Source organism: Andrographis paniculata, unplaced genomic scaffold (assembly GCF_009805555.1).
Source record: "Andrographis paniculata isolate CXL003 unplaced genomic scaffold, ASM980555v1 Contig80END, whole genome shotgun sequence".
Classification (NCBI taxonomy): Eukaryota; Viridiplantae; Streptophyta; class Magnoliopsida; order Lamiales; family Acanthaceae; genus Andrographis; species Andrographis paniculata.
The window spans coordinates 2,011,329-2,083,417 of record NW_026137618.1 but is presented as its reverse complement, the minus strand read 5'-3'; the positions used below and the strand labels follow the sequence as shown (position 1 = coordinate 2,083,417).

Here is a 72,089-nt window from a genome sequence, read left to right as displayed (position 1 = left end):
TACGACGGTCCAGTGGTGGAGAGAAAGATTAAACCCTTCTTTTGTCGCCAGTAAACCTCTTTCTTCCTCACACTCTCTACTAAAACCTTCGTTTTTCTGGCGAACCTCCATAGTACCTCGCTCCAGCTCTTTGTTAATCAATTGCTCATACAGTCATGGAGACCACAACCTTCATTCTGCTTAACGGATCCGCTCTTCAACCCGCCATGAATCCGTCTTCCACCACCACTCAGATGGTGCATCCCGTTTTTTCTACCATTTCCGAGGAGCCCCTACATTGAATTTTCTTCAATACAACCGCTGCCTCGTCATTCACGATGGGGCTTTCAACACCACTCGTCTCTGGGATGGAATTAAAACCAATCTCTTGGATCCAAAAGATGAATTTCGCACTTGGTACGAAATGGTGGAGAAGAGCTATGGGAAACAATGGGGGCTCGAAAAAGGTATCTTGTTGTCCTGCGAAAGCTTCAACATTCAAGATACGATAATCTTGGCAATGACTGCCTTCTTTGATCTGGAGGTCGGTGTCTTCATGCTGCCCTCGGGGCCCATTGGCCCTACCCTGATGAATGTCTCCATGATTCCCCACCTCCCGTTGTAGGGGAAGATCCAGTGGTTGGGACCCTTACTGGCCAAGAGCCAACAATCGACCATCCAGGGTAGAAGATAAAGACTTCCCCATACAACAAGGTTGTGGCTTGGGAACCTTATGTGAAGATATATTGCAGGGCTAAAGACACCCCGGTCACTGACGAGGAGAACATGGCATTTATGCTATACTGGCTCTGCAGGTACGTGGCCCTTCCGAATTTAGTGTTTTGCCTTTACTTTCTTTGCACCACTTTCTTATGTGATTCCATTTGTTGGACATGTCATATACGTAATCTGCCCTTTCTCCAAATCCATCACCTACACCCATGCTGATATTGCCATCCATCTCACCCAGTGCCAATTTCTCTCAGTTGGACCCAATTCCTTGTCAGCTTCTTTGAGGGCCTCTCCAAAACTTTCCCAAAACTCTCCGGTTCTTCCAAAATTGACATTGTGTTTTCCAGTCCAGTTTGGTTTTTGGAACCCTGGTTCCGTTTATACTTCGATTCTTTTTATTTCGAGCGGCTACCATTTATTCTTGACTCGGATATATCATTCGACCAACATCTACTCTCTCTCTGCTCCGACCGTAAGGGCCATAAAGACATTGAAACCACCATTAAAGCCATTTTGAATGCCAAACCCATTGATTCAAACTACTATCCCTATTTTCACCTTACTTCCTTTACCACACGGTCTTTCTATGTTCCTCCTTCAATTCTTTTTCCGTACCTGCTCCCCTTCAAATCGCTACACCCGACCTTCAAATACTCCTGGGAGGCAACCTTAAAACCCCGATCCAATTTTGCTGGAAAAAAATTGAGAAAATGAAGAAAGCATATGCTGTCTTTCCTTATTATCCGCACTATTTAGCATGTCAATTCGGTTGCTGCCAGGGTATTCCAGACTTAGCCTTTACTCCTTACCTCATCCAAACCCATGCACAAAACGTCGTAGCCGAATACGCCATCAAACCATATACCGATCAACTTACCAACTACCTTACCAAGCACATCTACACCCCTTTCGTGATTGCCCTGATACAGTTGAGGCCTTTCATGAATGGTGGTCAGACTTTGCTTGGCTTGTGGTCGGGAGGCCTATTACGGACTTCGTAAAACTTCTTTTCCGTCAACCACCCAAAAGGGGTCTCAGATGATTCTATTGCCTCAACCCTTAACAGAGAAAGTCACCTTGGGACCCCCAAGACCGAAACGGAAAAAAAGGAGAAAGGCAGGCGGGGCCCGCTCTTCCTGAAAAAGGGCCAAGACCGTTGCAACCGCCCAACCGGAGGATTCGGAAGAGCACTACAAAGTAAGAGAATATTACATGAGCTCTCTAACAGTGGATCTGACCCTCTTCCCTGAATTCCGAACACCTGCTACACAACGAGCCCTAGCAGGTAACCTTACTCCGCTAAATACTTAACCTGAAATGTTTATCTCTGTCTCACATTGTCTTTGTACTAGTTGCTATCAATCCAATCGCCACTTTGATTGCTCCAACTCCTGGCTCAGCCACCCCTGTACCAAAAAGCCAACAACCAACTCCGGTCGAAGCCACCCGGCTGACTTCAAGCCCTCCGGTCGCATAAACTCCCGCATCTAAGGTATTTCTTTGAATCTTACTAAAAATGATATTTCAATGTGATAACATCCGACTGAACACCAAGGGCCAAATATTCGGAGGAAGAGCAACCCCCACCAACAGATCAGCCGATGACCGACCAAAACATCGATGCGCTAGTTGAGAGGCAAGCCTCACCCGCTGACATTCCAGAGCCATAACCCGCAACGCCCACCGAAACTGGAGACCGGATTCCCATACAAGTAACCTTCCACTTTCAACAATTATTTTCGCTTTGTTTCAAATTGTACTTACATACCAAATTTCCATATATTCGAAGTTTTGCAGGGAGGTCGGGGACGGTCAATCAGCCGATGAACGACCAAGGTGCGGAAGCACCAGTCGGAAGGCAAGGACCGCTAGGAGCAACCGAATTACAAATATTACCTGAAGAGGCAACTGAGCAACCCCAATCTCCTCCGCACAAAATTCTAGATGAGGAATCTTGTACGGTAAGTTCGTTCATTTAATACAACTCACATACTCCTCAAAACTCAACCCGTTTTACGTATTAAGAAACTGTCCCGTTTGTGCCCTGGGAAGAGCCCATTAGTCCAACTGAAAGAGGCCCCACTCAATCCCAAGATAAGGAAGAAATAAAAACCTCTTCTCCTAAAGATTCGGCACGAACGTTGACAGCTCCACCAAGACTTCAGGCTCTCCCCAACCCATCCATGATCTTGGCCCTGTCAGCCTAAACGATCGCCCTAGACTAAGTGACCGAACTTCGCACTTTTATTTTGTCATAAGCACATCTGTAGCACATTTACATGTAGTTCATTTTGAAGGATTAGAGCTTTTTGACTCCCCTCTCCGTCGTAATTCTCTCCGCTGAAAGCCGGCAGACGATCTCCAAGGTCGCCGGGAAAACCCTTGCCAGCTGAATGAGGGTGAATTTAACGAACTAATGGATAATCTCCTTAGTCTGCTAAGTAACCAGCAAGCCAAATCTCCTGCCAACCAAGTGCTTGACCTGGTCCTCGAGAGACTCTCAGAAGTTGTTGTGGACTTGCCATTCCTTCCGTCTGCGGCGACTCAAGACATCCGATCTTCCATTCCCGCGACTGATTTCATCGATTGCACCCTACCTGGCGTGGACTCGGCTCTGGGCAGATCGCAACAACGAGTGGCAATCCTCAAATTGTCCAAGAAACAACTTTTGGCAGACATAGACAGAAACAAACGGGAAATCAAGTATCTACAGCAAGAACTGGTGAGGCAAGAGAAAGAGCTGGACAAACTGGACAAGTGCTTGTCTGACGAACACCAGATCATGCAAAGCCATTCAGATCATCGGGTAGTACTCGCACCAGAATAGAAGATCGCCCGCCGAGCCAAACAAAGGACGGAAAGAACCTCCTCCATTGCCCAATGGAAAGCGGCCAGACTGGACCATAAGTGGTCAGCCAACACTTGGTTAGTTCATAATTTTGATATCCAAAATTAGGCAAAAACATCGATAACCAATCAAATAAATAGATAATCAACCCTCAGTTTTGACAAAAGAACCTTTTGAATAACCTCTTTTACAAAAAACCAACATGTCTTTCCAACAACCTCGCATTCATGTCCCGATCAGAAACTGGGAAGGTGTTCCCCAACCATTTTTGGTTGGGCAACACCCTGTTACTGTCCATGCAGAAGATTTCGTGCAGGTCTTGAAACAACTTGCTTTCAAATTCAAATTTTCTAAAAAAGGGCGTTACACCTTATACCGAAGTACCCGTTTGATGCAACGGGTAGTTGAGAGCTACGAGACCTTCAAAGACATGCTCAGTCGTTTCCCCGATTTGGAACACCACATGGATCTTATAGAGCACCATGTAATGGTCATTCTGCCAGATCTCGGTTGGGTAAGAGAATTTTCTCAGAAGAGGGCAGCCTTTACCTGTTTATGAGTGCTTCTCGACAGAGAATGTCAAACCCTTGATGACATGAGAAATGAATGAAAGAACCCTTGAAAAAATGTAAGAGCAATAAGAGCAATACCTCCCAGAACTGGATGATCTCCTAGACGAAGAACCATCCATAGCTGTTGGTCCCTGGGCCCCAGGCTCTGATAATGACGAAGATACTCCATGTATCACCATCCCCGACGAAGACTAGTCAAGTCCCATACCAACGCGAACCCCCCGCTGGGTTCAGAAATAAAACGACCATTCAGTCGGTCTCGTGCTTTGAAAAGGTAGGCGAATACCTTTTCAAGTCTTTGGCATTAATGCAATCGTGTCCTAACTTTCCTTCCCGATCAATAATAACAAAGACCCCTTTACCAATTTCTTGTGAATTATGTAAGGTCCCTCCCAGTTTGGAGACCATTTCCCTAGTTGATCCACTCTATTATAGGTTGGCAGAATAGTTTTCAAAACCATGTCTTATTCCTTAAATTTTCTTGCACTAGCTTTCTTGTTGTAATATCTCATTCGGACCTCACTTTCTTGATATATACGGTCAATGGCATCCATCCGAGATATGTCAAACTCTTCCAATTGCTGAAACATTCTATGCCTTGTCTCATTCCTGTCACCAACCTCTGTCAAGGCTGTTTGGGCGGTAGGTATCCTAACTTCCGCTGGCAAGACTGCATCCTGCTCGGAAGTAAACTGATACGGCGAGAATCTAGTAGCCAAATTCTGCCTGTTCTGATGCACCCACAAGGCTTGTGGAAAAAACTCATGCAATTTCCTTGATTTATCACTAATCATATTTTTGATAATATCTTGTTCGTAGCGTTGGCTTGTCCATTCGTCCGTGGATAGTACGGTGAAAAATAATGTTACTTAATATTAAATTTTTCCAGAAAGTCTACAAACCTTTCAGCAATAATTATTTGTTATGTATGTATTACATTAGTAAAATTTATCAAATATAAAAATATCATTTGTTATGAAACAATTTAAAATAAAAATGATATAATTTCATATGAGACGGATGGAGTATTTTCAATACTCTCCCTAATTCTTCTTTATGTCTGAAGTACACTTTAAACCCTATAAAGTGCCACATCTCCAAAAATTTCACCCTTGCAATGCCTTAGTTTAGAAATAAACTTTTTGTTTTTCTCCAATCACATGTTGCACACAGACAGAGCTATCTTCAATGCATTCTCAAAGGAAATGAAATTTTGTGTCAATATGCTTAGTTCTACTGTAAAATACTGGATTCTTGTTTTAGGATATAGTGGACTTATTATCTACCTACAACTTAACAAATTGACCTTTCCAACCAGTCAACTCCACCAAAAAATTATGTAACCACAGTGCTTGACACGATGCCAATGTTACAGATAGCCATCTTCAATGCATTCTCGAATGAAATGAAATTTTGTGTCAATATGCTTACTTCTACCGTGAAATACTGGATTCTTTTTTTAGAATATAGTGGACTTGTTATCTTATGTACAACTTAACAAATTGACCTTTCCAACCAGTCACATCCACCAAAAAATTATGTAACCACAGTGCTTGACATGTTGTCAATGTTCTAGCGATGAATTCAGCTTTGCAGGAGAAGAGTGACACGGTACGTTGCGTTGTGAGCACCAAGTGATAATATTTTCAGAGAAAAAATAAATGTCATTGATGTTGTACTCTTACGATCTTCAAGATCCATGTCATGACTACTATCAATGTACCCAAGCAGTCTTCCAACACCTCCCAAATAATAAACAAGTCCATTATTGGTCGTCCCTGCAATATATCTTAGAATTTGTTTAGGTGCCTTAAAGTGACTTTCTTTTGGTGATTTTATATACCTACTCACAAGTTCCACCAAGTATCCAAGATTTGGTCTAGTATGAGTAAGATATATTAGGCTCCCAATAAGGTGTCGACATTCAGTTGCATTTATTGGTACACCCTTCTTCACCGTTCGATAAATTTAATCTTGGTTCTATAGGATAGTTTGACGGATTATAGCATTCCATTCATGCTGCGTTGCAGAATTTTCTATGCATACCCTCTTTGATAAATCATTATCTCACTGCTACTTTAGTAGACCTCAATTCCAAGATATTATGAGAGCAAAGTCACTCATTTCAAATACACTTTGCATTTGCCTTTTGAATGATCAAATCTTTCATCGGTTCCTATCACAATAAAGTAGTCTATGTACACACCATTTATCAACAAGTCTTTCAATTTTTGTTATGGGTAGACAGTTTTCTCTTGCGGGTATCACTAAAATTCAAGACCCGTAAGTGCTTTGTCAAGGTGAATATTTCATGCTCTCACGGTCTGGCATTGAGTTAGTGGCTTCCACCATTTCAATAATTTCACCAGTACCTTCATCGCCCTCTCTCTCTCATCTTTCAAATTCAGCGAGCAGCCGAGCGTGTTGCTCCTTGTAAACCTTTTCCTCTTCATTCTCCTTATCTTCTAGTATAGTTTGATCAGATTTTATTGATGGTGGAGTCAGAGTTTTTGCCGGTGTTGATGTTTTTAGTGTTTGGGGGTTGTCTTGGAGGGCTCTTCTTCGCTGGCCCCTAGAGTTGCTCTTTCTGCAGCGCTTGGCGATACTGCAAAATGGGCAAAGTTATTGTTACTGCCTCGACATCTTAAATCTAAATTCATTGCATTAGGCGCGACTGGTAACGAAGCATAATGGTTTCGAAACTTATTTGTGAGATTCCATTATGGTCAAAACTAATACCCCTTATTTAGGTACAGTGTGACACTGAAGTTATTATGTATAAAGCTTACAATCGACAAGTGGCTATGAGACATGGTATGGCATGAGAATTTATTACAAACGGTGTAGTTATTGTAGTCCATATACAGTCTCAGTGTAACGTATGACTAATTTAACTATGGAGTTGACTAGAGACTTAGTACATAAGTCTTCAATCATAATGGAAATAAATTCCAAAGAATCTACGCACATAACACACCCAAAACCCTCATAGTACGATGCTATGAATTCAATGTGAAAGTCTTACATGTAGTAGATTTCAATGAATGCATTTATATATCTTAATAATTTATTTGAAAAATTATTGTGCAAGGGCAAGAGTAAAGGAATTACCTATACAAATATAAAGTTTTTATGTTCCAAAAAATGGTCTAAATTTGGCTTTTGATATATTGGTGAATGGATTGGGACACGACTTTTAAAGTGTCAAACATAAATTGTTGAAAAATTGTATGTACATTTACAACATGTGTTCACAATGACTTTATAGGTTAAATGCTTGGTATATACCTAGACTCTCGAACGCTTACAATGTGTAATGTACTAAGTTAGAAATCCAATATTCGCAATATTTTTATATATGCCTTAGGTTGTTGTGTATGCTGCTGTTTAAACAAAAATCATGGATATCATCAAAATAGGGGGTGATTTTTGGTTATTTTATTGTTATTTGATTTATTCGAAAATGAGGAATGTTGTAGTAAGCTATTTTCAAGAAGGGTCGTCGTTTGAGGATGCCTATACGACACTGCACATAAAAGACGATGTATTCATTATATTAGATATTTAAAATATGTTTACATAATCATTTCCTTAGATATTTGACACATTATACTTAGGATACAGAATCATTTCCTTAGATATTTGACACAAATATAATTTAGGTTATATTTTACCAACTGTTCAGCGGAAGTGATAAATTCTTCGTACAATTAAGAGAAATCATAGAATATCCAATCTCATCGATCTGATGAAAATAAACCAGATATTATATTTTCTTTCATAAAAATAACATTAAACCCCTTGTTCATCGAACACCAATGGTTTGCGGTTATGCTTACCAAAATAGTTCGAAAGGTCGTTTTTGAACTTTTTAAATTACGATTTTGGTTTGTATTTGTCAATTTCGATTTCAGTTCTGACGGTTCCGATTTGAACCACTTTTTTATATTTATTTATTTTCTTAATTTTTCGTTTTTATTTTCTAATTTTTTAACTTCAATTATTTTTTTACAAAAACAATAATTTTTTATATATATGTTTATTTTTTGTGTAAAAATTTATTTTTAGAAATATGCTTATATTTTTTTTGGAAGTAATGTATTTTTGATATTTTTGTTAAATAATTTTAATAATTATTTTATAAGCAATTGTGCTTCTATATATTTGCAGCACTGTTTTTGTATATAAATCAATGAAAAGTAGGAGTATTATATAATCCTATCAACTTTATGAAGTTCACGTACATAATTAAATAATGCAATAAATTTTGTGAAAATTCATGTAAATTAATAAAGAAAATTAATCAAACTCTTCGTGGAGTCTATAGATTTTTTAAATTCACGTAAATTCACGGACTTTTTTAAAGTCCAAAAAAAATTCAATAAACTCCTAATTGAATACACCCTCAAAATCGTTTTAAATTCAAACTTATTTAAATTTGAATTGACAACTTTAATGAAGTGATCCTATTCAATTGAAAATTTGAGTTGATATATTTGAGTTACGTTAAGATCAGAAAGGTTAGTTTTTTTTTTTATTTTTTTATTTTTTAAGTTTGTTGGTGTTTTGAAATCCTAGTAAACCTGATGATAAGTTATAGTAGGCATTTCTTGGATTGATGTTCCAAAGTGTAAGTCTTTACACCGACCCAAGTTAACAAATCTTTTGAGTTTTTTTTTTGTCTTGTGCATCTTCACAAGAAACCGTTGTCGTTATCATGGAGCAACCATGTGTATAACGGTTATTTTTCCATTCGTAGTTTCATAATCTCCGTTTGCATATACTTAGAGGACATAGCATTGAAGCATTTATTTTGCAATAGTAACATTATAGAATTTTACAAATAGAAAGGAGATATGTAAGGGAGGTTATGGCAGGGTTGGCCCTAGGCGACCAGGACCCAATATAAATAGGAGGCCTATTTAATATTTATATTATATTTGTATAATTTTTACGTATAGAACATATTTGATAGAAAAAATTGCAAAACAAATCTTACGCGTATACCTCATTATTACTTTCGTCCTGTATTTATTTCGGTGACAAAATATATCTCATATATTTGCAAAAATCGTTATTTTTATCATTTGGCAGCGTGTGGCCGCACGTGATCGCGCGTAAGGGCGCGTGGTGTAAATTTCATGCGCGGGTAAAGGACATAAATAACGACTTTTGTAAACATATGAGATATATTTTCCCAACGAGATAAATATAGGACAAAAGTGATAATAGGGTATAACTGTGGGATATTTTATTTGCAATTTTCTCCGTATTTGATATGTGTAAATATAAACACATGTAGTTTGGTGGTTTTGGGTGGATCTACAATGGTGTGACCTTGAGTTAAAATCCTTAGTGCCTCAAAATTTTTTAATATTATTTATATTTTATTATAGATAAAAAAAATATTCATATAAATTTAGCGACCCTTATTATTATGTCGTCCCGCCTCTCGAAAGTCACGACAGGCCCTGTGTTATGGAGATAAATTTGGACACAATAAACTTCATCAAATCCATGCAAATCAAAGGTCGCATGACTTCTTTGGTGGAGTTCACTCGAACTAGCTCGCTAGAACCAAAATGAAAAGAATTAGTTCTCAGAAGTCCGCACAAATAACATCACTTGACTCCGGGAGAGCAGAAGAGTGAGCTACTTAATTAAGCATTGAACCAGACAACTCACTTAAGTATCTAAACTTGATCAAATCGTTGAAATAATTAAACTATGCCGTCTAACAATAAATTTTAGTTGTCTTAGTGTTTTCTTTTTACATTTGCTTTAATATTATCAATTCAATGAATGTGTTGCTTGTTTAGCAAAAATTTGTGTATCGATTAACAATGCAGGAGTTCAACACTTTCTTATATGGCATAACAGTTTTACATCAGAATTCAATAATTTTTGTCTATTTATATATGCCTTTTCCAATAAATCTACTGACTCAATAATATAATTAAGAGAAAAAATTATTTTTTATTCCATTCAATATTATAATTATCAATTTTGGTCCCATTCAAAATTTTTTTTATCAATTTTGGTTCAACTCAAATGAAAATTTATCGGTCGCAGCCAACCATTCTAGGACTAAAATTGATCAATTTTCATTTTAGTGTGACCAAAATTGATAAATTTTTTTGAATGAGACCAAAATTGATATTATGATATTGAATGAGACCAAAAATGATATTTGCTCTATAATTAAGCAATTTGGTGCGGTTTGGATGTTTTGCATGATTTAACAAATTCATTGCATAATTCAATATTCTCCTCGATCTACTGTTATATCTTAAAATTATAAACAAAAAAAAGCCTTTGATCAACTCAATTGTATTGATATATATGGAAAATAATATGATATATCCGTGTTTGAAAGTTTATTCTAAGGAATTATGTAGACGATGTATACAATCCGATTTGCAATATGACGAAAGGATATGCAGTTTCAAAACAGAAAACTATTTCCCAATATAAATTTCTTCACCCACTAGCTCGAGGATTGTATCGAAAACTATTATGCATTCTCATTTTTACTATCATCGTGATTTTAAATGTTGAATAGATACATATATATACATATTTGCATTGCTTCATAGTTTCAGATATAGAGAACAAGTTTCCCAGAATTATTTCATGAAATAAAATTCCTCAATGTGATTTTCTCTGCGTGTGTTTAGATGCATATTTTATTTTGGTTCGATGTTTTTAGTTGTTTTAAATCTTTTAAACTTTTAAGATGAAAGTAGTGGTGTATTATAAGGTGTTGTTTTGATAGAAATGAAGGGTTGGATGTTAAATTTTATAAGAAAAAAATAGTAAAGCAAAAAGGAAGCCTTGAATATATGGAAAATATAGATGAAAGTACAATTGAATACCGCACTCATTTCATTTCGTATATTATGGAATCAAGAAAATACCCTCAATAGTTGTAACTAGTTATATAGAGTTTGAACCTAATCATGTGAAACTTTTCAGATTTCTTTGAACAAGTATAAGAAAATATTCGTCCAAAAATAATTATTGTTATACTTTTAAATTTTAATAGAATTAAAGTGTGGAATTTTATATTAATTTTAAGATAAAATTGATGTTAAGATATGATAATATTTAAAGAAAAATTATAAATTGCAACAACATAATCAAAAAACACAAAACAAATACCAACAATTTATTAATGTCAAAGGTCTTCAACATGGATACAAAACTCATTATTATATAATTGAAAATAAAATAAAACTTCACTCAAGACTAATTATCACAACCATGTAGGACCGCATCATACCCCCCACCAGCACAACACATTTACCAATCACCAAGACTAATTAGTCGTAGTATTTAGCTTTGCCTTTGCCTTTGTCGTTGCCGTTTCCATTGTTGTTGCCGCTGTTGTTGCCATTGCCGTTGCCACTTTGTCCGGGAAATTGATTATATGGCACCATGGTGCTTATTCCCATTCCAAAGGGATAATTTATGCTCATATTTGGTTCTGGTGGAGCAACGGACATTTCCTCAGTCATATTCTTCATATCCTTTCCAAAGTTAGTTATAGCTTCTTTCAACGATTGAAGTTGCTCGTATCCGAGTCCCTCAAGACCTGGGCCTCCAAGGGGTATCATACTCTCCCTCCTTAACTTCTCCAGTTCTTCACCCCGTACCTTCTCAGCAGCTACCCTCCCCTCGAGTCGGGCCAAAGCATCTAGTTCACTTTGCCGTATCAGGGCCAAATCATGACCCTCACTCCCCTGATTACCTATGTTGATGTTCTCCGGGGAGAGGAACTTATTGGTAATTGTGTTGATATCAGGATACCCAAATGAATGAGCATTGTCAGCAGGCGAGAACAGTACCACACCAGCCTCTGCACCTGTTAAAGTGCAAAGTTCGTTTGCTTTGTTGAACAACCCTGCTCGACGCTTAGAGAAAGTTACTTGAAGGTTGCTCTTCTTTTCTATCTTTTCTATTGGAATACTGCGACGACCTGACTTTCGCTGTGAAGATCCAGATTGATCTCCAGACGTACTCATGATTTCAATAATGGATAAGAAGGTAGATTTGTAGGATTTTACACAAGAAAAGAGCAAACCAAAGAAACATGCATTGGTAATAATGTTGTGTGTTTCTTAATGGATGAATACTCTAGTATTTATACTAGTTTAGAAATTATACATTTTTTATTTTAGGAAAATTAATTTAGAAAGCCTAATTCTACTTTTAGCTGATGCAAAATTTATCATATAAATAAAATTATTACTCTTATTAATGGCTAATTAATTTTGGATATATAATTTTTCCAAATATTTGGCAGAAAATCTTAGTGTTCACTAATATTATGACATTGTGATAGTGTTACTTTTTATTTTTAGTTGCTCAATTGATAATTGTTTTCCCTTAAAATTCATACTACATAATATGTGTTTTCCATTCAAATTATACATCAAATAACTAGTTTTATTTTGTAAAGCATCAAAAATAAATTTAAACAAAATAGGAAAAAAAATAGAGCACAAATAAACGTGTTTTATTCTTACCCTCATTTTCTTAGGAAAAATAAAAATTAATAGTGGGCTTTTATTGGGCTTAGACTTTAAAATTATTTCGAATTTTAAATTTTTTAGTAAAAATTTGACTTTATTACTATATCCATTTCCGTGAAAATTTTAAACTTTACATTATATTGAATAATGCAAAAATTAAAACAAAGATTCGACAAACTTTTAGAAATAAGAAATTGAATTTAGTAATTTGAGAGAGGACAAAGCAAACTTATAAACTAAGGACTGACTTTTATGAGAAAATCATGGCCCTAATATTGCCTATGAAGCTTGGAACAAGTATGTTTCAAATAGTTAAAATTTTAAATATATTCTTTCTTTTTTTTTTTTTTTACAAAAAAGGTAAAGATGCATTAGGTATCACAAAAAAAAACAAAACAAAACAAAAATACAAAAAGAGAAAAAAATTCTTTCTAACATACAATCAAGAAGTCGGAGTCGAAAAAAATAGTAGCTTATTGTGATGTAGTGATACAAACTAAATATATAATAATATTTATAGTAAGGGAAAGTTCATAAACATATTTATTAAGTTCGGATTCTTTTCTTATTATTTTCCTATTTATAACAATGAATTAAATTTCGTATAATTACGAGACTATCGACAAAGATATTATACATAAAACTCGCAAACAACCACGTGAATATGGAAAATATCAATTTATTTATGTACATATGCATTTATACAAAATTTAGAGGGTGTTTCATAAATGTACCAAGGTAAAGTTTATATATATTTTAATTTGTAAATTCAATTAAGTAAACAAATTAATAAAACTCCAAGAATTAACATGAATGTAATATATTTTAAAATAAACATGGATATGTTCTCCCTCTCGCTCTGTTTTGCTTGCTCTCTTTCCATACCTAATTTTTTACTATACTGACATAACTCATTTTTCATTCAAAATGTCAAGTCTAAAATTGCATCTATTTATGTGAAAACCTCTCCCTTTTTGCGCTCTCAAACTTATCACATTCATTCTCTATGTTCTAAAGCGTTTTCTATAGCTTACACTCATTGGAGAAGCCACCGGAAGAAGGTGTTGGTTATTTTATTGTTATTAGATTTATTCAAAAATAAGGAATATTGTATTGAGTTATTTTTTGGGAAGGTTCATGTGGGGTGCGCGTTCGAGAAAGCCTATACGATATCGAATTAAGCATGAAATAATATAATGAAGGTGAAAATTATAGTACATATTATTTACAAATTATTATTTTCAATATAGAAATTAAAATAATTTATTCGTGCATTTAACTTTCAAAAATTTAAATTTAGTTGATTTTAAATTCGAATTGACAACTTTAAGAATATATTGAATTATTCTTTTCAATTTAAAGTTAAAGTTGTATATTTTCATGTAAAAATTGTCTTTTGAATTAAAATTAAGTTCAAATGTTTTCAAAAAATACACTTTCAAATCTATTAATATATTCTTATCTTCACAAAATAAGAAAAAAAATAAAATAATAAGAGAGTGGCAAAAAGTCCCATAATCTTTGAATTACGTGTAATCTTCTCCCTTCTTTCTCCAGGATTCTGGAAAATATAATTTTGATAAGCAAATAATCTCCAAACCTTTTTACTTGCTCGATTTTTCGCCTAAAATTCGAGTGTTGCATTGTTTTATCCTCGTACACATTTTGTGTAACCTGTGGTGTTAATAGAGTCGAAATATCGCATAAGGAAGTGAATCTACGTGACTCAAAGTATATCCAAGATCATGTATATCCTGGAAGGAGAAATCGGAGAGTTAATCGGAGATGCAGACCAACTCGTTGACTACCTTACTCCCTGCTAATAGATTATCGTTGGTCTTATTGCAGTGTAGTAATGACCAATTACCTGTGCAATCTTTTGCAAGGTACGCAATGGGAAATTATAGGAGTTGTAGGAGTGTCTTGGTTGATTAAGTCCTTGTAACCTAGATAGGCGATAGTTAACACACTTTTGGATTGGTGTCCTCTAGATGTAGATTATTTATAATCAAATTGGGTCAAAAAACTTCTTATGTAATTCATTGCTTTGCTGCATTCGCATTCATTACGTTGACACTGAGTAGCAATTACTGTAAGTTTATCACGATATAATTGTTGTGTTATTTCAAAATATGTTATATAACAATGTTGTTCATTGCTTGGTGGAGTTTGCCTTTTTTAGAAGTTTGATTGAACATTTTCCAACATTCGGCATCAATGCATTGTGCTCTACCTCCTGAGTATATCAACTTGGAGTTCAAAATGAGTAAAGGAAAAAACTCAACAACCATGCCTCCCTTGTTCGATGGTTCAAATTACAGGTTTTGTAAAAATAAAATAGAAACTTTTCTAATATCCCAAAGAGATAATGTTTGTGAAGCAATTGAGTTCAAATGGTTTGCACCTACAAAGACATTCAAGGTAAATGAGATATTCCTATCACGGTGCCAAAACCAAAGCGAGAATGAAGTGCTAAAGAAAGAGCTACTAATATTTGAAACTCAAAGGCTATCAATAACATATTTAATGTTGTTGATGAAAACTAGTAAACAGTTATATCAAACTAAAAAAATATCCAAAGTAGTATGGGATGTAATGGAAAGCGCACGTGAAAGTTCAGGTAATGTTCGGGAAACAAAATTGCAACGTGTAGAAACCATGTTTGACTGTATGAGAATAAATGAAGACGAAATCGTTGGATAAACCATGTTTGACTCTATGAGAATAACTGAATATCAAACTATTGGATAGTATTACAACAGGTTCAAGGTTGTAGTCAATCAAGCATACACATTGGGGATGCAAAATGACGAACAAAAACTAATGAGGATGATGCTCCGAAGGTGGTTGCCCTTGAATAATCTGGAAAACTAAGGACATTGGCTCTTGATGGCCTCGATTGTATTCTGGTCACTTTTGAGATGAATCATATAGAGGAAGATGTACCAAAAATGCATGGCATCATCGTCTGAAAACTTATAGTTGGTTTAATGAAATGAAGAAATGTCATTACTCAGTAGAAAACTTTCGAGGATGATCAGTGAGAAGAGATCTATGAAACAATTCTATGGAAAGCTTCAGAACATAAATCAAAGTGGTGTAAAAACAACCCTCATAGTTACATAGAGTATAAGTCATCAAATTATAGCAAACCGAAAGGGAACTTCTACCAAACAAAGATAATGTTTCTTCTACTTCCAAAAGAAGATGTCATGGCATTCATGGAGGATAAAACAAAAATAATGATGGTGCTTCTACTGCCAAAGCTTCGGAAGAGTCCAAAGAACTCAAAGCTGATGAACTGATCGAAGCTCAAAAAGAAAAAACTCCTTTGTGCAAAATAATGAACTTCTTAACACCATTTACCGATTGGAAGCTCAGAAAGAAAAAAAAAATATGGACAATGAAATTGAGCAACTGATGAAAGATGTTCAACTAAAATCTATTGAATCAGATGGTTTTAAAAGCTGAAAACTTGCTACTGAAAAAGTGAATGACAAATTTTGAAATGGAAAAGAAAAATTAGATAAAGTCATTTCTATGGGGAAACCATTTGGGGATCACAAAGGATTGTAATCCAATGAATCGTTAAAAAGCAAGCCAATTCATTTTTAAAAGGTGGTGTTGTTAGTGAGGTTATGATTTCAGACAATAAAATAGTTTAAGTGATAAAAACAAAGTTTGTAAATGAACAAACCTAGAAAGCAGATCAGAAACCGCAGAGGCGCTCTGAATGACATAAGGTTGCTATCATGACAAAATATGATTGTGAAAACTGCAGATATCTTGGACATACATCCACTAACTGTTTCAGACTTGCAGATGGTGTGATGAATGATAGAATCATTCAATGGCCTACTAAAGGTCTCAGAAAAAATATTAAGATCAAATTGGTATGAATGCCAAAGAAAGATCAGAAAAAAATGGTGCAATGTTATTTTGTTAAATCAAGAATCTACAAGGTAGGACTGGTGGTACTTTGATAATAGATGCTCATGCCACATGACGAGTAGGAAACACTTGTTGAAGACAAAAGTGGTGATGTTATCTTTGGAAATAGTGGAAAAGGCAAAATTACAGATTATGGACGATATATTTGAAGAAGAAGAAATTCCATAGCTTTCAAAGGTTTATTTCGCTGAAGGTCTTAGCAAAAATCTGATAAGTATTAGTTAATTTTGCGATGATGAATCGAATATGAAGTTTACAAAGGATGCATGTGGGGTATATGCTGCAAAGAGATTATTAACTTAACAATATCGAATTTGGCAATTACTTCAGTTTTCCTTGGTAAAAGGTAATGCTCAAACTTGGTGCATGTGAGACCAACGAATAACATATTTTCAGGCATAAAATAGTTGATTTCAGGCCTGACCAACATTTTACTGAGGTAAACCACCGTTCTTTCTTTTCCATTATCCCAATCTTGCGCTAATGGGCAACTCACCACGTCGTACGTATTTTCCAGATAGTGCTTGAGTGGCTGGCCGAACCTGTGTGGTACCAAAATGGTGGTTTAGTAAGAGCTTGCTTAATAGCATACAGGGTCTTCTACTATTCCTCCCCCCAAACGATGTTGGGGGGTGTCGTTGCTTTCAAGAGCTTGGTAATGGGTTTCATCTTACCAGTCGCGTTAGCTATGAACCTTCTTAAATAATTTATTTTTCCAAACATGCTCTGAACCTCCTTAACAGTCTTTGGAGGCTGAATAGCAAGCACTACATTGGCTTTATTAGCATCCACCTCAATTCCTTTTTTGTGGACGAGAAATCCCAGAAAACTTCCAGACAAAACCCAGCAAGCGCATTTCATTGGGTTCATCATGAGGTTGTACTTCTTAATTCGGATAAATTCCTTCTCGAGATCGGCTAAGTCTGTTTCAAAATCGGTTAACTTAACAAGGATGTCATCGATATATACCTCCATTAAACTACCTATCAGATCATGAAAAATTGCATTCATAGCCCTTTCATATGTAGCTCCCGCATTCTTCAAACCAAATGGCATAACTGTCCATTCATAGATCCCAAGGGCTCCGGGGCATCTAAAAGTTGTCTTATGGACGTCTTCTTCGGCCAAAAAAATTTGATTATATCCTGCGTATCCGTCCATCAGACTTAGAATCTGATGCCCTGCTGCTTAATCAATAAGCATATCTGCCATAGGCATGACATACTCATCTTGGGAGCCGCCACATTCAGGTCCCTAAAGTCGATGTAAATCCTTATCTTGCCATTCTTCTTGGTCACTGGAACTATATTAGCCAACCACTCTGCATATCTACATGGCTAAATAAATCTGGCTTTTAGAAACTTCTCGATTTCTTCCTTAATCTGTGGCATCAATTTTGGTGAGATTCGTCGGGGGGCCTGTTTACAAGGGTTAAACCCTGTTCTGATGAGGAGCCGATGCTCGATCAAGCTTCAATCCAATCCCGACATCTCCAAATAATCCGAAGCTAGGCACTCAACATGCTTTCGAATTAAATCTATGAGAACCTCTTGTTGAATTCGAGATAACAGACTACTGACATGAATTATTCGTGGGGCTTCTTTTGTCCCCATACTAAACTTCTCGAACGGATCCTGAGTCGATAAAGATGACTTTGTTTTTTCAAGAAGATTTGGCCATTCAAAGTGGCCGTTTTGGTTTCAAATATCAAACCATGTTACCGAATTTCTTAACGTAAACATTAATTGTTTAAAGAAAACATTGCAAATACCTTCATATTCCGCAATACCCGAACAATTCATCAGATCTATGAGAAGCAATGACAGTTTTTGGCTTTTGTTTAGCCATCAAAAGTTGTTCCCTTTAGGAAAACATATACATGTGACTGGTAAGCCTAAAGCTCCTCCAAGGTAATCATTCGCTGAGGTTGCTTGAGAAATAGGTGGGAAATTTCCGATGTAAAAAGCAGTCTCCTTTATAGTGTCTATGGGTCGGAAGTACTTTTGTTGGCTTCCATATTGAAGACCTGAGTTCCCTCCCAAAATATCAACTACTGATGAAGCGAAGATGGTACACACTGAGACGCATGAATCCAATTCCTCCCTAGAGAACAAAATATGTGGTATCCGCTTCAACCACAAAAAACAGTATAAATGCTTTTCAGGCCCACCTCTATAGGAGCAAGCATCATGCCATTTGGCTTGGTTGGTTGACTAGTAAAGTTTGTCATTTTAATGTCGACCGGAATGAGATCGACACTGTTTTACCCAGTTTGTACAAGGTTTTCGAAGGCATAACGTTAAACAAAGCACCATTATCAATAAAAGCTCTACTTACCGGCTTTCCATGGATATGAACATCAACGTAGAGGGGGTTTAAATGCGAAACTGCTTCTTCAGGCATAGGTGGGAATATAACCTGGGTTGTTTCTGGCTGTTTATATGGGCCCATACTGTAAATGTGTGAGTAGCCTGATCGTGATTCTCCTTAGAGTCCACTAGGCTCCTTTTTTGGGAAGGAATTTGCCTCAAACATAGTAGATCCTGAATCTCATTTAGCAAAAAATTTCCAAACGTTATTTGTTCGGGCTCAAATGCGGCATCTATCTCAGGATCCCTATTAACCCAGTTGCAAAAACAACATCTGAAACATCTTTTTACTTGCGCAGGAGGCTGTCCGTTCTCTGTTTGGCTCAAAATCTTAACCTTTTATTCGGGCATTTCTCTCAACGCCCACCCACGATGCATGTCTTTCGCGACCCGATTTAGAATCCTAGCATTTTGTTCGGTCTCATCTCCTAGTGCCTGCTTATTTCACCCGTTTTTCGGCCACTTTCCACGCAGAACTGCATACCTTCGCTTAGCATTTCTGATCTGCATACGGTTCATACCCGGAACCTTGGGTCGATAGTGATGGGTAGCGGTTTCTGATTCCGATTCCACTTATTCTCCTTTAATGCTTGGGGCCTGCACATGGATTTAGGATGTACTAATGCTCCGTCTTTGACTTCGACTTCAAATATGCGATCCAAATGGTCCCAATTTTCGGCTACTCTGGTTGGAACTTCTACCATTTCCCTTGACTTATTTCTTTCAACAATGGTGATTGTGGGGCTACAGTTACTTTAGGGAAAGGTCTTTGCTCAACCCCCAGAATAACATACTTGAATCTTCTTCCCTAGATAGCCTTTTGTATTTTTTTTTCAAAAGTGGGTGCATTGGCTAGTACTATGGGTGAACGAATTATGCCACTTACAGTATGGTCGCCCCTTGATCTCTTCTTTGGTAGCCAGCCACTGTGATATATGCGATATTGGACAAATATTTTGCTATATTTTAGACAGTTTTTGGATGCGAATTTTGTATATATGCTCCTAATGATGTGTTTTTGAACTTTCTACTTGGCGTTGAGGAGTTGGCAAATTTTGGGCATATTGGAGAGAAAAGCAGAACGCAGGAAGTCCTTAAAGCGTGATCACGAAGCAGAAAAAAATGAAAATTACAAAAAGGTCCTCCGGGGTTAATTAGCAATTTTACTATTGTTTGGTTTTAAAATGCAAAGGGGATCTTAAGTGGACTTGAAGAGACACGATTTTCAATTTAAGAGGAGAAGAGAGGGGACTACCACGTTCTCTACCACGATCTCACTTACAACCCATTTTCTGAAGGAGAAGATAAGGAAGGAAGAACATTACGGAACGGGAACTTTCGAGAGCAACGGAGAAGAACTTCCGGGCACCTTTTTCTTCAATTTCTAGAATTGGTTTGTTGTCGATTTCTTTTAAACTTGAAGGCATGATGAACTCTTTGATTTATTTTGTGTTTTTAATTGCTATGGATTGCGAGTAGTTTCATTTCTAGTGTAGGTATGAATTGATTTACGGGATTGAAATTGTGAGACTTGGTTTAGATTAAATTGGTGTTCATCGATGTTGGGTATTTTTAATTCTTCTAATTGATGAGTTTAGAAATCTTGAATTGATTATTGCGCACATATCAATTTAGGATTTCATAGCTATATTGGGGATTGGCATACGTAATTGTGTAATTTTTCGATTGGCGTAGCAACCTAGAGACGAACACTCTAGGGAAGAATTAAAATCAATTTTAAACAAATCCTCGTAGGAGCTTGTTAAATTTAATTGGGTCTTTCTAGTTTTTACTGCTGTCGAGTTAGAAAACTACGGTCGTACCTAGGATTCTTTCCCGATTAGAGAAATAACTAACGGTCGTACCTTAGCTATTAAAAAAGTAAGGAAAGGTTGGTTTTGAACGCGTGTAGATCAACTATAACCAATTTATCCAATTAGTCGATGAATTTGAATTTTAGTCGATGATCAAATTTCATATCCCGAATGAAAAATTCATGCCTATGCTAGTGTTTAATTATATTTGGTAAACCGCTAATCTTGCATTTTATTTTATTTAGTTGAGCAGATTTATTTTCTCCTTAAATTAGTGTGATAAATCAAAAACCCCCCATTAAATATATATATATAATTCTATTCAACCGAGTGTTGAAATTATTACTGTTCCCTGTGGAGACGACCCTACTCACCAGCATTACTTCATTTTGTATTCTCTGTGGCGTAGGAATTGATACTTTATTTTGCAGCTTTGACGAGGCTAGCAATTTTGGCGCCGTTGCCGGGGATCAGTAATTTGATTTTTGATATTTGGTTGTTTATTTTATTTATTTAGCTCTAATTTTTGCTTAATGGTTTATGCCTCGAACTAGTCGTACAGGTCAATTAATCTTTGATTCAGAGATTGAAAGAATTGCACGTCGTTTGCGGAAAGAAGCTAAAGAGCGAAAGAGGGCCGAGAAAGAAGTTGAGTCACCGGGACTTAATTTAGCTATCCAACTAGCGGATACCTCTAGTTCTGACGAGGGTGAAGAGCACAAGGAAGTGGAAGAAGTTTTGATAAATCCAATGGCACAAAGAACCTTAAGGGAGCTAGCTGCTCCCGACTTAATTCAGCACCCTTTGTGTATTACTTTTCCTGCTATAGCCGATAATACGGCATTCGAACTTAAATCTGGACTAATTCATTTATTGCCGTCTTTTCATGGTTTGGCAGGGGAGGAGCCACACAAGCACTTGCAGGAATTCGATGTGGTATGTACGAGTATGAAACCTCCGGGACTCACTGAGGAACAAATAAAGCTCCGGGCTTTTCCATTCTCTTCGAAGGATGCAGCTAAAGATTGGTTGTTTAACTTGCCGTCCGGGAGTGTTATCACATGGATGGATATGAAGCGCAAATTTCTTGAGAAGTTCTTTCCCGCATCCCGGGCTGCGAATTTGCGAAAAGAGATTTGTGGCATCAAACAAACATCAGGGGAGTCCTTATACGAGTATTGGGATAGATTTAATAAATTAATTGCTCGATGTCCCCAACATCAAATTTCTGAGCAACTTTTAATCCAATATTTCTATGAAGGACTAACTTCTATTGACAGGAGGATCATCGATGCTGCCAGTGGAGGCGCTTTAATGAATAAGACTCCGAGAGAAGCTTGGGAATTGTTGAATGATATGGCCATGAACTCTCAACAATTTGGGCCGAGGGATGTCGTGGGAGTGAAAGAAGCTATTGAGGTAAGTTCTCCTATGCAACAACAATTGAATGAGCTAACTGCTTTTGTGAGGAAACTTGCTGTAGGTAATGCTCAAGTGAAGCCGTGTGGAATTTGTGGGAGTGTTGAGCATCCCATGGATGCTTGTCCCACACTAAGAGAAGAAGTGGAAGTGAATGCTGCAGGTTTTGCTCCAAGAAGGGCTTATGATCCATATTCAAACACATACAATCCGGGATGGCGAGACCACCCCAATTTTCGATATGGGAATCAGAATCAGCAATCCTGTGGTCAACAACAACCACCGGGTTTTCAACCACAAGCACAACAGCAGCAACAAAGGACTATGCACCAAGCTCCCGTTCCTGGTAACTCTTTGCATGGTATGGTGAAAAAAATTGCCTCTAATGTTTTGCAATTTCAGCAAGAGACGAGAACAAGCATAAAGAACTTGGAAGCTCAGATGTGTCAAGTCGTGAAAGAGGTGCGTGAGATGAAAGAAAAGGAAAAAGGCAAGCTGCCAGCCCAAACCCACATGAACCCGAGCAATGTTAGTTCAATGATCTTGCGGAGTGGTAAGGAGCTGAAGGGTTCGAAGGTGATTACTGGAAAAGAGAGAGGTGAAGAGAAGATTGAGAAGGAGATTGAGCATGAAGTGAACAAGTCAACTGATCAGGTGAATTCTAAACCTCCTATTCAATCAAATGCTAATGTTGCTCCATTTCCTCACAGGTTAGCAAAACCGGCTAAAAGCGATAAAGACAAGGAGATCATGGAGATGTTTAAGAAAGTGGAGCTAAGCATTCCTTTACTTGACGCAATTAAGCAAGTCCCCCGTTATGCTAAATTTCTGAAGGAGTTGTGTACTAAAAAGCAGAAGTTGAGAGGGGACGAAAATGTGCTAGCTGGAGAGACTGTGTCCGCTGTGCTGCAAAGGAAATTGCCACAAAAATGCGGAGATCCAGGTATGTTTGTAGTCCCGTGCAAAATAGGTAAGATGGAAATTAAAAGAGCTATGCTAGATTTGGGTGCAGCTATAAATGTTATGCCTAATTCTATTTTTAAATCTTTGAACATTGGGCCTTTGAAGGAAACGGGGATAATAATTCAACTTGCCGATAGAACCAACGCTTACCCTGAAGGGATAATTGAGGATGTTCTTGTGCAAGTGAATGAGTTAATATTCCCTGTTGATTTCTATGTTCTAGATATGCATGATGACAATTCACCTAATCCCTCCCCCATTTTGCTTGGACGGCCTTTTATGTGCACCGCACAAACAAAGATTGATGTTAAAACAGGGACACTGACTATGGAGTTCGAAGGTGTAAAAGTTCATTTTAATATTTTTGATGCAATGGGATATCCTGTGGAGCCTAATACTTTGTGTTGTGTAGATGTTCTTACTCAAAATTTGCAGGAAGTCTTTGACTTGAGTGGAAAGGATGAATTAGAGGTTGCACTCACAAACTGCTTGGACATGAACTCTATGGATGAATTTCTCATAAATGGTGCATAGGAAGAAATGATTCTAGCTTTGCAATCTCTGCCGCATGAACCATTAAGGTATGTTGTGGTTAATTCAGTTTTAGCAAAATCTGATAAAGGGTTGTTGTCATCTGTTGTGCAGGCACCGGTTTTGGAGATGAAACCATTGCCCTCGAACTTGAAATATGCCTTTTTAGGAGTTTGAGAGACATTGCCGGTGATCATATCTGCTGCACTGTCTCCTAGTCAAGAGGAGAAGTTGATCCGAATATTGAGAGAGCACAAGGAGGCTATTGGATGGACATTAGTTGACATCAAGGGCATTAGCCCATTTCTTTGTACCCACAAGATTGTGCTTGAGGAAAATGCAAAACCAATAAGGCAAGCTCAAAGGAGGTTGAATCCTGCTATGATGGAAGTCGTAAAGAAAGAGATCTTGAAGCTCTTGGATGCCGATATCATCTATCCAATTTCGGATAGTCAATGGGTAAGTCCAATTCATGTTGTTCCCAAGAAGGCGGGAGTTACTATAGAGGCTGACCACGATGGTAAGTTGATACCGGTTCGGAAACAAACCGGTTGGCGTCAATGTATCGACTACCGTAAGCTAAATTCAGTCACAAAGAAAGATCATTTTCCATTACCTTTCATTGATCAAATGGTTGAGAGGTTAGCGGGAAAATCTCATTTTTGTTTCCTAGATGGTTTTTCAGGTTATTTTCAAATTGCTATTGCACCAGAGGATCAAGAAAAGACGACATTCACATGTCCTTTTGGCACTTTTGCTTATAGGCGGATGCCATTTGGCTTGTGCAATGCCCCTGCGAGATTTCAGCGGTGTATGGTAAGCATATTTTATGAATATATAGGTAAGATTATTGAGGTTTTTATGGATGATTTCAGTGTATATGGAGATGATTTTGACATTTGTTTAGACAATTTGGCATTGATTTTAAAAAGGTGTAAAGAAACCAAGTTAGTGTTGAATTGGGAAAAATGTCAATTTATGGTAGAAGAGGGAATAGTTTTTGGACATTTAGTTTCATCAAAAGGAATAGAGGTAGATAAAGCCAAGATTGATATTATCTCTGCTTTACCCTATCCCACTTCGGTGAGGGATTTGCGTTCATTTTTAGGGCATGCAGGATTTTATCGTCGGTTCATTAAAGATTTCTCGAAGGTGGCTGCTCCTCTTTTCCGATTGTTACAAAAGGATGTTCAATTTGAGTTTGATGAAGAGTGTAAGAAGGCATTTGACAAGATTAAAGAGTTGTTGACATCACCGCCCATCATTCAACCACCAAATTGGGATTTTCCTTTTGAGATTATGTGTGATGCAAGCGACACGGCAGTGGGGGCTGTACTTGGACAGAGAAGTGGAAAGATTCCATGGGCAATCTACTATGCATCAAAAGCACTCAATGGAGCCCAATTGAACTACTCCACTACTGAAAAAGAACTCTTAGCCGTTGTTTTTGCTTTAGAAAAATTTAGATCTTACTTGTTGGGTACTAAAGTAATTGTATTTTCTGACCACGCAGCTTTGAGGTATCTAATGGCGAAAAAGGAAAGCAAGCCAAGGCTTATACGATGGATATTACTCCTACAAGAATTTGATGTGGAGATTCGAGATAAAAAAGGAAGCGAAAATTTGGTAGCTGACCATTTAAGTCGTCTTCCTATGGTTCATGATGAATTACATTTGAGGGAGTATTTTCCGGATGAGCAATTACTAGCGATTTCTTGTTCTTTTCCTTGGTATGCTGATTTAGTGAACTATCTGGTCACTAATAAATTCCCTGCAGGATGGACAAACGCAAAGAAAGACAAGCTGAAAAGCGATGCAAAATACTATGTTTGGGATGATCCCTACTTGTGGAAACGATGTGCGGACCAAGTTATTCGACGTTGTGTTGAAGAAAGTGAATATGAGTCCATTTTGAAATTTTGTCATTCATTAGAATGTGGAGGTCATTTTGGCTCCCAACGGACTGCAAGAAAGGTACTCGATAGTGGATTTTATTGGCCTACGTTATTTAAGGATGCTTATGAATTTTGCAAAGCATGTGATAAATGTCAAAGAGTAGGCAATATTTCTGCTAGAAATCAAATGCCCCTAACACCGATGTTGTTTGTTGAGGTATTCGATGTGTGGGGTATGGATTTTATGGGACCATTTCCACTTTCACATGGTTTTTTGTATATCATACTTGTTGTTGACTATATGTCGAAGTGGGTGGAAGCAAAGGCTACCCGAACTAATGATGCTAAGGTTGTTGCAGATTTCCTGAAATCTTTGATTTTCACTCGTTTTGGAATGCCTAGGGCAATAGTAAGTGATCGAGGCACACATTTTTGCAACAAAACCATTTCAGCGTTGTTTCGCAGGTATAGAGTTCTTCATAAGGTCTCCACGTCATATCATCCGCAAACAAACGGGCAAGCAGAGGTTTCCAATCGAGAGATAAAGGAAATTTTGGAGAAAATGGTAAGACCAGATAGGAAGGATTGGAGTTTACGCTTAGAGGATGCGTTATGGGCATACAGAACTGCATACAAAACTCCACTGGGGATGTCACCCTACAGGTTAGTCTTTGGTAAGCCTTGCCATTTACCTGTTGAACTTGAACATAGGGCTTTTTGGGCGATTAAACAGTGTAACATGAATTTGAGTGAAGCTGGAGAATGTAGGAAATTACAATTGCAAGAATTGGAGGAGATTCGAAATGAAGCTTACGAGAATGCTATGATTTATAAAGAGAAAAGTAAGAAATTTCATGATCATAATATTTTGAGGAAAGAATTCAAAGTTGGCCAAAAAGTTTTGCTCTATCATTCTCGACTTAAACTGTTTCCAGGTAAGCTTCGCTCTCGATGGATAGGTCCGTTTTTTATTACTAACGTTTTTCCGTATGGTGCAGTTGAGATTCAAAGTCTAAGCACGGAAAAGAGGTTTGTTGTGAATGGGCATCGTCTTAAACTTTGCTATGAGGGGTTCCAGAGCAAAGAAGTGGAGTGTGTAGTTCTCTTTGAGCCGTGTAACTAGCTTAAAAGATGTTGTGTCGAGCCAACGACAATAAACAAAGGCGCTTCTTGGGAGGCAACCCAAGTGTTTTAATTTTATTTTGTGTGTTTTTAGTTTTGTTGTGTTTTGGAGTCAATTTTATGCCTTGTTTTTGGTGTTTTGCTGACCGGTGAAATTTTTGTGGTTGAGTGGAGCAGAATGAGAATGATTCTTAGGTGTGGCCACGTGTGTTGTGATTGATGAGAGGGAGAAATTTTTAAAGAAATCAGAATGTACAACTTCTTTAGGCGTGATCACACCTAATGGAGTCTTACATTCTAAAAAATTGTGCAAAAAGAGGGTTTATTTTGGGGAATTATTATTATATTTATTATTATTATTATTAAATTAAATATTACTATATTTATTTATTTATTTTTTTCTATAATAAATATTATAATAGCTATTAATTTTATTTTATTTTTATATATATATATACTTGTTATTTTTTTATATATTTTTATTATATATTATTATTATTATTGTTATTTTTAATTTAATTTATTTATTTATATATATTTTGTTTCTATATTTATTATTATAGTTACCATATTTATTCTTCTTATTATATTTATTACTATGTCTATAATTATAATTATTATGATATTTATTACTATAATTATTAAATTTATTACTATATTTATTATTGTTTCTATCATTTTAATTATTATTTTCGTAATTAAATCCTAATTTTTTTATTTCCATATTTATTACTATATTTATTACTATAGTTATACGTTTATTATTTTTACTATATGTATTGTCCTTACTATAATGATTATTATATTTCATATATTATTATTATTATATTATTATTATTATTATTATTATTATTATTATTATTATTATTATTATTACACCCAATTAACCCTAATTCTTTATTCTCTTTTCTCTCACCCTCTCGATTCAAACCTCATTCTCTCGTTCTCTCGCAAAAGCTGCGCCGTTGCTCCTCCGCCAGTCGAGACGTCGGTCCGTGAAGTCGCAGTTCGCCACCCCTAAGCCGTCGCCCAGCCGCTGTCCATCTGTCCGATTCCGGTGCGCCAATTCAGCACGCCTCCTTCGCCAAGTCGACGCGCTGAAGCCGCCCGCCAATAGCAGTTTCCTCCGTCGCACGCTGCTCCCAATCTCAAACTACTGCTATACGGTTGTTCTGCGCTGCCGTTGACGATCAGCCACGAGTCACCGGTGAAAATTTCAGGGAAGTCATTTACTCTTAATCTATATTGCATTCTCTTGAGAAACCTCTATCGATTATTCCCTAGATATGATATAAAATAAGTTGATGAAAAATTTTAATTTGGGTGATTTTCATAGAGGTTGTTTGATGCTGGATATCGCCTTGTTAATCGGTGGCGTCGGCCATCCCATCGCGATGTAGTCCAGTTTGATGATGACCGAGAGGAACACCCTATTCCTACTTCTACTGAGGATGGTGCTCTTGCGCGATCCGCCACTGGCTCTACTTTACAGGCGTTGGCATCTGATGTTAAAATACTGAAGGATAATAATAATGACCTTCGTGGCAAGCTTGATGCGATTTTAGCTGGACAAGCGACTCTAAAAGGACAGTTAGACTCCATTGAAAAGCTTTTGCGCGCCCGTCGCCGGTCCTAAGCGGGCTGGTCGCCCTCATCTATTCCAGGGAAGTTTCTTTTCTCCTTTCCTTTATTTCATCTTTGTTCTTGCAATAGGGACATTGCCTCAATTAGGCGTGGGGGGAGATTAGAACTTTTGATGCTCTATAATGCTTTATTTTGATATACTTCCCTGCATGTCCTCTTGCGTATGTCGAACTGAGATTGTTGTGCTTTATTTAGTTCATTAGGATCTTGCCATGTTTGTTGATGAAGTTAGATGACGAGTGTGCTTAGCCTTCTAACAAAGAACCCTTAAGTGAGTTATTTGAGTCTTATTTGAGCAAATTCACTCATACATATCATATATGCTCAATTTTTTTGGATTGTGTGAACATATGTTGTATTTGACTACCTAGAACTTGCTTGCTTATGCTTATTGACTCCACGTTTATTGAGAATTGATGGGATTAAAATGATAAGGCACTAGGTTTACCCTTGTTGGCCTTAATTTTATACTTCCACCCCTATTATCCCCTAGTGAACCAAAATTTGAGCTTAATGTTATTATCTTATTTTTCTTGGTTCATATTTAACCCAAGCCGATATGCCTTTTTCTTGGAATAAGCCGAATGTTTACTTGAACCCATGGGAACTCGAGGGATTGTTCTTTGATTCATTACATTAGATTATTTAGAGTTGCATATCATCACTATATTATTCGATAGTTGCATTTGAAAGTTCTCATATATGTGGCACAATTATAAATTCATATATATTTTTGCCAAAAGTATTTCATTGACCAACCTCCTATAAAAAAAAACACTAAAAAAAGGAGGTTGTGTGTAAAAAAGAAGAGAAAAAAAAAATATTCCGAGTCCTAAAAATAAATAATAAAAAAAGGGGACTCGTGAAAAGAAAAGTGAGTATGATGTTGTCTTGAATTGATCAAATCTTTGGAAGTATTGCGTTGTTCTTGTTATGTTGTTCTTATTCATACATGTGTGCGACTTGCGTTCATTGTGATGTGATGAATTGATAAATTAATTCCTCGGTCCCATTAGCGACTAATATCCCTTTCCCTACCCGAACCAAAGCCCCATTACAACCCTTTTATGAAGACCTTCGATTATGAACATTGATTTCTTGATGAATTGTGGAGTTGATTTGATTTGCTTGCAAGCCTATGGGGTTCGTCGTTTACTTCATGTGCATTGAGTGAATATAACCTAAACACTTGAGGGTGAGAGCTTTTACTTATATACATTCCACATTTGGTGAGGTTAGTTGGTTCTTGCATGCTTTGAATCCGACGTAGTTGGCGGCATGGTTGAGTGACTTTTGCGCTAGTGAGTATTTCAATTCTTAGTTTGGATATATGCTTGAGGAAAAGCATGGGATAGGTGTGGGGGAGTTGATATATGCGATATTGGACAAATATTTTGCTATATTTTAGACGGTTTTTGGATGCGAATTTTGTATATATGCTCCTAATGATGTGTTTTTGAACTTTCTACTTGGCGTTGAGGAGTTGGCAAATTTTGGGCATATTGGAGAGAAAAGCAGAACGCAGGAAGTCCTTAAAGCGTGATCACGAAGCAGAAAAAAGTGAAAATTGCAAAAAGGTCCTCCGGGGTTAATTAGCAATTTTACTATTGTTTGGTTTAAAATGCAAAGGGGATCTTAAGTGGATTTGAAGAGACACGATTTTCAATTTTAGAGGAGAAGAGAGGGGACTACCACGTTCTTTACCACGATCTCACTTACAACCCATTTTCTGAAGGAGAAGAGAAGGAAGAACACTACGGAACGGGAACTTTCGAGAGCAACGGAGAAGAACTTCCGGGCACCTTTTTCTTCAATTTCTAGAATTGGTTTGTTGTCGATTTCTTTTAAACTTGAAGGCATGATGAACTCTTTGATTTATTTTGTGTTTTTAATTGCTATGGATTGCGAGTAGTTTCATTTCTAGTGTAGGTATGAATGGATTTTCGGGATTGAAATTGTGAGACTTGGTTTCGATTAATTGGTGTTCATCGATGTTGGGTATTTTTAATCTTCTAATTGATGAGTTTAGAAATCTTGAATTGATTATTGTGCACGTATCAATTTAGAATTTCATAGCTATATTGGGGATTGGCATACGTAATTGTGTAATTTTCCGATTGGCGTAGCAACCTAGAGACGAACACTCTAGGGAAGAATTAAAATCAATTTTAAACAAATCCTCGTAGGAGCTTGTTAAATTGAATTGGGCCTTTCTAGTTTTTACTGCTGTCGAGTTAGAAAACTACGGACGTACCTAGGATTCTTTCCCGATTAGAGAAATAACTAACGGTCGTACCTTAGCTATTAAAAAAGTAAGGAAATGTTGGTTGTGAACGCGTGTAGATCAACTATAACCAATTTATCCAATTAGTCGATGAATTTGAATTTTAGTCGATGATCAAATTTCATATCCCGAATGAAAAATTCATGCCTATGCTAGTGTTTAATTATATTTGGTGAACCGCTAATCTTGCATTTTATTTTATTTAGTTGAGCAGATTTATTTTCTCCTTAAATTAGTGTGATAAATCAAAAACCCCCCAATTAAATATATATATATATTAGTATAATTCTATTCAACCGAGTGTTTAAATTATTACTGTTCCCTGTGAAGACGACCCTACTCACCAGCATTACTTCATTTTGTATTCTCTGTGTCGTAGGAATTGATACTTTATTTTGCAGCTTTGACGAGGCTAGCACTGCCTTTTTGGAATACGGATATGTCCGTTAGCCAACAATATATCAAAAATATCATCTGCCTTAGAGGTATCAAAGGTAGGTTGATATTTTTTTGGCTCTATCCCAGGTGTAGGCTTTAATTTGAAACAAATATATGGTTTCCCTTTGACAATTTCGGCGGTCATCTCCTCTATTCCCCCGCAAGTGGCTATCTCAGGGACATATGCATCCACTCCCATACTAGCTATTTGTTGGAATTTTTCCCTCCTTATACCTTGGTCTTTTTCCTTGAATAAAGATTCCAAATGCTCTCCCTTGGATGCAAGCTGGGTCAAATTCTGAATATCGTGAGCCGTCAGAGCCTTCCTCAGTCTGGTATGTATATTATGAGCAACCAAATTGGTCATCTCTCCCTCATCAATGATGGTTGGGCACTTCCCCTTCATCAACCGAATACGTTATATGAATTGGAATGCACCATATTCGTTCATATGTCTTGTGTCTAATAGATCAGTTAGTGATACTGTTGGAATGAGATTGAAAAACTTGGCATGGAAAACAGCTTCCAACCCTTCCCAAGTTTGGATTTGTCCAAGTGGCAAATTAGAATGTTGTCCTTTCCAGCAAAAGACCGAACAATTGTAGTTTGTAATATGGATTGTTACCAACCTTGCCAAGTTGAGCCGTAAAATGGCCCACATGCTCGATGGTAGAAAAACAATCCTCTCCTGAAAATACGTGAAATTCAAGAGGTCGGTAATTCCTTGGGATGGGTGTTCATTGACAATCCTCTTTGGGAAAGGCCTCTGATATGCCAGACGGTTCTCCATCTGAGGATTCATCTCAAAGTGCACTCTGAGAACATGAACGATATCTTTAGAGTCAACCCTATGTGGTGGATTGTCATGTATAGGGGTGGGACCATGGGCTTGTCCTCCCATGTGCTCGTCCCTTAGATAGCTTGGCAGGGAAGCGTCATTTCTTGCTCCTAGTGGAACATTATTATGGTAGGTAAGAGACGACTTTCCCCTGTCAATTTTGCTTGGAACGGTAACGCTCGGAATTGTGCTTTCAATATAAGATGGTCCTGTGAAGTTTGCTTGAAGTCGAGAGGGGGACATTCCTGATGGTGCGGGAACTGATTGGAATGTGACTCTTGAAAAAAACTTGATCAAATATATTTTGCATCAAGTTTTGTTGATCGCGCAACATTGCTAGCATGGTGGTTGTTTACTGGTTGTGCAATTGTTGAAAATAGGTTACCCATTCGGCGGGTACTTGAGTTGCGCTTCCTGTAGATGGGATTGTGGGTGGTATGGCTGCCGTGCTTCCCGTAGACGTACTGGAGGTTTGCGGCTGAGAGCCAGTCATGTGGCTGTGGCTCCTTTCAATAATCCGACTGGATCGGAGTTGAATAAAATTATCGCGGGATATGTGGTTGGAAATCTTGTTTCCACTCCCACTGTGGTCGTCAATTTGTTACCTTGAGAAATTCAACAAAACAAAGTAAAACTCGAAAATATATTTCAAATTTGATGGGTTGTGCCTCAGATCATCTGTGAATCTCTAAGCACCGAACTAGATAATACTAAAGCAAAAATAGAAAGAAAAGAAAAGTGTAGGACTTGAGGATAAAATCTAAAAATTCTGTCTTGAGAGTAATTGGGTCTTTCCTTCTTCTCGCCCTTGCACCCAATCAATATTAGTTCATTCACATCAGTTTCGGACGGTTTGATTCGGTTACCAGATCATGGGGCTATCGTCTGACGGTTACCCCCGAACCTTCAACCACCCAAGTAGGCCACTTCAAAATGCACGCGCCTAATAAGTTTTTCGGACACTCTCACCGTCTGATTGTACCTCCCGACTTTGCAACCAACTGGCCCGAAAACAACCAATCCATCGGCCCATCACACTCGCATTTAAGCCTTACCGAACAATGCAACTATATCTTCGGGCACCCATTTGTCAATGTGAGCCCATTTCGACTTTGCAAGCCCATAGGCCGAAACCCTAAATTTGAATTTAGTAGCTCAACAACCATAATTAACATACTTAACAAAACAATAATTAACTCAATCAATAAATATTTTAAATATATAAAATTTGATAAAATTATTAAGAATATTGTAGTATAATGGATATATAGAATACTTATTTATTCATCTTCAAATTAAGTAATTAATTTTAATTCACATTTAGAAAAATAGATACTCTATTATATATACATATTGATAATATGTGGATCACATTTGTTATTCTTTAAGTGCATAAATTTGAATTTAGTAGCTCAACAACTTGCCGCACCCCAGAGAATGTCAAGAGTCACATTTCAAGGGTGACTGTTGACATGACAACTTCTTCCCTCTACCCCAGGTCTGTAGAACTACCATTACGACGGTCCAATGGTGGAGAGAAAGATTAAACCTTTCTTTCGTCACCCGTAAGCCTCATTCTTCCTCACACTCTCTACTAAAACCTTCGTTTTTCTGGCAAACCTCCACAGTACCTCGCTCCAGCTCTTTGTTAATCAATTGCTCATACAGTCATGGAGATCACAAGCTTCATTCCGCTCAACGGATCCGATCTTCAACCCGCCATGAATCCGTCTTCCACCACTACTCAGATGGTGCATCCCGTTTTCCACCATTGCTGAGGAGCCCCTACGTTGAATTTTCTTCAACACAACCGCCGTTTCGCCATTCACGATGGGGCTTTCAACGCCACTCGTCTCTGGGATGAAATCAAAACCAATCTCTTGGATCCAAAAGATGAATTTCGCACCTGGTACGAAATGGTGGAGATGAGCTATGGGAAACAATGGGGCTCGAAAAAGCTATCTTGTTGTCCTGCGAAAGTTTCAACATTCAAGATTCGATCATCCTGGCAATGATTGCCTTCTGGGATCCGAAGGTCAGTGTCTTCATGCTGCCCTCGGGGCCCATTGGCCCGACCCTGATGAATGTCTCCATGATTGTCCACCTCCCGTTGTAGGGGAAGATCCAGTGGTCGGGATCCTTACTGGCCAAGAGCCAGCAGTCGACCATCCAAGGTAGAAGATAAAGACTTCCCCATACATCAAGGTTATGGCTTGGGGACCTTATGTGAAGATGCACTGCGAGGCGAAAGACACCCCGGTCACTAACGAGGAGAACGTGGCATTTATGCTATACTGGCTCTGTAGGTACGTGGCCCTTCCGAATTTAGTGTTTTGCCTTTACTTTCTTTGCACCACTTTCTTATATGATTCCATTTGCTGGACACGACATATACGTAATCTGCCCTTTCTCAAAATTCATCACCTACACCCATACTGATATTGCCATCCATCTGACCCAGTGCCAATTTCTCTCAGTTGGACCCAATTCCTTGCCAGCCTCTTTGAGGGCCTCTCCAAAACTTTCCCAAAACTCTCCGGTTCCGCCAAAATTGACACTGTTTTTTCCAGTCCAGTTTGGTTTTTGGAACCCTGGTTCCCTTTATACTTCGATTCTCTCTTTTTTGAGCGGCCACCACTTATTCTTGACTCGGATATACCATTCGGCCAACATCTACTCTCTCTCTGCTCCGACCGTAAGGGCCATAAAGACATTGAAACCACCATCAAAGCCATTTTGAATGCCAAACCCACTGATTCAAACTACTATCCCTATTTTCACCTTACTTCCTTTACCACACGGTCTTTCTATGCTCCTCCTTCAATTCATTTTTCGTACCTGCTCCCCTTCAAATCGCTACACCCGACCTTCAAATACTCCTGGGAGGCAACCTTAAAACCCCGATCCATTTTTGTTGGAAAAAATTGAGAAAATGAAGAAAGCATATGCTGTCTTTCCTTATTATCCCCACTATTTAGCATGTCAATTCGGTTGCTGCGAGGGTATTCTAGACTTAGCCTTTACTCCTTACCTCATCCGAACGCATGCACAAAACGTCGTAGCCGGATACGCCATCAAACCATATACTGATCAACTTACCAACTACCTTACCATATACATATACACCCCTTTCGTGATTGCCCTGATACAGTTGAGGCTGTTCAGGAATGGTAGTCAGACTTTCCTTGGCTTATGGTCTAGAGGCCTATCGCGGACTGCGTAAAACTTCTTTTCCCTCAACCACCCAATTGGGGTCCCAGATGATTCTATTGCCTCAACCCTTAACAGGGAAAGTCGCATTGGGACCCCTAAGACCGAAATGGCAAAAAAGAACAAAGGCTGGTGAAGCCAGCTCTTCCTGAAAAAGGGCCAAGACCGTTGCAACCGCCCAACCGGCAGATTCGGAAGAGCGTCACAAAGCAATAGAAGATTACATGGCCTCTCTACCAGTGGATCTGACCCTCTTCCCCGAATTTCGATCACTTGTTGCACAACGAGCCCTAGCAGGTAACCTTACTCCGATAAATACTTAATCTGAAATGTTTATCTCTGTCTCACATTGTCTTTGTACTAGTTGCTGCCAATCCAACCACCACTTCGATTGCTCCAACTCCTGGCTCGGACACCCCTGTACCAAAAAGCCAACAACCAACTCCGGTCGAAGCCCCCCTGCCGACTTCAAGCCCTCCGGTCGCATAAAATCCCGCGTCTGAGGTATTTCTTTGAATCTTACTAAAAATGATATTTCGATGTGATAAAATCCGACTGAACACCAAGGGCCAAATACTCGGAGGGAGAGCAACCCACCAACGGACCAGCCGATGACCGGCCAGAACGTCGAGGTGCTGGTCGAGAGGCAAGCCTCACCCGCTGACATTCTAGAGCCATAACCCGCAACGCCCACCAAAACTGGAGACCGGATTCCCTTACAAGTAACCTTCCACTTTCAACAATTATTTTCGCCTTGTTTAGAATTGTACTTACATACCAAATTTCCAGATATTCGAAGTTTCGCAGGGAGGTTCGGGGACGGTCAATCAGCTGATGAACGACTAAGGTGCGGAAGCACCAGTCAGGAGGCAAGGACTGCCAGGAGCAACCGAATTACAAATATTACCTGAAGAGGCAACTGAGCAACCCCAATCTCCTCCGCACAAAATTCTAGATGAGGAATCTTGTGCGGTATGTTCGCTCATTCAATACAACTCACATACTCCTCAAAACTAAACCTGTTTTATGTATTAAAAAACTGTCCCATTTGTGCCCCGGGAAAAGCCCATTAGTCTGACTAAAAGTGGCCCCACTCAATCCCAAGATAGGGAAGAAACAAAAAACCCCTTCTCCTGAAGATTTGGCACGAACGTTGATAGCTGCTCCGAGACTTTAGGCTCTCCCCAACCCATCCATAATCTTGGCCCCGTCAACCTAAACGATCGCCCTAGACCAAGTGACCGAACTTCGCACTTTTATTTTGTCATAAGCACGTCTGTAGCACACTTACATGTAGTTCATTTTGAAGGATCAAAGCTTTTTGACTCCCCTCTCCGTCATAATTCTCTCCGCTGAAAGCCGGCAGACGATCTCCAAGGTCGCTGGGAAAACCCTTGCCAGCTGAATGAGGGTGAATTAAACGAACTAATGAATAACCTCCTCAGTCTTCTAAGTAACCAGCAAGCTGAATCTCCTGCCAACCCATTGCTTGACCGGGCTCTCGAGAGACTCTCAAAAGTTATTGTGGACTTGCCACTCCTTTCGTCTGCGGCAACTCAAGACATCCGATCTTCCATTCCCGCGACTGATTTCATCGATCGCACCCTACCTGGCATGGACTCAGCTCTGGGCAGATCGCGACAACGAGTGGCAACCCTCAAATTGTCCAAGAAACAACTTTTGGCAGACATAGACAGAACCAAACGGGAAATCAAGTGTCTACAGCAAGAACTGGTGAGGCAAGAGAAAGAACTGGACAAACTGGACAAGTTCTTGTCTGACGAACACCAGATCGTACAAAGTCATTCAGATCATCGGATAGCACTCGCACAAGAACAGAAAATCGCCGCCAAAGGCAAACAAAGGGCGGAAAGAACCTCCTCCATTACCCAATGGAAAGCGGCCAGATTGAACCAAAAGTGGTCAGCCAACATTTGGTTAGTTCATAATTTTGATCTCCAAAATCAAGCAAAAACATCGATAACCAAAGACGTTGGTAGGTCCCACTGGTCTAATTTTTTATATAATTTTTGTGTTTTTTTAATAATTTTAAAATTAATTTAATATTTTTAAATGTACTTAATTGTGATTATAATAATAATTATTGAAATTAAAAAGTTATATTTTCTATTTTTTTATTTTCTAATAATATAAAATTTAATGTAATTTTATAAAATTTTCATTTAATTTTGTAATCAAAGGTAATTATATTTGTGATTAATAATATCAAAAATAATAGTTATATTTCCTAATTTATTTGAAATTTTTTAATAATTTTAAAATTGATGCCACTATTTTGATAGCCTTGTAGCACCAATACCAAATATGGATGAAAAAATAAGTGTGATGGGCTTGTGGTGAGTATGATATTATGCTAATGTCGAATCCACTAAATCTAACAAGTTCAATTGGGTCTTTTCACAAATCATAATCTTAATATTCAATGGTCGAATGAGGATATGATCCTCTATTTGCCCAAGAAATATTTCATGTAATTCGAGTGTTAAAAAATATTCAATGTACTATATTTTTCAACAAAAATTATTAGCATAATAAAAGTAAATTTAAATATATATATATATATATGTATAAATAATTGATGTAAACTATAGACAAAAAAAAAAAAAAAAAAGGCTACCAATAATAAATACTAATTGCAGTACACACGTGAAGGAAAAATTTATATTTGAATGAATATATCACACTATTATATAATCATGATAATTTTTTGAGATATTACTATAGATATTAAGATTTAAATATCTAGACATTATTTAGTTAAAAATGCTACTTATTTTTTTATTTTAAACAATAAAAAAATATGAAAATATAGTATCTTGTATATAATCATGACCTACACACAAATATATATATATATATATATATATTTCTTAAATGGAATTTCCAAAAAAAGACTAGTAACAAAAATATTCAAATTAACATTACCAAAAATGTAAATGACAAAAAAAATTTCTTATGGTAAAAATATGAATCAATAATGATTACATATTCACAAGAATTCATTAAATATGATTTATTAACTTATAAAGTCAATAACATAGAATTATAATAAACTTAAAAAAAAATTAATAACTAAGAAAATTAAGTACTTAGAACAATTGATATAATTGAACTATAACAATTATATAATTTCTAGCACAAATGGTAACAAGTCAAATTTTTATAAGAGAACATAACAACGTAATTTATACCGTGTGTAGCGATTTTACTTGCTTGTCAATACTTTCTTGTAAATTTGACGTTTGTATGGATAAGTGGGAATAATTAAATGACTCCTTTTGTACCTAGAGGATTAGCATTATTGTATGAACATATTTTAAATATTGTTGCATACTAAAAAAATGGATATGTTTGATTGATTAATTGAAAATTTTGTTTAGTATTTATAAGAAAAAAAGGAAATGTAAATGCAAACATTTTATGTCATTTAGGAGGAGAGAAAATCTTTGGCACTTATTGTATAAATTCATATATACTAACAACATATTGGAGTAATTATTATACAAAATTCGATGATAGAATTTCGTAAATTTAAATAATTATGAATATTTTAGAGAATACTTTCTCGTTATGTAACCCAAATTAATAAAATTAAAACTAATTAAAACAATTGCAATGAAAAATATACATAATTGTGTATTGATAATTTATTATTAATGAAATATATATTGCAATAACAATTACATGGAATCTTTATATAAGATTGCTTAAACTAGATAATTATCAACATCACCAATATTGATTTCTTACTAACATGAATTGATAAATAAAATGAACGAACTGGTTTATGTTTTGACTTATTAAAATAAATAAATAGTTTAAATTGAAGTATTAGGTTGGCTTTTTAGAGAATATTATATTAAAGTTAAGGTTTAAATAAACTTAAATAATCAAAATCTTGTTTATAATTTTTTTTTTTGCACATATATAATTTAATTGAATTATTTTGATACGATTTTCAATAAATATTAAAAAAAAAAAAATTCAAAATAGACATACATAAATAAAAACAATTCAACTAAAACACAAAAGAAACACAAACAACAGAAAAATAGAATCAATAGGAAACAAATAATTAACTAAAAATCTCAATTAATTCCCTGATTATTATGTTATTGAAAACATATTATAGTTAGCAATAGTTACTTTGATAGTCCATTATTCTATTTAAAAATTTTTGTATTGTACGAAGATGAATACTTTTTATATTTCATAATTAAAAAATTGAATAACCATTGTTGTTCTATTTGTGTACATATATATACTTTTTATATTTTATAATTAAATAATTGAATAAGCACTGTTGTTCTATTTGTGTGTATATATATATATATGCAATAGTTACTATCAATCGTAATCAAATAATACATGTATTGCACAATAATCATATTTTCATGCATCGAATACTACATCTAAATAAAAAGATGCCATAAATTATTAGATTTAGAGATCAACTTATAATTAACAAAAGCAAAAAAAAAATGTATAAAATATAACAAATACAAATCAAAGAATGAACAAATATAATTAAAACTCACAAATGATGATGGATTCATAATATTTTACTTCATATCAGAACGGACTGAACAATTTGCTCATTTAGGAAATGTCCATTTTATAAAAAGAAATTATATTGTTTATTTCGTAAGTAATTAATATAGAAATATTTACATTTAATTATAATCTAAAAGAAATAATTTTCATTTATTGTATTAGTGTTCTCGATATATATACATAATTCTTATTCAAATTAATTATTTTAAAATAAATGACATTAACATAAATATCGAGATTGTATTTTAATAAAATACTATATTCATTATTAATTAATGTTGGATTATATTAAAACACATAAATAATTAGTAAAAAGTATAAGAAAAATAGAATCATATATGATTAAGGTTGTGTATGCTCGGAATTTTTTATTTTACAGATTATTGAATATTCATGAATATTTTTTTCCAAAACAACAAATCAAATATTGATTTATTTTTAAAAAAATATTACATTCAAAATATCACATTTATATCTCACATAAATTAACGATTAAAATTAAAAAATTACTATTCAAATTTAATTTTATTATTGAAAACCTAAGTCCGAAAATAAACACATTAATAGTCTTTAATAGGGATCATGCTAGTTTTTACTATGTATGTACGTATGGGTACATGTAACATACTTTAATTTTCCGTCTTTTGGTGGAAAAAATAGATTTTACAATTTGAAAACAAAAATAATTTTTTTTAATTACTCAGTGAATTTCCCGAGCAATCGATGATACACATTACGAATGTGTTACACCTGAAAACACATTGAAATAAATGAAGTTGCATGGGCATGTATTGTGTTGTATACAACTGATACTGTACTTAGAAAAATATGTACGTTTTCTAATGCAAATGTTTTGTGTGTTGAGACAAATTGTTATATAATTATTACAATAATTATAAAAATAAATAATTGATCATTTATTTATTTTATTAAAAAATATTTAAGATATCTTACGTACTTTACTGCAACAAGAGGGAATGTGTATAATTTAGCGTAAAAAATATTACATTAATTATGTATATTTTTAAAAATAACATATTATATATTAATTTTTTAATTTTTAAAATTCTAAAATTTCAAATCTTAAAAAATCTCTATCTAAAGAAAATCAATAAGTCAAAATTAATTTTTTCATATAAAATTGATATATGAATAATTTAATTATCTATTTAAAATATCAAATTCAATCCTTATTATTAATATAAAATTTTGGAAAAATTATTTAAAACCTACATATAGTTTGAAAGGTTACACAATTTTTTCTAATAATTTAAAAATGTGCAAGACTCACTTGTCTTTTAAAAACATTGCACAAACTTTTATTTCAAGGGATTTTATGCAATATTTTAAAAATACAAAGAAGTATTGTGCAATTTTTAAGAAATTCAATGCAATATTTTTTAAAATACGGGAAAGTCTTTTTCAATTTATAACGAGTGCATATGATACCGATCTTTCAAACTACAAATGAATTATAAACCAAAGTGAGTATGATACCGATTTTTTAAGATACAAAGAAGTCTCATGCAACTTTTAGGGGATTCAATGCAATATTTTTCAAAATACGAGAAAGTCTCGTGCAATTTATAAATTACGAGTGAGTATGATATCATTTTTTAAACCATAAGTGAATTATAAGTCATTAGCTAAAATTTTTATATTTCCAAAATAATTTAAAGTACAACAAAGTAGATCAATATGTTTGTTTGGGAATTTTAGAGGATTTATATTGTTTCTTCCAAAAAAAAAAAATAAAATTCTTAAAATATAATATCAAATATATAGTTTTTTTCTATATTTTATTAAAAATTAATTTTACATTCAAAATATTTATCGATATTTTTTAACATATAAAAAAAAATTTTACTCAATATTTTACTACAAAAAACTTAAATCCAAAATTCCAACCTTCAAATAACCACACATGTCTTGCAAAATTATAGTTAAACTCCTTACGTTCATTTATTTAAAAATAAAAATAATAATAATAATTACTTTTGATGCAAATATTAAAATTATATATTTTAATGATAGTTTGTATTATTTTATATTTAATGAACTATTTTATTTTTATGAGTTTATTTCTAATAAAATTTTGTTTATGCAAATAAGCATGATTAAAAAAATATTTAAATATGTAATGGGTAGATATTTTAAGAAAATTAATTTGAGCAGATAATAAAGATTAAAAGTGTAATTTATTTTTATTTTATTTATTTTTTAGGTAAATGAAGATAGTATATGAATAAAATAACCACCAACTACACTCAAAATTTATTTGTATTTTTTGATAAGTATATTTTATACTTTGAATAAAAACAAGTTATAATAAGTTATTCTAAGTATAAAACATGTTAAATCTAATATTAAAAATAAGAAATACGTATTCATATATTTTAATTTTAAAATAAATATTAAACGTAATATTTAAGAAACAAATTATTGTATATAGATTATTATAATTATAAAAATGCGCGTAATATTTGTCTAGTATTTTAATTTTAATATATTTTTATATTAAATATGAAAAATAATATAAAAAGTTATGTATCAATAAGTTTGTATATATATACATATTATTTAATATTAATTGTAAAATTTGTATAAAAAAAATACTATTGGATAAATATATTGAAAAAGTTATTTCAAAAAATTATTAGTATTTTTTACCACAGTAGCTATGCATTTCATGTCATAAAAAAAATATTTTACTTTATTTGATAGTTAACAATTCATTTCTTTTTGTTTTTTAATCTAGTTTTTAAAAATTTCTAGCATTCAACGTATTTATAAAAATACTTTTCTCATTTCATGTAGTACAACCTGTTATATTTTCTCCCGAATGAATGAGTATTTAATATCTTGAGCAAAAATTATTTTTTGTCTCATTAAATATTATAATTATCAATTTTGGTCACATTGAAATTTTTGTATTAATTGTGGTCCAACTCAAATAAAAATTTATCAATTAGTTTCATAATGGTTGATCAGACTGAACACGACTGTCTTGGATGACTCAGAAGGGTGACTGAACGCTCCAGACAGCCAACATGTCCGGTTCATGCCTCTGTTCACATTCATGTTCTAAATACAGCCGTCCCGTGTTCTGAACACAGATATATTCATATCCATGTTCGTGACCCTGTTATCAACACAGACAAGTTTTAGGTCATGTTCACGATCTTGTACACAATACGAGTAGGAACATGGTCGTGTTCAGTGTTAATATTATGTGGTCTATGTGAAGTACTGTCCATGTGAAAAGTCTCCGCTACTCTACTATCTCCACTACTCCATTACTAAATGTTAATGTGACCTATGTAAAAGGTCTACATTACTCTCCCCACTCCCCACTCTACATGTCAGTTACTTCTTTGATGAAATAAGTAAGTGAGACATGAATTTTAGAGTTTTTTGGCCCCCTAAGAACAAGTATAAAAATACTTCTACACCATTTAGAAAAATAGTGCAAGTGCTTAGAAGAACCAAGAAAAGATTGCATTCGAGTTTGACACCAATAGCCGGAGGTATGTTCTTGGATAACTTTTCGATTCTTGAGTTCTATTCCCCATTGAATCGATTATATGCTTACATTTGGTATCAAAACTTGTTTTTACTTCTGCTTTGATGTTCTAATTTAATTTATTTTTTTTAAACGAATTTTTTTAGTTTGAGATATTTTTTATGAAATTGATGTTGAAATCATTATGAGATCGATGTTCTTGCAATGTTATGTGATTAGTGTAGTTTTAATTAATCTTGAACCAACCACAACTTTTCTGATTAATTGAAATTATATTTTATATTTTTACAATCACATACAATAAATAACATAAATGTTTATTAATCATACGTGATATAATGAAATTTACCCACATGAATTTTGTTATATATGTATGGCTAATTAGGATATTATATCAGCTATATTTCTAATTTACCCATAGGGATTAGAAAATGAACATAGTTGATAGTTTTATCATATGATTAAATGAATCTAATCGAATTAAAATTAGCACACATGCATATTTTATATCAATAGATTCATATTTTTCCATGTCTTACATTGGTAAAACATGTTGTATGGTTTATTTGTGTTTCGATTTAATTACGTTTTGAGCATGTTTATTTATTCATTTTTATTGTAGTAATTCAATCTATTAATGCCTCTGATATGAAATCTGATATTCCCAATCTTAATGAAGACAATATAAAGTTTGGAATGAGAGAATTCTTCTGCATTTAGGGTGGATGCACATAGATTATGCCATCAAGAAAGATGAACTGTCTCCTATTACTGAAAATAGCACTCCATATTAGGTCAATCTTTATGAAAAATGGGAGATATCTAACCGTCTCTACATTATGTTCATAAAGACTCGAATATCTGTTGGAATAAGGGGTTATGTTGAGCATTGTAATAATATCCGTGCCTTGTTGAAAGCTATCGATGATCAATATGTGACATCTTATAAGGCATTGGCTAGTATCTTGATAATGCAATTCTCATCCTTAAAACTTACCGGGTTAAGAGGTGTGCGTGATCACATCATGCGCATGAAGGATATAGCGGCTCAATTGAAGTGACTGGAAGTTGATATGTTTGATTCATTCATTGTTCACTTTATTTTGTGTACTCTTCCTCCGCAAATATGGTCTTTTTAAGATCTCTTATAATACACATAAGGATAAATGATCAATAGATGAATTGATGACCATGTGTTCAAGATGAGGGACGTCTGGCTATGGAAGAGGGAGAGAAAGTGAACATGGCAGTTGTGGCTGAAGGAAAGAACATAAAACATCAAGCCAAGAATAAAGGGAAGGAAAAGATTCCTCCACAAAAGAACATTAAGAAAGTCAACACATGTTTTTTCTGTAAAAAGAAATGACACATAAAGAAAAATTGTCCTAAATACTTCAAGTGGCTTAAGAAGAAAGGTAATCAACTTTCATTTGTATGTTATGAATCTAGTATGGTTGATGTTAATCATAATACATGGTGGATTGATTCGGGTTCTACAATCCATGTTACGAATTTCATATAGGGATTGAAAACTGGCGGAAACCAATGAGAAGTGAGTTGATACTACAAAAAAAATTACAAATTACTACGGAAAAATTCCGTCACAACTTTACAAAATTTCTGTCGCAACTTTTAATTACAACGGAATTTGCGACCAAGTGGAAGTTGTAGTAAATATTATTGTAGTAACCCAATGTAACAATTAAAATTTTCCGTTGCAGAGAATTGCAATAGAATTAGTGACAGTCATTTCTATCGCAATTTTTTGTTACGGAATTTTACTACTGTGGCTAATTCTGCTACAAGTTTTTGCAACGCAAATTGCGAGAGAATATAACTATTGCTAATTCTGTTGTAAGTTTTTGCAACGCATTTTAAAAAAGAATATATATGTTGCAAGATCCGTTGCAAATAGAATAGCAAATTGCGAGAGAATATAACTATTGCTAATTCCGTCACAATTTTTACAATTTCTTTTGCTCGTTTCTTGTCAATTTTTTTTTTCAATATCTATCTAAAAAATATTAATTCAATCCTCCATAATCAATAAATTTAATGATTCGATTAATATACCTTCTCAAAGATACAAGAACTAGTTGAAATCATATAAAATTTTCAAATTTAAACACTATCAATAGACCAAAAACACAATGTATTTAGTATGAGTACGTCAAGTAGCACATATCAAAAAAATGTATAAATCTAATTCAAGTTACCATAATATCATACCAAAACAACTAAGGTCGTAACTAAAACACTTGTAATGATAAAATATCATGATATCGGAGCACTACCACCATCTGAATTGGGTTCGGACCTATGAATGGATAGTGCTCCCATACGTCGTAATTGCTCCATAATGGTCAAGTTCAAATCGTAGATGGCTCGTTGTTGGTTCTCCATATTTGTGACACGTTGCATCACTTCCCATTGACTACGTCCCTCGGCAAGATCTGTCCTCAACTCACCCAACTCACACTCCATCTTTGTCAATCGTTCCTCAATAATAAATGTGCCCAGAGTACGACCATCGCTGCAGAAGGATGATGGTCGAGGAGGAACAGTCGCACGTAATGACCCCAACCTATAAATGCGATTTTTCTTGTCACGGGGTACTACGGTGAGGAACACATTATCCGGATGATATGACGTATTTCCTTGTTGAGTCAGGTGTGCTTCAACAGCATCCACCTCGTCCTGAAAATAATTTAGATGAATACAATGTTAGTTTTCCAAACAAAATCATAAAAATATTTGATACAAATGAATAATAATAATAATAATAATAATAATAATAATAATAATAATAACAACAACCAACAACAACAACAACAATATGGTGGCATCACTAAAATTTACATGCCCCAATAAATGCCCGGAAGGAGGCAACCAAATCCATTTAAAGTCAATATTTCAATAGGTCTATAACTTTTAGTGCCTTATGTTAATCCTTTAATCATGAGCTCGATCAATCAAATACAAAACAAAATTTCTGCTCTTGAAGTATATTAAGATCAATAAACAGCTACTTTTGGTCCAACTTAATTTACAACATCAAAAAAAAGTTAACGTAAAATATATGTCCAATTTAACTAAAGATTGAAGTTATGATAAGAATCCCACTAAAATTCATCTGCAACTTAATATAAAGAATGCATGACAAAAAAAATACAAAATGAGATTTTCTAACAATATAATTAATCCATTCCCCAACAAAATTTAAACAATAAAATATTTTTATTTAGAATGAATCATAAACATAATAATAACACCAATTTAACCCACCAACCAACCTAAAGATGAATAATAAACCTATGCCAATCAACACAATAATAACGCCAAATAAAAATTTAAGCTATGATAAGAATCTCACTAAAATTCATCGGCAACTTAATAATAAAGAATGCATTACAAGAAAAAATACAAAATGAGCTTATCTAATAATATAAATAATCTATTCCCAACAAAATTTAAACAATAAAATATATTTATTTAGAATGATTATGAAAACGATAATGGAAATCAACTCACAGCTACTTTAGTTGCTTTCGCATTAATGAATGTGATGCAATTGTGTTCTTTAGAATGGACCCATTTATAGGTTCCAACCTTATTCATTACCTGAATATTTGCCAATGATAAAAAAATTAATAATTTAATCTAAAAAATCATTAATCAATGTTAATAACTGAACAAAGAAAAACTTAACATCAAAATACATAAGTTAATATTTTACCCTCGGCGTAACACATACAAAACATGACCATCATTAAGAATTCAAAACTCTTTCAGACATGTGCCATACATAATACATGAGCCTCAACCCATGTAGATAAGACAAGAAAGATATTGCAGTTCAAAGAGACACACAAAGAAGAATATTATCCGCCCAGGAACGTACCCACTAATGTTGTTCACCTGTTTTAGAAAATGACATTTCATTTATCAAATAACCATTCCATATTCATTCTGAAAAGTTTTAACAGTGATCCACCCAAGAAAGATTTAACAGAAGCAATGTTTGATAGTCAGCAGTTGGAATTACATTTTGTAGTTCTAGTTTTTTCAAATAATTTCCTAAGATTGCAAATCCTTTTGTGTGCATGCAATTCAAGAAAATTTTTGATTATGAAGCATTAAAAATATGGCTTCATGAGATTTCCTAACAAGATGCTCCTTATGTTAACTATGATTGTGAACACCAGATTTCATCAACTTTTAAGAGAAATTAGACAATAACACATGTTGAAAGAATTGTATGTAGCAACAATACAGATCCGTATAAATGACATTTGAGAGAGAAATTTTGGTTAAATAATACATAGTCGTTACAGAGATCAATAAGTTTCATGTAAAACAGTACATTGCTCGTGCAAGAACTTTAGATTTTGCAGGTAATCTATATGGACAGGTTAGGGTGGCTATTCTTCATAAATTTCGCCATAAGATCAGAGCACATCCAAGGAATCAAACCCTCAAAAAGAGGAAGTTCAATTCATTTTTTTTTTGTTGTCTCATTTTGCTTTTTCCCATGAGTCAATACTGATTCATCATTAGCATTACAATATATGTTTCTTCTTCTGAACAAATATATGTCGTGACAACCTGGTCACAAATGTTTGTGAGCTGGATCAAGGCTTTTCCAATGTTACCTTTCATATTCCATCCCCACATCCCAACCTCAGAACTTCCCAATAAGGTTTTCTTTTTGAGTTGTTTGATTTCAAAATTCTTTAATAACAGGCCATCACTTTTACCGTATCAATATAATTTTACAAGTTTATATTTAAGACATTAAGGTTCAACAATTTTATGACCTATTTTTAAAATGTAAAATATGAATTCCAAGTATACAACTTATATTGTAATCTAACTGGTATATAGATATTTTCTTTCTTTGTAAAAAGAAACTATTAATTAGTTAAATGCTTTCCTAACATATGGAAAACAAGAAGAGATAGACATCACCACAAAGTACCTGATTAACTACATGCTTAAGCCTTCGATACTGCAGTCAAAATACACAATTATGCAGCTTTTTATTAAATAAATCTATGTTTAGATAACTGTACAAACAACCAATTTAAGAAAAAAAAAAAGTTTTCTTTTTTCAAAATATCTTTTAATATTATATTTTTTTTAGTTAATTTTTTCCTCATTTATTAAAATAATTATTTTTGATATATTTTTTATTTCTAATTTAATTTAAAATTTAAATTATATCAACATAAACTAATAAAACGACGAATTCCAAACAACTCTGTAAATATAAACAATATTTTCAACCGTTTCAATTATAATAAACAAGTTATCAAATTCAATTACAAAGCAACATCGTTTACAATTACAATCACTAGGACCTCTCTTCAATTCAAGCACTTCAGCTCGCAAAATCAAATTTCAATCCAGCTACTAAACCAATTCCGCAAACCTCTCTTCTATTAAGGGTGTGTTTGTTTGGGGGATTAGATTTAATTTCTACTATTCATCCAATTTTTTTCCCCCAAAAATCTCAAATCAAACACCTATTTTTCATTTTTTATATTATACTAAAATTTAATTTTACATTCGAAACATCACATCAACACCTATTTATATTACATCGTACAACTATTCAAATTCAAAATTTTTACTATTCAAATCCCAATTCAAAATCCAAATCCCCAAACAAAAACATTAGTGAAATCTAAACCACACCTATTATTCAGTGCTAACTTAATACATAAATTATAGAAAAACAATTATATTTCTCTTGTTCAAATACACAATTTCCTCAACTAACAAAACAGACAACAATTAAACAACAAGAAACAATAACATAACAACTTATTCACTACAAAACGTTCAAATAGAGCAACAAGCCGCACGGCGTAGCGCTCTCTTTCACATGTACTAGTGTATATATATATATATATCACTTATTAATTTGCTCTGCACACACATAAGACATAATCTAAGAAAGGAGTCATATGTCTTAGAGAAGAGACCAAAAAAATTATGAAAAAAAAGATCATTTAACCTACAAATCAATACTTCATATCATTGAAAAAAAGAAAACCTTAACCACCAAACCACTCGGCTGCTCAAAATTCCAAATCAAGCAGAGAGCCAAAATAACGCCACAAAACATAATTGGACTGGACAAATTTAAAATGACACCACACTTTACAAAATCAAAATAGTTTCTTACATTTTTTTTATTTATTTTTTATTTTTTATTTTTTTCAGTATAACATGTAAAAGTGATGAATTGCGATTGACAAGCCAACAACAGCAACGATAGGGATAGTCCAATATTGTTTGCTCATGTTCAAGACTTTCTGAAGAAGGTTGTTTGATTGTTTTTCTTGGATATAATTTCCAGCTCTAGAATAGGAGCAGACATTTCGTCAAGCTCCCTAATGAAAAACTGCTCCATTTGTTCCCTTGCCGATTTCCTCTGGCCAACATCTTCAAATTTTTTGATTGCATTTTTACTAGGGGTGGAAATAGACCAAACTTTGGTTAAATAGGCCAGGCCTATTTTATAAAACGAAAGCCTGAGACTGGTCTATTAAAATATCTAAAGCCTAGGCTAGCCTGGCCTATCGCCTATTAATATATATATCTAAGGCCTAGGCTAGCCTGGCCTATCGCCTATTAAAATATATATCTAAGGCCTAAGTCTGGCCTACTTTAAAGTTTGGTCTGGCCTCGAGCCTATTTAAATAGTCTATATAATATTTTTTTTTATTTTTCAAACTTAATATTTGTAGAAAAAAATATATACAATTATTTATTATATATAATAAGTCAGTTAAAATAAATTAATTTTTTAGTTTTTATTGTCACCAAATATAATTTTTTATAAATTATAAATAATGAAAAACATAATATTTATGTATATTAGATAAAAAAAATATACTATATAAATATATAAACAGGCCGGCCTGATAGATCAAAAAGATTTTTCGTAAAGCCTAAGACTGTTCTATTTATTTAAAAAACTTAAAAATATATCTGAATTTAGCTTTGTTAGTAAACAGGCCATGCCAAACCAGGCCTTATGCAGGCCAGATTGTAGGCCCTGACAGGCTGACTGGCCTATTTCCATCCCTAATATTTACCTTCAAAGAATATAAAGAAGAAAATGTCAAACTAGTTCATTCGTGGTCAGGGAGTCTGTCTAAATTTAGGAAATGCTCTATTCCACCAACACACTTATACAATTTGGCTCATTTTGAAGAGAGATCAGTTGCAATTCATACAGTTCAAAAAGCAAATTCAGGGAATGTACATAAATTTATAGAACCAAATGCACAGATGAGACAAACTCCATATATCTTGTCATCATAATAGAGATTCATATGATCAACTAAATAAACAACAATCGTAAATTAAAACAAAGTTCCTCTTTTGATATCTAACAGCATCAAGTATGCATAGCACAGCTACAAATAAAAATAGAATACATTCAGTGATTTACAAAAGAAAAAAACAAAAAAAAAAAAAAAAAAAACATAAAAGAAATCTTTGAATTGTTACTTCACATAATCTAAGCTAACTTCAATGCACATACATATACATTTATATTGCATGGTCCCAACTCCTGATTTTTGGTTTACAATAGTTTGATTTCTTACAAAACAATATATAATGGATATTAATCTATTCGAGAGAGCAACTTAAAAATGATTTGAGACATCAGCAATAATTCAAATCAATACATATAACCATCACAAACACAAATATGAACACCATTAGCAAAGTCCACATTCATAAGACCTAAAAACACTTGTCGTCGAAAGAAAAAATATAAAAAATCACGTCGTTAGAGCCGTTCCTGACTTTCGAAGGCCCGGGGCGAAATAAAAGTTAGGGGCCTTTAAATGTATATATAATATTTTTTACCTATAATAAAATATAAATAAAAGAAAATATATTTTTTCTAGCATAAATTTAATTTTGCCTAATAATAATAATAATAATAATAATTTTTTATAATATTTATTATCTTTTTAATGAAAAAAGTAATTAAAACAAAAATAAAAGATCCCTGAATATATATAAATGATCTACTCCAATTTTTTTTACCTATAATAAAATATAAATTATTAAATAATTTTTTTTTTAGAATTTTTAAATAAAATATCAATAATTGTATTAATATTAACAATTTTAAAACAAAAATTAGGGCCCTAAATATATATAAATAATTATTTTTTTATTTATAATAAAATATAAATAATTAAATAAATTAAACTTAACCACCCAGCATACTCTTTTATTAATAAATTAATATCAAATAATTTATATATATAAATAATATACATATAACATAATTAAATAATGGATCCCAACCCCCCGGACACGACTATTGAATTGGAAATACAACACCAATTTGGCGATATAGGCGATAGATGGGTGGGTCGCAATTGGAGATTCTAAAACGCGACCAGAAATTTTAGGAGGAAGGATTTGAGGAAGAAGAACGCACACGGTTTGGATTTTTGGGTGGAAGGATTTTTTGTCGAAGAAAAATTGATATGAGATTGGTAGGACTAAATTGCAAAAACTTCAATTTATTCTATTTTTATATTAAAATAATAATAATAATAATAATAATAATAATAAAAATAAAAATGCCAGTTGTCAGGTAGACCGAATAAACTGGAAAGTCGGTGGCGGTTTCGCCTAACTATAGTGTAATTAGTTGAGAAATTCATCGTGAATGCGGTGGTGTTAATCGCGGTCGAGGATGGAATCAGCAACTGCTTTTCGGGCTTCTCAAATTTCTATTTCGCCTAATTGGACAGTGAGATCTTTGCCGCAGTTGGAGTTTGGCTCCGGGTATCTCTTGGCTAATGCTGGAGTGCAGGTAATGATGATCAAATTAGGTTATCGTATTTTGCTTCGATCAATAGAATGTAACATAATATTTGTGTGTATTGGATGGTGCACAATTGACTGAGAAATCGTTCTGTTACTTAATCGCGTCGGTGAGAAAGTTTAAACGAGTTTTGGGGGTTTGGAAAGAGGCATTGTTTGCCACTAAAATCTCGAGTTCGGTATCTTTAATCGCAATGGCAATGGCAATCTGAGCCTGAATGGTTCTTCTACAGATGTTGAATATCATTTGGTTCTTAATGAATGTATCTAATTTGAATTTTTGGATTTTGGATATATTTTACAATTTTAGATTTTCCGATTGGTTGTATGGGAAATATATAAGCTCCTATTTTGCATTATGTAATCTGAGAGTTGTTAATAATTCATATGAATATTCTTACATTCCATGCCTTTTTCCATAGGCATTTCCTACGTTTCAAAGTAAGAAGGAAGTGTGTTTTTGCAGAAAATGCAGTCGTCTTCAAGCATGAAGTTTGGAAGCCAAAAAGCTTATCCCTTGTGCAAAAGGGACTCTGATATAAAAGCTTCTATGCCTCGTGATTCTGGTGCTCCAATTGCTCCTCTTCAGCTTGAATCTCCAGTAGGTCAATTTCTCTGGGAAATGCTGGTAAGCGACCCTCATCTTGTACCTGCTGCTGTAGATCAGCAGCTTCAACAGATGCAAACTTACCGTCATGCAGATCAAAAGAAGGGTCCATCCGCATCTCCTGCTGAGCTTGTCTTATACAGGTCAGTGATGATGCATTATATGATGTTATATACTCCTCTGTCTCATAATTAAATATTCATTTGTTTTTTGCACGTAATTTATTATATTGAGATATAGTAGGAATAAAGTAAAAAGGACTAAAATAACCTTATTAGTATATGTGATATAAAGGTAGTTTGTATAATATATTGTAAGTTGAAGGATATTTGTAATGTTAGGTAGATAGTACTCTTACTAAAAAAGAAAATTGATACTTTGTTATGGGACAGAATAAAATGAAAAAATGAATACTTTGTTATGGGACAGAAGGAACATGTTTTCATTTATAGGGTATCTAGGCTAGCTAACTTTGTAGGAACAGGTTGTCCAAGTCGCTTTATGTATCGTGTGTAGTGTAATAACATTTTTGCTTTCGTGGATATATTAGCTCTTGATTAGTCAGCCAAGTTATGGGATAATGAATCCTATCCCATTTATATGATAAAGTGATCCCTTGAAAGTAGTCCTAGTGTTGTATCTGCACGGATATTTTAGTCATTTTTCTTGTATTATAAAAATGAAAGATAATATTTTATTTAGGGAGTATTTTTTTGTTTCTTTTAGTATATGTATTTTTAAATTACTATGTAATATTTCAATTTTGTTTAAAAACATTAACTTTCAATAATTATTTAATTTATAAAATATCAAAATTTAAATACTTAAAAAACACTTTAGTATATATATTACAATATTCAATATACAATGTATTTTTTTAAATATCATAATTTATTTAATTATAATATTTGCTAGTTGATTTTTGAATATTGATTATTATATCAAAACGTAGTACAAATTAAAAGAAAAATTGCAAAAATACTTCAATTAGTCTCTTATAATACTAATAAAGGACATTTGTACAAAAATTTATAGAAATATAAGTATATTTTTAATGTTAAATAGAATAACACAAAAAGTAAATGTGACCCTTAAAGGCGGGTGAAGAGAGTATATATTATAACTATACCATTTGCGTACTTAATGAACCATATTTTGGGTGTATTGTTGGTTTTATAGTTTGAATTGAAATAATTGAAATAATTGTTTGACGTATGTATGGATGTGACGTTTGAATGTAAAATTAGATTTTATGTAATAAAATAAAATAAAATAAATAAAAATTGAGTGTTTGATTCAATGTTTTTAAAGGGAAAAGAAAGTTGGAAGGGTAAAACTACGAGTAAAATCTTGCAAGTAAAGAGAGCCTTTAAAGATGCTTTGTTTGTACATTTGTATATAGGATATCCGATATTGAGTTGTATACGTTTCTATGTTGTATTTCATTCTTGGGTTGGAGAGTTTATGTGGTTGGCGCCAAATTCAAATGTTTGTGGGTTTATGTTTAGGAGAATTGGGCAGCTTAGAGCCAAGGAAAGGAAACAGGCTTTGGAAGAGATCTTGTATGCTCTGGTGGTACTCAAATTCATGGATGAAAATGTCCCACTCATTCCCGCCATCGCTTCCTCCCTCGAGGCTAATAATAACAGTCGTGTGGATGTGTGGCCAAATGAAGACGATAAACTGGAGCGGCTCCACTCTCCCGAAGTGCGCGACATGATACACAACCACTTGACTCTTCTTCTTGGATATCGGTACGATGCTTCTGCCTCCAAAGTAGTCGACATAAGCAAATTAAGAATCGGTCAGGCATACTACGCATCAGTGATGTACGGATATTTCCTCAAAAGGGTGGACCGAAGGTATCAACTAGAGAAGGGGATGAATAATAAGTTACAAGAAAGGCTAACAGAGAAGCGGCGAAGCAGCAGCAGCAGCAGGAAGGCTATGAGTAATAATGGTCCAGGGATTCCAGCATCGAGTCTGTGGGCTGGTAGCGGATGTTTCGCTGGGACGACGCGTTGCAAATTGAGTAGATATGTGATGTCATTTGATGCTGAGACAGTGCAGGGATACGCGTCGATCAGGTCTGAAGAGGCGATCGATATCGTGGAGAAACACAGAGAAGCATTGTTTGGTATACCTGCTGACGGAAATTGTTTTGTGGATGGAAGCATTCAAATTAGCCTCGGAGGTGTGAAGAGACTTGTTTTGGAAGCACTCACTTTTGGCTCATTCCTACGGGATGTGGAGAGCTATGTTGACTCCAGATGTCATTTGCTTACAAATTGGATAGATTGGTTGATTGATTGAGAGAGATATGGAAGGAGAGCTTAAAGAAGCACTCTCTCTCTCTCTCTCTCTCGACATGGATTTTGAGGAGAAATAACATTCCACATACGTGATGGACCTACCTGTATATAGTCACTTTACACTATTATTTATTTATTTATTTGTTTATTAGATATTAAAATTTTTGGAAGAAAATAATTAGATTGTTTGATGATCAAAATAAAGGAGCTATATATATAGCAATACAAAATAGACTCTATCGATTTAAATTTAAGTAATTTAATTTATGGATAAGATCAAATGTAAGTATAAATTTATTAAATTTAAAATCGAATATCTAAAATATCTCACATTCTCTCTCAAACTCAAGTGGTACAACATAAATCAACTTGAGTTTGATAAGAAAGTTGAATATAAACGCAAAAAACGCAAATAAAAATAGCTGTTGACTTGCCATCGGAGCAAAATATAGTTGACTCTCCACCGGAGCCGAAAACGGCATAACTCTCTACGGGAGCCGAAAACGGCATAATTCTCTACAGGAGCCGAAAACGGCATAACTCTCTACGGGAGCCGAAAATGGCATAACTCTCTACCGGAGCCGAAAATGGCATGACTCTCCACCGGAGCCGAAAACGCCGAAAACGACATGACTATCCACCGGAGCCGAAAATGACATGACTATATACCGGAGCCGATAACGGCATGACTCTCCACCGGAGCCGAAAATGACATAACTCTCCAGTGGAGTCGAAAATGGCATAACTCTATACCGGAGCCGAAAACGACATAACTCTCCAGTGGAGCCGAAAATGACATAACTATCTACTGGAGCCGAAAACGACATGACTCTCCATCGGAGCCGAAAACGACATGACTTTCCACGGAGTAAAAAACGACATGACTCTCCATCGGAGCCGAAAATAACATGACTCTCCACCGAAGTCGAAAACGACGTGACTCTCCACCGGAACCAAAGATGACTTGACTCTTCACTGGAGTGAAAAACGACATGACTCTCCACCCCTCAAACTCAAATAGGTGCTGTAGAAACCAACTTGAATTTGTCCAAGAGAAATCGGAAGCGGTTGGGAAGAAGTGACTTTGTGAAGATATTTGCTATCTGATCTGCGGAGGAGACCGAAATGAGATGGACAACACCACTGACGACATGCTGTCGAATGAAGGTGTCAGTCAAGCTCAACACCACTGACTGTCACGGTGAAGAGCCGTATAGGATGACTGAGGAACACCAAGATCAATGAGTAATCAAAAAAGCCATAAAAGTTTTGACGTAGAGTCAACAAGGACACGATACTCGGACTCGGCACTCGATCGATAAACTAAAGTCTGTTTCTTGTTGCGTCAAGAGACGAGAGAATCACCTAGGAAGAAGTAGAAACCAATGGTCGAACGATGATCACTAGGATCGCCAGCCTAATCAACATCAGAGTAACCGTTGAGAGTCAAAGACGAGTGAGAGGAAAAGTGTAAACCATGGAGGAAAGTATCTTTCACATAAAGAAGAATATGTAAGACGAAAAAATGATGAGAGGTCATCGGAGCGGTCATGAACTGACTCACAATATGGACTGCATGAGCGATATCTGGTCATGACAGTCAAGTAGATCAAGCTCCCAACAGGTTGACGATAGAGGGTATGATCGTCAAGAAGAGAGCCATCATGAGGAGTAAGTCAAACGTCGTAGGAAAATGGTGTAAAGGCTACCTGACAGTCTGTGAGACCAGCTCGAGCAAGAAGATCGGAGACATACTTAGCCTGAGAGAGAAAGAACTATCGGAAGAATCAGAGACTTCAAGTCTCAAAGAGTAACGAAAGGGACTCAAGCTCTTCGTCTCAAAATGCTGGCTAAGATATGCTTGTAAATCAGAAATACCAAACACATCATTTCCCGTGATAATCATATCATCAACATAAATCAAGAGTATAACTATCCCATATGAAGAACGGTGAAGGAATAGGCCAGAGTTGTAAGCGAATGTGGTAAAACCAAACTCCAATAGTGCATCACTAAATGTGGCATACCAAGCCTGAAGGGCCTACTTCAACCCATATAAAGTGCGATATAAGTGACGAAGTTTTTCAGGAGACGAGAAACCTAGAGGGGTAGTCATATAAACTTCTTCAAAAGTGTGCCATGTAAGAATGCATTCTTGACATCTAACTGAAGAAGGGACTACTGACGAGCAGCAACAACAGAAAGAAGATAACAAACAATAATGAGATGAGCAACGGGAGAAAAAGCCTCCTTATAGTCAACTTCATACTCCTGGGAATAACCTTTGGCCACCAAACGAGCCTTGTAGCACTCAATGGAACCATCATACTTAGTCCTGATTTTGAAGACCCACTTGCACCCACTAAGTGTCTTTCAAGAAGGCAAATCCACTAAATCCCAAGTGTGAGTATTTGTCAGAGCCTCAAATTCCTCAATCGTAGCTTGCTGCCATAATGGATCAGCACTCACCTCGCGAAATGACCTAGACTCATGATGAGATAATATGGTAGAGTAACAATGATAATCACGCAAGTGAGGAGGAGAGTGACTCACTTTATGTTATTGACGATGTATGATAGGTCCAGGGACTGCAAACAGATCAGTATCTGGAGACAAAGTAGGAGGTAGATCAGAAGTTTCAACTGGAGGTGGATCAGAAGCCTCAATTGGAATAGGATTCAGAGGCGGTGATGAAGCCATAGGATTAGGATCAGGAAACAAGGGAGGACATGCCGATAGGAAGGAATGTGAACCAGGAGTAGATGAGACATGAAATTTAGACAGGGTGGACAACATGATACTCTCCCAAAAGGTAACATGACGAGATATACGCAACCGTTTAGAAACTAGATCCAAAAGCCTATAACTTTTATGCTCTAACTCATGACCAAGAAAACAACATACACGTGCACGAGGTTCCAATTTGGAACGTTCATGCGGAGGGATAACGAAAAAATCGACACAACCGAAGAGACACAGCGTACTATAACCGGGTGGCTGACCATATGGACGCTCGAAAGGAGTGCTATTATGGACGACAGATAATGGAATACGGTTTATGGTATAAACAACAGTGAAGGCGGCTTCCCCCAAAACCTATCAGGACAAGAGGCAGACAAAAGGGATGTACAAACAATATCTAGAATGTGACGATGTTTACGCTCAGTGCGACCATTCTGTTGAGATGTGTGTGGAGAGGAACGCTGAATCAATGTACCTTGAGTAGAGAAAAAACTTAGTAAGGTAGAATCTCTATACTCAAGGGCATTATCAGTACGGAGGGTCTGTATGAGACAAAAAAATTGAGTTCGAACCATTTGAACAAATTGAATGTATCTTTGAGGTAATTATGAATGGTGTTTCAAAAAAATATATCCATGCAAAACGAGAGTAATCATCTATGAAAATAACATAATAACGACACCTATCCATAGAGGGAACATGGGAAGGACCTCAAATATCAACATGAACTAAAGATAATAGTTTACTTGTGGCCGACATATTTTTTGAAAAAGATAAGGCTGGTTGTTTTTCTAAATGACAGTGTAAAGAATCAAATGACTCAAAACGAGTAGGACCCAAATGACCCTTACTAATTAGAGACTGAATTTTAGAGGAAGACGCATGACCAAGACGAATGTGCCATTGAAGACTAGGGGAAATAAATGTATTAAAAGGGGTATGAGTAGTAGCAACAGAGAAATTACTTGGAGGGATTTTCAAAAATTGTACTTCAAATAGTTGACCCACTTTTCGACATATCCCAATAATTTGACCCGCACATGGATCCTAAACCTACATACCAAAAGAGAAAAAGGTAACAGTAAGTGCTGCTCAACTAGTAGGCCAATTGATACAAGATTTAAAGTCAATTGAGGAATGCAGTAAGTATCAAGAAAATATATAAATGGTAGAGATATATATTCTGAATGAGTAATATCCATGCGACTCCCATTAGCAGTATGTATAGACAATGAAGAAGACACTTGATGCGCATCAGTCAAGAGGCCAAGTTTAGGTGCCATATGATGGTAGCAATCAGAATCAAAATACCACGAATTTTTCATACCAGGTGGGGAATTAGAAGCAAAAACTTAATGCAAAAGAGTTACGAGATTCTGAACTAAAGAAGCCATGCCAGTAACAGCACAACAATAAAATCAACTCCAATGACAAAACCAATTACGCACTGGTATAAATCATGAAAGCAAGATTCAAATCAAGAAATTAAATTGAATAATCCAACCGGTAACAGTCGCAAAACAAAATCAACTCCGATGAAAAAACCAACCACACCACAATGTAGAAAACCAAGACAGAAGGCGACGGCCGAAAAATGGTGGTGGAGGATGGCCGGACACGCCACCACGCGGGGCCCGAAGTCGGTAGCGTCAAAATGGTCGCGACGCTGCGATACGCGCTGGAGGCGTGTGTGGGCTCCATGCGTTGGAGGCGCATATGGGCTCCACACGCCTTCTTTCGGGACAAAACTTTAGGGGTAGAGTCGCGGGACAACAGCAGAGCTGATGGTGGTGGCGGTGCCGACCGAAAGTCAACGGACGACGGCGAACAACGGCGGCGGCGGCGGCGGCGGCTAAGGTTCGTGTTTGAAAAATCAAGCTCTAATATCATGTTAGAATTTTTGGGGGAAAATAATGAGATTGTCTTATTAATTTCCATTTGCGCATAATATCCTACAAACTACGGTTTAAACCCATGACATCATGTTCACGAGTCCACCCCCACACCACTAGAATATATGATGTGTTGATTATATGCGTATTGGGTGCTGTTTTATATTTAAAAATATATTGACATTCACATTTTTAAGTTGAAAGTGCTAACTAAAAGAGATGTATTCAGGTGTATTCAATTGAGATTTAAAAGTATTTTAATTCTGGAGGTATTTAAATTAGATTTTTTAAAGTCTTTTAAAATCTTGTTCAATTCAACAATCCATAACTTTAAAAGACCGGAGTTTATTAACTTTAATGAAAGTTAAAATTGTATAATATAAAATTTCCCCGCAGATATTTTGATGAATTTTTACAATATATTATTATATTATAATTATAAGTGATAAATATTATGATTATAATTATTAGTATTATTATAATGTCTTAATAAAATAATAATAATTTCAAAAATTAAAATATAATAGCAAATTGTTAGTAATTTTTTTAAAAATATATATTCTTAATTAAAATTCTTATTTATTCTTTCATAAAAAAAAAGGATATGGAGAAGATTTGAACCCGAGTTATTGGCAATAGAATATTATTCAACTCTATGCCATTTTATGTCATTATCCTTTCACATTAAATTTGTTAGAATAATAACATATATACACATAATAAATTATGCTAAAATTCTAATCAATTAAAATAAATTAATATATTGAATAATAATATAATAAAAACTATAAAATTTAAAATATTAATATATAAAAATAGTATTGTGCTATAATTATAATACATTATTAATTATATATAATATAAAAGGATTATGGAAATGAAGATGACGAGAAAGAAAATAAAAATAATGAATAATTTTAATATTTTTTAAATTATATAACATTTTTTTTATTCAATTATTTGAATATATCTTATTTACAAGTGTGTTTCGTATAAATTATATAAATCAATAAAAAGTTATTTTACAATCTTATGATATCTATATAAATTCATCAACAATCCAATTAAATCTATAGAAATTTATTTTAATCAATACATAAAATTTATTAAACTCTACCAAATCAATAGAGATTTTAAAATACAACAAAATCTTACAATATCTCAAATGAATACGCCCCTGAGTGTTTAAAATATGTTGATTGAATTGATATTGCTTTGTTAACATAGAAATTTATTAATTTCAAAAAATTTGATATTCTTCCATTAATTTCAAAAATCAAATAAAAATTAATTTAAAATAATATAACAATGAAAGAAAAGAAATTATAGTACAAAATTGATAGAATGAAGACCTTTTAATTACATTCGTAAAAGAGAGAAAACAAGACAGAGAAGTCCCGTAACGGATAGGCTGGTGGTGACATGGATTAGGATATCTCCATGAATCAAATTCGAAAAGAAAATATCTATATATTCGGAAAACTTACAAATGACGAATCGAAAGAAAAAATAGAATAAATCGAATTCCAAAAGCAATAACTCCTCTCGAGCAAGCACTTTCGAGAATCCACGGACTATCCGAGGCTGCCGATGCGTCTTCCGTCTCTCACGCAATTGCATCCAAAGCTCAAACAATCGATTTGTTCTCTCGGTGAATAGAATCACTGTAACTCTAAGGAATCTCTTCAAAGTTAGGGTAAACCATCTCTAATTATTCTCATATCTAAGTTGTTTGTCCATCAAGAAAATAAATAAGACTATATATACTAAATAACAAATTAATCTAAGCCACACATCTTAAGTGGCAAGCTAATCTAAACCACACATTTTGATTAAGATCAAAGGATCACAACCTCTAAAAAAGAAGTAACTTGAACCGAGTCCGGGTTGCAAACGACTCTTGTTTATCAACTACATAATTTTCAATTTATGAGTTTCTCTAACAAATACATGAATCAATACTTTTTTTGTTGATCGTTCATTTTTCAATACCACATGTGAATCATACACAATAATATTTACTCTTCTGGGACTAGACCTCTGTTTATTTATTTATTTTGGAATGTCATATTATATATATATTTGGTCGATGGAGGTAGAGTTGACAAAAATTGACACGACATAAAATAACTAGATGTGGATTAAGAATTTTAACCCGATTATGTATATGGATGGACACAAACCCGATACGATAATAAACGAGTCGGGTTAGAGTTGAGGCTCTCAACTCGAATCCGACATGACAATCCAATTATAATATACTAATATAATTATGTATTTATTATATATGTAAAACAATTATAATTTAATAATTTGAATATATATTAATTTAAACTAAATTCAATTTTCAATAATTAATTGTATACATTACACTAGAATCAACAAAAATTGACATAACACGGCAACTTGACAAAAAATAATTTAATTTAAATCAATGAATTGTATACATTACACTAGAATCAACAAAAATTGACATAACACGACAACTTGACAAAAAATAATTGAATTTAAATCAATGATTTCGACTTAATTATGTATAAGGGTGAACATGTGCCAACACGAACTCGACATGATAATAAATAGGTTAACACGAACTCGATACCTTAATAATAGATCAGGTTAAGATTGAATTATTTAACTCATTTAAAGTATTGAATCGAACGAAGTCGAGACAATAGAAAAGTGGAAGGTAGATTTGTAATTTTCAAATGGCACCACACAACACTAAGTATATATAAGTTATAATATATATTTATTGAGCCATGCAAAGTTATAATGGCTTTCATGATAGATATATATGTAATTTATCTAACATATAATTATTTTCAGATTGGTTAAAGTGTTGTTCATGATAGATATATACATAATATCTAACTGTTGTTCAAATAACACGTGTTGTGTATACTATAAAGTATATCCTCCATTCGTCCAATAATTATGTATTCATTTACTTTTTGCATGAAGTTTTAGAAATATTAGTATTATATTAGGATATAGTAGGAATAAAGTAGAAATGACTAAAATGACCTTATTAATATTATGTTATATAAAGGTAATGGTATTTGTGTAATATATTGGAAGTTGTAAGAGTATTTGTAATATTAGGTAGATAATACATTTACTAAAAAAGAAAATGGATACTTTGTTATGGAACAAACTAAAATGAAAAAAATTGATACTTTGTTATGGGACGGATGTAATATTATATATTGTTAACTGGTGTTCAAACAAGATGTGTTGTGTATACTATAAAGTATATACTCCCTCCGTCCACAAACTAACGTCCTACTTTCCTATTTAGAATGTCCAACAATTATTGTCCTCTTTCTATTTTTATACACAAAATTTACTCTTTTACCCTTACTTCATTTACTCTTTCATTTTCTATACACAAGATTAAGGGCAAATTGTCATTTTATAACAAAAACCCTAATTGCCTAAAAATGCGTGTAAATATCAAATAGGACATTAGAAAATGGACGGAGGGAGTATATATTATATATTGTATTATAATGAACATGCGATATTATGTGTTGAGATAAATGATATGTGATGTATTATATGAATTATTATTATAGCTTTTGCGAGTTCTCGTGAGTTGTGTCATTTTGTTAGAGTTAAGGCTCAGGTCGAGGGTTTCAAAAGTGAGGGAAAAAAAATGATGGGCAATAATAAATTGGAGTAGAGGTTCAGACAATATTCATACGTTAAGTGTGGTTTCTTATTATTATTATTATTATTATTATTATTATTATTTACCTAATAGTAGTATAGTAGTTCTAAAGTATATCATCACTTATAAATAACTAATATAGTGTGATATTTTTTGAAAATATGTAATATTTTCATATGGGGCATATGTATTGCCAACCAAAGTACATAAATTCCCTTCGTACTCATATGAGCTGGACACGAGTTTTAAAATAAGTATAATACTCTATTATTTTAATTTATTGGAACATAAAATAAGAATACTTTAAAAAGTATAAAGGAATTAATAAAGTGAAAATATTTTAAATAAATTAAATCCATAAATGTTAGTAGCATATAAATAAATAAGTATAATTGTTGGGATAATCCGTCACAACAATAATATTGAAAGTTATATATTTCTAACCATTCATCCTGAAACAAAGCATAAAAATATGCTCCTAGACTAATTTCTAATTAGCCAAATTAATTTCGACAATCAACTTTCCCAAGCCATCGTATGCATATAGAAAAATTGAGTCTGAAAATTATAAATGTAAGTGGAATATACATGCTATTTGCTTGAAATCTCATCACGGCAAAAAATTCCTCTGTTGGAAAGAAAGTATTATATAAAAAAGAAAATAACCAAAATATTATTAGGCTCAAATAATATTTGATTTTGGATATTTTATTAAAATATTAATATATTTGAATAAAATAGAATTTTAGTCAAATCTATATTTAGTAAGTAGTATTATAAATAGAGGTAAAGAGACACATGACTATCTGTCTGCTCCTGTTCTTTTTTCCCAAGTAAATTTTAATTTTTATACAATTTATTTTCCTTCACTTCAATTTACTTTTGTCACTGTTTTTATTTTCTTTTTGCTTCCTTTAGTTTTCTTGTCATATTCCCCTCAATTTTTTTTTTGTTTTCTACTCATTTTATCTTTGTCCCATTTTCCCTCTTTTTGATTTATTGTTTTTGTTAACACGGTTACTGATCTTTTTGGAGGAAGCCGGAGAATCCACCTGATTTTCTGCAGGCTTGCTCCGATAACCTGGTGAAAAATATTTTGAACGACAATAGATTAGCACGCCAAGTGAGACAAGTCGTGTTCCTCTATTCTTATGAACTTGCAAAGCCATGTGTTTAGCTATCCAATGAGTTCCAAGAATAGACAAAAATTCAAGGATGACCTGCATGTCGGCGACCAGCCGCCGCGCTCGAAGATATCCGTGCACGGATGCCGTTGCATCAATGGATTCTGGCAACTGTAATTTGCTTGTTTCAATGCCGATTACTCAAGATAACATTCAAGCGGAAGTGCTATCCGCTCTCCAAGGTTTTTTGTTGACAAAGTACTTCTCAAATATTCTTGGTCCGACAATATGCAATGAGATAACGCTGTTTCAAGAGGAAAAGACTAGAAAAAGAAAGCCTTCTAATATCATCCCAAAACTTGAACCTACAGGGATTGAACAACCAGCATCGACGGTCGAACTAGCAGCCCCTAAAGCGCTACACTTCCGCTAGGTTATGATCCTTCGATGGAATTAAGATATCCCCGACGAGCAGCCGCTTGCTTCGATGCAAATCGAGGTTGGACAATTTGTTGGTGAGGCATCTAAGATGCCGGGGGGCATGAAACAACCCGTCCATTGGTGACAAAACTCATTATTCATCCCAACGGCTTCTTTACCCGGATCGGGAGTCATTTGGACAGCCCCGCATATTATTTCTCCACCAATGATGGCAGCCGACCCGCAGCGACCACCCACCATGGAAAGATTCATGCTACCGCAACCTCAATTTATCCAGAAGTAAAGCTCAGCGGCCGCTTGGAATGGTTGGGCACCGCCACCGCACTCAGCCTACCTCCCGATGTTCGGCTTGGCACCTACATGGTTTCCAATTTCCCCGATACTGAATATTGGGTTGGGGGCAATTTGACAACTCGATGAGTGCATTTTTGCAAGGAATGTACAGTCTCTCGAGCTTAGTAGGCACAGTGACAGGTTCAACTTTGGCGCAACAAGCTGCGTCATTTTCAACGGAATTTGGTGCGGCTTTGCAGACCCCGACATCAGTGGACATGCCCAAGAAAACTATCCTTGCGGTGCATCAAGAGATTGTCCAACAACCGATATTGGCACAACCGGTGGGATTGTCAAGCCATGAAGAAGGCTCGAGCTCGTTGCAGTCTTCAACTCAGCTAATAATTAGGCTCGGCATAACATCATCAACTTCCTTGATTAAAGAGCAGCCCTCAACACATGCAAAGAGGGCGCACAACAGTTCATGATTTTGTCGCTCGTTCTAACGTCACTGGTTGCATCCCACAAAACTGCAACCATGGTTAAGGCCTCTTCTCGATCACAACTCACTGCTGATCAGCTTCACCGCGATACGCAAGCTGCTCAGCGTCAACGCATTCAACATGGTACAATTTTGTGCATGATTTAGGCAAGGAAAATGAGACCGAAAGATGAAGAGGCCTGTCCATTAGAAATAATTCAAGGAAAAATACATAAATGCCCAGAATTGAAGGCCTCCCCAAGAAAAGGAGGTTGGTCCTAATGTAGAATACTCATTCGATATTGCAAAGACGAAACACATATTTGAATATTTACTGAAGGAAAGGCAGCTCCAATTGAAGGATGAGTATGAATTTCCATCCGAAAAAGAGTTAAATGGAAAGAGCTTTTGTAGATGGCATGAAATTTTCGGCCATATGGTTGGAAATTGTATCGCATTTCAAAATGCAGTACAAAAGGCAATTATAGAAGGGTGACTACATCTTGCTGATCACACAGAGATGAGAATAGATACCGATCTTTTTCCCGCCGATATAAACACAGTTAGAATTCATCCAAATAAATGGCAGCAATCGTACGGTTCAATGAAAGAAAAACTTCAGAAGCTACCTGTAACGCGCATACCGTTTCTCGAGCACTTTGGGAAAGCTTATCATCTCCTACGCCGAAATCCTACATGGGACTGGTTAGAACCTTCAAACACAATTGTTGAAGTAAACTTTGAGAAAAATGACAAATTTTGGCAAATTTTATTGGTAGATAAAGTTGTAATTACTCCATATCCAACTCGACGATCAGAAAAGGAATCAATAGATGGGAGTTGGGTTGTAAATCAACCTCCCAGAAAATACCAGCAGCTGACCCGATCTAAAAAAGGGCGTCGACAACGTTGGCTTCAAACATCAAGATTGAGTAAAGAACAAAATAAAAAAACGAACTTCTATGGAATCATTCCCAATTGTTGCAACTATAGGGAGACAACACAATAATTTTTGGACAAAATTTAGGTGGAATACAGGTTGGGCATACAATTAGTTTGGTTACCAAACAGCCTGTCCAGCCCACAGAATTTCGACATCGCCCAAATAGCCGAAAAGAATGGAGGCCAAAGCAGCAGGGCAGGGATGCCCAAACTATTACGTATGACGCTGATTCACAACCTGTTATTCATGTGGAAATAGGCCCTGCTGACCTTCATTTAACTTTAAATGATCGCATGGAGTGGAGGCTAACCAACCAAGCTGAAGCAAGCACTTCTCAAGCCACGACGAATAAAGACAAGGGTAAAGCGCCAATGATTACGTTTGATTTGGAGTAGTCTAAAGAAGAATAAAAGGATGATATCTCTGATGAAGACAGTTTTTCCGAGGCAAGTTTTGATTTTGTTGTTTTAGATTAAGATAACTGGTGTGGAAATGGAGGATAATTCAGTTGGGTGTTGATTGATGGTGGGGCATCGATCAACATAGTGACACTCTCGATATTTCAAAAAATTGGAAAGAATCGCAACAACTTCGTACCGAATGGAATGCGGACCACCAATTTTATCGGTAACACACACAAAGCCGCCAGCGTCATGGCCAGGAAGTAGTTGTAGGATCATGAAAAGATTCAATGGCTTTCTTTTTCATTGAAGGAAATCCTACTTATTCAGCGATCCTTGGACGATATTGGATTCATACTTCTTAGTTCGTTCCGTCGACTTTGTACAAATGCGTAATATTTTGGATTTTTACTTTCCACAAGTATTTCCTTTGTCCATGATGATACAAAGAGTTGAATTATGGGAAAAATGCAGCTTGGCGTCGAGAGATTTTAAAATTCTCTCTAAGGCCAAGTCACGGCCCAAAAACGAGGAGATTTGTGATGCGATCAATTCTTGAATTGGCCCAAACATCTTTGCCTGGTAGTGAGGCAGAAATATATGACTTTGGGGAGGATCAGTCTCTGCTACCAAGACCTATTGAATTAGAAGATGACGAGCAGTACCCTAGCCTGATTCGCTGGACCGTGCCGACGTTCGAAGCGTAAGCCTCAGCAAAATTAATTTAGAAAGTGATGCGAAACTTAGGAACACCTGGATCAGTTCTTTACTGGATGTTGCTTCTAAAATTTGCCTTGTCGAATTAATAAGAACTTTAGGGACTGTTTTGCACGAGATACCCGGTTTGGTCTGAAACCTTGTCAAACATCGATTTCCGACAAAGCCTAATTTCAGACCTCACAAGTAGCCTCCAAGGAGGTTTAATCGATATGTCTAGAAAATTAAGGAAAAATAGAGAGACTGTTGCGAGCTAATTTCATACGCATTGCTCCCCCCGAGTGGATTTTGAACGTCGTTCTAGTGATAAAAAAGATTTAGAGGCTCTGCATGTACATTGATCTGAGGAACCTTAATTTTGCAACTCCTAAAGATGAGTATGTAATGCGGATAACCAATATGCGTACCACGCGACAACATGCAGTGACCTATCAACTCACTATGAACGTTATTCTCCACAGTTTGGTAGGCACATTCATGGAAGTTTATATCGACGACGTAGTTGTCAAGTCTCTGGGCTTTGATGACTATTTGCAGCACTTATGAAGGTAGTCCACTCGATGGTGCAAAAAATAAGCTTGAAATGATGATTGATGAGCTTCGACGACCAAGAAGTCGGCGGTGAAAGACAATGGAGTTCGGTAGCAACGTGCTGATCGAACCATAGTGGCATTAGGATCAGTTTGAGAAAAGTATCATTTGTCCATATTAAAATTGATCAGATACAATTACAAAAGTATCGATAAAGTAAGTTTTCTATTTTTGCTACATCGACGCTTTTTGTGGAGGCAAATTGTTATCCCTAAATATTATTTAGGATAAAATAATATTTGATTTTGAATAATCTTATTAAGATAGTAATAGATTTGGATAAAATATAATTTTAGCCAAATCTTAATTTGGTAGGTATTAGTATAAATAGAGGCAAAGAAACACAACCGCCTCCTCCTCTTTTTTTTCGGCATAAATTTTAATATTTATGCAATTTATTTTCCTTTCTTTCAATTTACTATCCTTATTGTTTTTTTTTTATTATTTTTTTTCTTTAGTTTTTTTGTTATATTTTCTTTAATTTTCTCGTTTTCTTCTCATTTTGTCTGTGTGCCATTTATCTCATTTTTTTGATTTATTACTTTTGCGAACATGGTTTCGGATCTTTTTGGAGAAAGCCGAAGAACCCACCTGATTTTCGTGAGATTCCTTTGATAAGCTGCTGAAAAAAATTTTGAGTGACAAGAATATCTGATTCATATATAAAAACAATTTATTGTAAAAACTGAGTAGAAATCCTAAGAAAAATATTATTTTTTGTCGAAGTCAACAAAAAATCACAAATAATATATTCCTTCTGTCCCATAATAAGTATCCATTTACTATTTGTGTTATTATACTTAATATTAAAAAAATTTTTTATACAAATATCATTGTATTAGTATCATAAGACATTAATATTAGTATTTTTTTTTTTATCATTTTTCTTTGATTTGTAATACGTTTTGATATAATAATTAATATTCAAAGATCAACATGCAAAAAGTAAATAAATATTTAATTACGGGACGGAGGGAGTATAAGCTTACGCCTTATGTAAGTACAAAAGGTAATATTAGTTTAAACAAAAATTAACACTCAAACTTACTTCTTCGAACACTATTTTGACGATGAGATTCTTTTTAGTATTTGCACGAGATTTCATCAAAAGTTCTACCTTTTGTAAGTTCGCTTGGAGTTGCCTCATTTTGTTGAAGTTGGGGCTTTGAGGAGGGTTTCCAAATGAGAGAAGAAAATGTCGGTGGACAATAAGATTTTAGATTTCGGGGTTGGAGGGAATAGACGAAAAGTACAGCGGTTCAAAATTTTTTCAGATGTATAGTAGTATACACTACAAAAAAAAAAAAATAGTATATTTGTAACGGAATTCTGTTCCTAAAGTTCACGTAGCTAACGTAATTTCATCCCTAATTCCGTCTCTAATATCATTAGTAACAGAAAAAGTGGATTGAAGAACGAAAAAATTTCGTTACAAAATTGATATTTTTTTTTGTAGTGATAGTAGTGTTGAAGTATATGGTTACTTAAAAATAAATAATATATAGTGTGAGATGTATTGACAGCATCCAAATTTTCTTTTTATTATTATTTTTTTATATTGGTATATATTTTGCCCACTAATAATACTCGTTTCGCCTATAAAAGATATACTCATATGAGATACACAACTCTTAATGAATACTTTCTTTCGTCCTAGACGTATATACGCATTCGAAATTTTATAATAAATTAAGAAATAATAATATTTTATTGGTAAATTGAAGTGTGTAGATAATTTTGATGTTTTTACACTTTGTACTTTATGTATATGTGTAATGATATGTTTGTAGTTTATGTAAAAATTAATGGTAATTTCATATTAATGTATGATTATTTTTACAATAATAAAAAATAAATATTATTGAATGAAAAAGACGAAATAGTAAAAAAAATAATTTTAATTGAAACAAAAAGAGTATAATAAAAAATACTAAATAAAAATATAAAATATTTTTGAGTTAACAAAGTGAAAAAAATAAAATAAAATTGAGTACGTATGTTTGTGCCTTTGTGGCATATAAATAAATAAGTATAATTTTGAATAGTATAAACTATAAAAGAGTGTGAAGATGTATTTATTATAACATACAATGTATAAACTTTGTAGAAAAAAACAAAAAAAAAAAAAAAAAATTCGTCCAGAAAGATGAAGTACTAGGATTTATTAACTATTCGCTCAAAATTCTAAACTCAAATATCCTCTTTTGTCCTATCCAATTAAGTTATCTTTTATTTTTTAGTTAGTCCCATTAAAATATACTATTTTCTAAAAAAATAAAAATTAACAAATTTAATAACAATTAAATATGAACTAATTTAAATTAATTTATTTAAATTTTTATTCACAATTATTTTAAAATTTATTTTTAATTACGATTGATTAGAATTGATAAAAATATACATGACCAAAAATCCAAAAAATCGATTCAAACATGATATGAAATAATCAGAATTAGGTCGGACCAAGCTAAAAAAAATTACATTTTATTAGATATATTCAGTAATAAATAAATTTTTAGCGGTATATTTGGTTTGAGATATGGATTGGATTTGCACTATAAATAAAAAAAAATTTGAATATTTTTTTAATGAAATATAAATATGTTAATATAATATTTTAAATATAAAATTAATTTTTAAATATTAAGTCCAAACTTTAGATGATAATTTAATGCTCTTTTTCCTAACACAAACTACCTGTGTAGTTGGCCCATCGTTACAATTCAACCAACCGACCTAAAATCATCGGTAACAACTTTACTCTTTTCTTTCGTAAAATCATCAATAATTTAGATGTTCCGTTCTCACAATTCTCTTTTGTAGGTACCGACACCGGAACTACCTTGTGTTCTTTCCCAAAGAGAATCTCAGATGATCGTTCTGTCAGATGAACCGACCGGGATGCAGACTCCTCCTCAACCAACGAATCCTAAAACTCCAATCGTCACGCCACCGAACCTAGTAAGTAATATTTTGATCCTCGATTTCAATCCTCCAAATCTTATCTAATCAATCTGTTGAAAACTTCTTACACACTTAAAACATCCATGATACTACAGACATCTGACCAAATGCTGCCGTCGATCAACCCGAACGACACATGGAACCAACACTGCCAACGGCTTCTAAACAGATTCAACAACAACCACCAGCCGGCAACCCATCTCTGGCCGACCCTCCCATGGTCGGTCCTTCCACGGTTGGTCCTCCAGTTGTCGATCCTCCTACGGTCGATCCTTCTGTGGCCGACCATCCCGGGATTATAATCGAAGAGCTATCTTCTTCCGAATCGGGGGAAGCGTCCATCAATAAAAAACCTGGAAGTTGTGAGTTAACATTTACTTTTTTATTTCCAATTTTCACAAGTCTCATGAACCTAAACCATCCTTGCATACAAGGCTCTGAACTAGTTGCCTTTGACCCAAACCGACTTCTAGCAGGGGAGGAGTCCAGTGTCAGAGCTTGGGCACTCTGGGGTCCATCCCCAAGGGTCCCCTAACAAATTCCCCTGGTTTTGGCCCCTTCGGAAGCAACCGCCGTCCAGGGTCTGGAAAACTTTTTCAAAATATTTCCACCTCTTGATCAAATTTCAAACTTCATTCGCCATTTTTTATTTGCCAATAAAATCTTGATATGTCCTTTATCTCTCGAGTACCGGTCCCAGCAGCCGGCCGACCAATGGTGGCCCACTGCGCCACACTGTCCTTTGCCGACTTGAAGCTTGAAGATCTTCAAGCTTTGGCTCAGGTCACACTTGACTTGTTGATTCAACATCCTGCTGAG

At 34.7% G+C, this 72,089-nt stretch overlaps 3 protein-coding genes and 1 pseudogene across 3 annotated transcripts; 3 read left to right on the top strand and 1 right to left on the bottom strand.

The window, feature by feature from the left end:
• Window positions 1-11,453: 11,453 nt before the first annotated feature.
• On the bottom strand, window positions 11,454-12,155 carry LOC127240954 (agamous-like MADS-box protein AGL61). The gene has a single exon (XM_051259830.1). The coding sequence runs from the start codon at window positions 12,153-12,155 to the stop codon at window positions 11,454-11,456; it is 702 nt and encodes a 233-aa protein (XP_051115787.1).
• A 9,184-nt stretch (window positions 12,156-21,339) lies between these two features.
• Window positions 21,340-23,715, top strand: LOC127240953 (uncharacterized). Its single transcript, XM_051259829.1, has one exon. It carries the CDS (start codon window positions 21,340-21,342, stop codon window positions 23,713-23,715), a length of 2,376 nt encoding a protein of 791 aa, XP_051115786.1.
• Window positions 23,716-23,721: 6 nt separating this feature from the next.
• On the top strand, window positions 23,722-28,365 carry LOC127240952 (uncharacterized; annotated as a pseudogene).
• A 23,584-nt stretch (window positions 28,366-51,949) lies between these two features.
• LOC127241054 (UV-B-induced protein At3g17800, chloroplastic-like) lies at window positions 51,950-55,144 on the top strand. The gene is made up of 3 exons (XM_051259946.1): window positions 51,950-52,098; window positions 52,576-52,859; window positions 54,225-55,144. The coding sequence occupies exons 1-3, from the start codon at window positions 51,979-51,981 to the stop codon at window positions 55,027-55,029; spliced, it is 1,209 nt and encodes a 402-aa protein (XP_051115903.1). The 5' UTR covers window positions 51,950-51,978; the 3' UTR covers window positions 55,030-55,144.
• The last annotated feature ends 16,945 nt before the right edge of the window (window positions 55,145-72,089 follow it).

Coding starts and splice junctions, on each gene's coding strand:
- LOC127240954 (XM_051259830.1), bottom strand. CDS start 12,155: ATGAGTACGTCTGGAGATCAATCTGGATCTTCACAGCGAAAGTCAGGT.
- LOC127240953 (XM_051259829.1), top strand. CDS start 21,340: ATGCCTCGAACTAGTCGTACAGGTCAATTAATCTTTGATTCAGAGATT.
- LOC127241054 (XM_051259946.1), top strand. CDS start 51,979: ATGGAATCAGCAACTGCTTTTCGGGCTTCTCAAATTTCTATTTCGCCT. Junction 52,099..52,575: donor TGGCTAATGCTGGAGTGCAG/GTAATGATGATC, acceptor GTGTTTTTGCAG/AAAATGCAGTCGTCTTCAAG. Junction 52,860..54,224: donor GCTGAGCTTGTCTTATACAG/GTCAGTGATGAT, acceptor GTTTATGTTTAG/GAGAATTGGGCAGCTTAGAG.